Source organism: Salvia splendens, chromosome 8, assembly GCF_004379255.2.
Source record: "Salvia splendens isolate huo1 chromosome 8, SspV2, whole genome shotgun sequence".
Lineage (NCBI taxonomy): Eukaryota > Viridiplantae > Streptophyta > Magnoliopsida > Lamiales > Lamiaceae > Salvia > Salvia splendens.
In genome coordinates, this window is record NC_056039.1 from 1 (window position 1) to 70,568 (window position 70,568).

At 42.3% G+C, this 70,568-nt stretch overlaps 4 protein-coding genes, 1 long non-coding RNA gene and 2 pseudogenes across 6 annotated transcripts; 2 read left to right on the forward strand and 5 right to left on the reverse strand.

The window, feature by feature from the left end:
* Positions 1 to 12,227: 12,227 nt before the first annotated feature.
* On the reverse strand, positions 12,228 to 15,452 carry LOC121744176 (phospholipase D alpha 1-like). Its single transcript, XM_042137624.1, has 5 exons — positions 15,318 to 15,452; positions 14,962 to 15,071; positions 14,801 to 14,872; positions 12,876 to 14,733; positions 12,228 to 12,792 (listed from the first exon to the last, which is right to left on the reverse strand). Exons 2-5 carry the CDS (start codon positions 15,055 to 15,057, stop codon positions 12,356 to 12,358), a joined length of 2,463 nt encoding a protein of 820 aa, XP_041993558.1. The 5' UTR covers positions 15,058 to 15,071; positions 15,318 to 15,452; the 3' UTR covers positions 12,228 to 12,355.
* A 3,989-nt stretch (positions 15,453 to 19,441) lies between these two features.
* LOC121745060 (SPX domain-containing protein 1-like) lies at positions 19,442 to 21,886 on the forward strand. The gene is made up of 3 exons (XM_042138824.1): positions 19,442 to 19,871; positions 20,338 to 20,464; positions 21,267 to 21,886. The coding sequence occupies exons 1-3, from the start codon at positions 19,557 to 19,559 to the stop codon at positions 21,677 to 21,679; spliced, it is 855 nt and encodes a 284-aa protein (XP_041994758.1). The 5' UTR covers positions 19,442 to 19,556; the 3' UTR covers positions 21,680 to 21,886.
* Positions 21,887 to 23,847: 1,961 nt separating this feature from the next.
* Positions 23,848 to 25,554, reverse strand: LOC121744237. Its single transcript, XR_006038518.1, has 4 exons — positions 25,426 to 25,554; positions 25,271 to 25,358; positions 24,746 to 25,192; positions 23,848 to 24,664 (listed from the first exon to the last, which is right to left on the reverse strand). It is a non-coding gene; the product is annotated as an uncharacterized LOC121744237 (long non-coding RNA).
* A 1,904-nt stretch (positions 25,555 to 27,458) lies between these two features.
* LOC121744572 lies at positions 27,459 to 30,591 on the forward strand (annotated as a pseudogene).
* Positions 30,592 to 34,289: 3,698 nt separating this feature from the next.
* Positions 34,290 to 36,456, reverse strand: LOC121743073 (transcription factor HY5-like). Its single transcript, XM_042136258.1, has 4 exons — positions 36,244 to 36,456; positions 35,652 to 35,826; positions 35,238 to 35,394; positions 34,290 to 34,741 (listed from the first exon to the last, which is right to left on the reverse strand). The coding sequence occupies exons 1-4, from the start codon at positions 36,338 to 36,340 to the stop codon at positions 34,697 to 34,699; spliced, it is 474 nt and encodes a 157-aa protein (XP_041992192.1). The 5' UTR covers positions 36,341 to 36,456; the 3' UTR covers positions 34,290 to 34,696.
* A 4,650-nt stretch (positions 36,457 to 41,106) lies between these two features.
* Positions 41,107 to 45,739, reverse strand: LOC121744491 (polyadenylate-binding protein-interacting protein 7-like). 2 transcript variants are annotated; one of them, XM_042138039.1, is made up of 7 exons: positions 45,459 to 45,739; positions 43,820 to 44,718; positions 43,148 to 43,580; positions 42,965 to 43,035; positions 42,315 to 42,439; positions 41,875 to 42,169; positions 41,107 to 41,560 (listed from the first exon to the last, which is right to left on the reverse strand). In XM_042138039.1, exons 2-6 carry the CDS (start codon positions 44,591 to 44,593, stop codon positions 41,884 to 41,886), a joined length of 1,689 nt encoding a protein of 562 aa, XP_041993973.1. In that variant the 5' UTR covers positions 44,594 to 44,718; positions 45,459 to 45,739; the 3' UTR covers positions 41,107 to 41,560; positions 41,875 to 41,883. The 2 variants fall into 2 exon arrangements, with proteins under 2 accessions (XP_041993973.1, XP_041993972.1); XM_042138038.1 differs by having other exon boundaries at positions 41,503 to 42,169.
* A 20,796-nt stretch (positions 45,740 to 66,535) lies between these two features.
* LOC121744573 lies at positions 66,536 to 68,400 on the reverse strand (annotated as a pseudogene).
* Between the last annotated feature and the right edge of the window lie 2,168 nt (positions 68,401 to 70,568).

Sequence of the window (70,568 nt, forward strand, 5' to 3'; positions counted from 1 at the left end):
TTAGCTCTTGTGTTTTGTATCTCTCGTGCGGACCGAGTCACTTTTGGGCTCGTCTGATGTATGTTCTTTTGGTGATTTTTGATATATACAGGTTGGGGGTCCGCCTTAACCCCCCGCCGTGATGGTGTCTTAGATTCTGTTCTACCGTTTTATTCTTCGTCGGTGTCGTGTTTTTGGTCGGTTTCCAGCCACTTTGTTTTTCTTTTCTTTTTTGTTGTTTGTCTTTTTTCTTTTTCCGGCGTCTTCTTCGTCCTTTTCCGGCGTTTCTTGCCGTCTCTTGGTCGCGTCAGTCCTAGCAGTGGTGTTGGAGAGGTTCAGGGAGTCAGTTTACAGATTTTGAGAAGTTTTGGTGGTGGTCGGAAAACCTTCACGGACTGCCGTCAATGGCGGACCTGCCGCCGCGACGCCTGCCGGCGATCCTTCAGCGACCTGCTGCGGTTTCAGTACGTGGGATGGAGGTAGACTCTAAATCTTTACAGCATACGGCAGGAAGTTTGAAAATTCTACCGACTTCGGAGCTCGCCGACGAGAAGCTTTTGAACGTCTCCGATCACTCAATGTCGGCTGAAGAACTTGAAGAGGACGATTTGCTTGATGATGAAGAGGAATATCAAAAGGAACTAGAGGATCAGAAAATCATCGACGCAAAAAATGGCCATTTTGAAGATGATCGGCTATCTCCGATAAAGAAAACGGTAACGCCGGAGGAGGTGGCGACATACATTGCCAAATCGTTTGCTGAAGCTGCTCTGTACCGTGACGAGTTCTTGGGTGAGGAGGAGAGTCGACGCATGGGGAAGGAGCAGCTTCACGTCAATCATGGAAAAGGTGGTTGTTCACCAACTCCACATGGTAGTGCATGCTTCAATCACGTCGGGATGGAGGAGTTGTCCCTCGTGAAATGCACAGCCGCCAAGATCTTGAAACATGCTAGCATGGGAAGTGAACAAAAATTAATTAAAGTGGCTGACTCTACAACCTTGGGTAGTACAACAAATCAAGGATGTACTCCTTGTTTTATGGAAAAGCTGCAGTCACAGCATGTCTCACCAACTGGACAGGGGCGTCTGTTTGATGAGGAAAATGCCTCCCTTGATCTTGTGGAGGTTCGAACCCTGGTGGAAGAGCAAATTCCTTCGGGCCAGCAATCTGGGCCTCCGTCTTTGGGCCAGGAAATGCATCGGATGGCAGTTGTGCATGGCATTGAGAATGGAGAACAAAATCAAATTCTTGACCTTGTTGAGGCTCGAACCCTGGTGGTTCAGCAACATGATTCGGGCCACCAAAACGGGTCACCGCTTCTGGGCTCCTCCCCTTATACACCGGGCCAGGTTGGTTCCCCTTCTAAATCTTCACCAATTATTTCTTCCACCACCATTTCGACCCAATCTCACAAGCCCAATACCGAATCCAGTTTCAGCCCTCATCCCCCAGCCCAAAACCACACCCTGCAGCGAAAAAAACAGCAACCCAATTCCAATTTCCCACTGCCCAAACCCCCAGCCCGACTAAAAAACAGACCAGGCCCATCCTCCAAATTTAAATCAACAGCCCACCCCTTAAAAAAAAGACCCTCCCCTGCGGCAGTTCTAGCCGGAAACCAGCTGGCCATCACTTTGTTTGCTAACCATAACCAGCAACAAACGATCCCCCAGCAACCAGCGTCGTCCCCCTCCGTGTCGGCAAATTTACAACACATGGATGATAGAGAATTCCCCACTTTACCGAACTCCACAGCCTCACCATCTAATCCAAATGCTGCACAATCGGTTGTGACTAATACTCCACCTGATCCCTCTCATCAACATGTGGTTTATAATTCCAAGAGGTGGGCAGACATGGTGGATATGGATGCACTTGCTAATAATGGAGTTGGAGTCAATTCCTCAAATGATCAGCCACTGAATTCGACCAAAAGTAACAAAGAACAACCAAATATTTTTTTCGGACGTTCCATGGCTGATGTGTTGAAGTTGGGACAGCCCGCCGAGGGTCCGATCTTGCTTGATCGAGAAAAAGCTGACAAAAGGGGAGAAGTACGCATTGTCGAAGGTAAACCGTGTCTTTTCTTTTCGGCTAATGAAACTTCTTTTCTTGCAGGCCGTATAGGACCTGCCATCGTCGGAAAATTCTCTCACTCCATCCCTCCTGCCCACCAAATTCAAAAGGCCCTAGGTAACCTCAAACTTGTGGGTTCTTTATCTTGGAATTTTTTAAATGCAAAGCATATTTTTATTCAACTTTCCGACATGCGCGACTATGTGAAAATTTTGAATGGTCCTAATAACTCGCCTGTTTGGTATGTTGAGCATCACCCCATGCGTGTCTTTAAGTGGACCCCCGATTTTGACCCCTTTTTTGAAATCCCTATTGTGGCTATTTGGTGTAATATTCTTGCCTTACCTGTGCATTTATTTGAGGAGTCCTCGTTGATTGCTATTGGTGAGATGCTTGGTAAGCCTGTCCAAGTTGATCGGGCTACTATTACTAGATCTCGCGTCTCATTTGCCCGGATTTGTGTTGAGGTTGATTTGTCGCGCCCTATTCCGGAGGAGATAGATATTGATATTGCAGGTAAACATGTGACACTTAAGGTGAAATGGGATAAGATCCCTTTGTACTGTACCGAGTGCAAGCACGTGGGGCACTCGGCGATTTCATGCTATGCATCTGGGAGGCGGCCTATGCCTCCCAAGAGGGACTACTCCCAAAGGCCGACCCCAGAGAACCGGCCTCCTCCCAACAGAGAAGGAGGGTCTCATCCGGCAGGCCCTAGTAGACAGCCTCAGGGCCGGAGGTACCAGCCTTTTGCTAGGCAGGCTACAGAGAGGCCTCCCCCTGAGGTTGGACAGCCACGGCGTCAGGAGAGGCGCAACCAGGGCGTGGTGATCAGAGAGCCGGCCCCTGGCCCCGTCTTACACCCCGGGCCTTCTTCAGCAGCTGCAGAGGGTTCACAGGCTGCACGGGAAAATGGCTTCGTCGTGCCTAAGATGAAGAACATGGCTAAGAACGCAGCAAAGCGCGAGAGGGAGCGAAGGAGACGCCAAGAGAAGATGCAGGCTAAAGCCACCTCGGAGAGGACAGTGTCAGACGGGGAGGGACAAAAGGGATTTGAGGGAGATGATTCCTCGTCAGGGAGAGAGCGGGCCTCTAGGTCCAGATCGCCTTCTATTACACGCGGTTTCGGATACGGTCCTTTGGCGATGGTTTTACATGGTGATAACATGTTCGGGGCTTTGGAGGATTTTCCCTCGGATGAGGCCGAGGTTGAGGGGGACAGCGATGACCACCAGGATCATATGATTTGTGAGGTACCGAACACGAGGCTTGAACCCCACGATCCGGTGCTGCAGTACATTGGACCCACTTCCCCTCCCGCAGAGGGTTCATCCAAGAAGGCGAGGCTTTCGGCCTCGGGAGCCTACTGAGTTTCCCATGTCTTCTCACTTCATGATCTGGAATGCCCAGGGGATAGCGAACGCTACTACCCAGGGCACTTTCAAAAATATTATAGATATGTACAGTGTTTTATTTGCCGCGGTGCTTGAGCCACAGACGGATCCCCAGCCTTCTTTCTTTAGTAGGCGATTTGGGTTGCAGTTTAGGTGTTCAAACACAAACGGCAAGATTTGGATCTTCTCTCACAGGGACTGGCAGGTCGAGGTCATTGATGACTCTGAGCAGGTCCTTCACGTCCGAGTTTCTGCTGCGATATTCCCCTTTTCAATCTATCTCTCCGTAGTGTACGCTAATTGCTCGAGGGAGGGGAGATACGATCTGTGGAATAAGCTCAGGGACATCTCTCTAGCCACTGACGGGGCCCCCTGGCTTGTTGGTGGTGACTTCAACATCTTCTTGTTGGAGGAAGAGAGACAGGGCAGCTCGACAGACAGGCACGGAGAAATGATGGACTTCGCCGACGCCGTAGCAGACTGCCAGCTACTGGACCCAGGCTTTGATGGCCCACCGTTCACATGGACGAGGAGTGGGCTCTAGGAGAGATTGGATAGAGTTCTTCTTGGGGAGCACTGGACGGTCGCCTTTGCGGCTACTAGGGTGACTCATTTGCCTAGGATCTCCTCAGATCATGCCCCTTTGCTTGTGCGGTGCCAGCTCACGGCTCAGATTCCGAGGCCTTCGTTTAGGTTTCAGAACATGTGGGTTAGGCATCACACTTTCAGGGATGAGATTGCCAGAGTGTCGACGGCGGAGACGGGCTTCTTCGGCATGCTTAATCTTCAGTTCAAACTCAGCAGAGTTAAGGGTTTTCTCAAGGGATGGAACAGGGAGGTCTTTGGGAACATCTTTGAAAAGCTGAGGGAGGCAGAGGAGGCAGTTGCCGCTGCGCAGGCGGCTTACGACGGGGACCCGACAGGAGCCCACAGGAGTGAGCTTAGCCGTTGCACCGCCCTCTACGTACTCCGCACTAGGATGGAGGAGGATTTCTGGAAGCAGAAGGCTGCCATTCGGTGGGCGGCAGAAGGCGAAAGGAACTCCAAATTATTCCACGGGTGGGTGCGACAGAAGCGGGTGAAGTCCCGGATTCACGCCATTCAGGCAGGAGGACAGACTCTCACGTCGGAGGAGGACATCAGACAGTCGGCGGTTGACTACTTCCAGCGGCTTCTCACGTCAGACGTTGAGCACTTGGAGCAGCCGGACCTTGATCTCTTGCACGGTCTCCCATACTCCGTGGACCGCGAGGGCCTCTGTGCAGTTCCCGACTACGATGAGGTGAGGGCGGCGGTCTTTGGCATCAGTGGGGACAGCGCCTCGGGACCGGATGGCTTCTCGTCTCTTTTCTTCCAGCACTGTTGGGACATCGTAGGAGCAGAGGTGGTGGCAGCAGTGGCGGACTTCTTCTTAGGAGCTCCCATGCCCCACAGCTTCACGGCCACGACCATCATTCTCTTGCCGAAGAAGGCAAGCCCGGTGACCTGGGCAGAGTACAGGCCGATCAGCCTTTGCAACGTGACCAACAAGATCATCTCCAAGATCTTGACATCGCGTTTGGCGCCGCTGCTTCCTCAGGTTGTGGCGCCGAACCAGAGCGGTTTTGTAAAGGGTCGCTTGCTTAGTGATAATGTGCTCTTGGCTCAGGAATTGATTCACGACATCGGCAGGTCGCTCATTCAGAAGGCAAAGTCGCCTAATCTGGCCCTCAAGCTAGATATGGCTAAGGCCTATGATCGAGTGCAGTGGCCTTTCCTCCTCCTGGTGCTTGAGAGGATGGGATTCCCGCTGGGGTGGGTGAGTATGGTCGATCGATGCATCTCCTCTTGCTGGTTCTCAGTGCTCGTGAACGGGGCTCCGGCAGGTTTCTTTAAGTCTACGAGGGGACTTCGCCAGGGAGATCCGTTATCGCCGTCGCTGTTCGTGCTTGCTGCAGATTATCTTTCGAGGAGCTTGAACAGACTGGTTAACACACATCCCGATATGGAGTATAGGTGTGCAAGGCGCGCGCAGGCCATATCCCATTTGTCTTATGCCGATGACGTTATCATTTTTGTCAAGGCTCACAGACAGTCCGTGGAGAGGCTGGTTCATTGTCTCGAGCACTATTCTGTCGTGTCGGGTCAGATGGTGAACAGGGGAAAGAGTCATTTCTACCTCTTTGAGAAGTTCGACGCTTGGGCGGCTGAGGTGGCAGAGGCGAGTGGATTCCAGCAGGGATTCCTCCCTTTCACTTACCTTGGTGTCCCTATCTATAAGGGGGGGCTGAAGGCCGGCTACCTTTTAGATATCCGACAGAAGATGGTGGACCGGATTCACAGCTGGTCTCACAGACATCTTTCTCTTGGAGGGCGCCTCGCTCTGATCAAGAGCACCCTTGTCACCATCCCTCTTCACATCTTCCAGGTCCTGAAGCCGTATCAGTACTGGATGAGAGAGTTGGAGCAGATTTTGGCCCGGTTCTTTTGGGGCACGGTTGGGGAGCAGAGGAAGATTCACTGGGTTAGCTGGAAGAAGAAGATTTGCCTGCCGTTGGATGAGGGAGGCCTCGGCATCCGTCGTTTCCGCGAGGTCGTCAAAGCTTTCAGCATCAAGCTCTGGTGGAGATTTCTCGCGCAGGATTCTCTTTGGGCGCAGTTCACCATGCGCAAGTATTGTTTCCATGCTGGTCGCGCTTTCATTTCTCCTTACTCTGTGCATGATAGTCCTATCTGGCATCGTCTCACGGACATTAGGGGTCAGGTTCATGGTCTCATTAGGTGGTCCCTAGGCGAAGGGCGGATTAGTTTCTGGGATGACGTGTGGGTCGGGGATCTCCCCCTTAGGACCTATTGTCCGCCCGGGACTGATCTTCCTGCAGCTGAGGTTTCTAGGTTCTGGCATGATCATACTTGGCATGTTGAAAAACTGCATGATTATCTGGCTTTGTATGGTGTGCCTTTGCATGTGTTGGATCTTATCAGGGCTGTCCCGATTGAGGTGGGCAGGCGGGATGTGATGCGATGGAGCCTCACTGGCGATGGCGAGTTCTCGACGGCCTCAGCTTGAGAGCTCATCCGGACACGGTCCCCTAGACATTTCGGACTTCGCATGGTTTGGAATGCTGGGCTGACCCCTACCATCTCTGTCTTCATCTGGCGCCTCCTCCTCCAGAGGCTCCCTGTTGAGTGTTATGTTCAGGCCCGGGGTATCTCTCTTGCATCCAAGTGTCTCTGTTGTGTCTCTTCTTTCTCAGTCGAGTCGTTTCAGCATTTGTTTGTGTCGAGTCCTCTGGCGAGATCGGTTTGGGATTACTTTGATGGCTGGTTCCCTTACATCAGCACACACATTCACACGTGCACTGACATTGCACATAGATTAGGTTTTTGGTGGAGGTCCTCTCACAGGGCAACCGCCTTGCACATCAGCTTCATCATTCCATGTTTGGTCTACTGGTTTATCTGGACGGAGAGGAATAGCTGCAAGCATCGCGGCATTTCTTTTCGTTCTTCGCATGTTATTTGGCAGGTTGTTCGGCACCTGCGGATCTTGGTGGCGGCAGGCGTGCTCGTCCCCCTTCATTGGCGTGGTTGCTCTCCGGCTGTTGACTTCATGCCTTCGATTCCTCCTCGCCGGCGAGTTCTGAGGTCCCTGCAAGTGCTTTGGCATCCACCCGACGATCCTTGGGTGAAGCTGAACACCGACGGGGCCTTTACTAGCTCGACGGGACAGGCAGGCGGTGGGGGAGTGGTTCGTGGCTCAGACGGTTCTCTCTTGGGGGCCTTTTGTACGCCTCTCGTAGCTGGGTCGGCCTTCGAGGCGGAGCTTTTAGCTCTTCTTCACGGACTGCCACTGGCTATGCAGTTCTCCTCGCATGTCTGGGTCGAGATGGATGCGGCAGCAGTGGTCGCGGTGTTCACTTCAGGACGCGGAGGAGCAGCGGATGTGAGACATCACATGGCTCGCATTCGTACTTTGCTCGCACAGATACAGTTCATGTTCTCTCACATCTATCGAGAGGGCAACCGGCCAGCTGACTTTCTGGCAGGTAGGGGGGTCCAGACCCCTGCCATTACCTTCTTTGATGCGGATTCAGTGCCTCGGTATTTGAAGTCGCTCGTCAGGATGGACCAGTTGGGCTATCCAAACTTCAGATTCAGATATCGAGATGGATGACTACTTCACTTGGTTCGTGGTTTTGATTTATGGTTTTTTGATTTCCTTTGGATTTGGCCCGCTTTTGGCCATCCTCCTTGTTCTTTTTTTGATGTATTGCTTTGTTATGTTTATTTTATCTTTAGTTAGATGGTTAGTACCCGGTCTGTGGGGATACCATAGTAGCTTTGATAGCTCTTGTGTTTTGTATCTCTCGTGCGGACCGAGTCACTTTTGGGCTCGTCTGATGTATGTTCTTTTGGTGATTTTTGATATATACAGGTTGGGGGTCCGCCTTAACCCCCCGCCGTGATGGTGTTTGAGGAAAAAAAAAAAACCCTAAACCCTAGAACATCCAAGCCCCTTGGCCTAGCGGTAAAGGGTGCTGGATACCGCGTCCATCCTGGAGGTCTCGAGTTCGAACCCTGGGTGGCGTAATTTGTCTTACCTCCTTGTTATAGGAGTTGATTTGTAATTTCCTCCTTGTTATTATAGGAGTTGATTTGTAATTTCCTCCTTCATATATATGATATAAATATATGAAGTTAATTTTAAAAAAAAAAAAAAAAAAACCCTAAACCCTAGAACATCCAAGCCCCCTAGCTCAAGTGGTTGAGGAGGGAGGCAAGGATACCGCGCCATCCTGGAGGTCTTGAGTTCGAATCCTGGATGGCGCAACCTGGGATTAATTTCCCATGTGGGCCTGATTAAAGGCTTGTTGCCTTGGGGCCCCGCAAGCTTGCGGACCTAGACCCGCCTGAGGGTGACGGTAGTTACGAGCCTGGTCCAGTCGGAGGGAGGCGAGTCTACAGGCCTGATTAAAGGCTTGTTGCCTTGGGGCCATGTTCACGAGCCGGTGCCTGGCTGGGGGGCTAGTTTCTGAGACATGAGGGGCTGGGGGAGGACTTGTTCGCTTGCCAATGTATCTCGAACTATGATGTGTGCGTGTGTGTGTTTGTGTGTGTGAAAAAAAAAAAAAAAAAAAAAAAAACCCTAAACCCTAAACCCTGAACCCTAAACCCTAAACCCTAAACCCTAAACCCTAAACCCTAAACCCTAAACCCTAAACCATCCAAGCCCCTTGGCCTAGCGGTAAAGGGTGCTGGATACCGCGTCCATCCTGGAGGTCTCGAGTTCGAACCCTAGGTGGCGTAATTTGTCTTTCCTCCTTGTTATAGGAGTTGATTTGTAATTTCCTCCTTCATATATATGATATAAATATATGAAGTTAATTTAAAAAAAAAAAAAAAAAAAAAAAAAAAAAAAAAAAAAAACCCTAAACCCTAAACCCTAAACCCTAAACCCTAAACCCTAAACCCTGAACCATCCAAGCCCCTTGGCCTAGCGGTAAAGGGTGCTGGATACCGCGTCCATCCTGGAGGTCTCGAGTTCGAACCCTGGGCGGCGTAATTTGTCTTTCCTCCTTGTTATAGGAGTTGATTTGTAATTTCCTCCTTCATATATATGATATAAATATATGAAGTTAATTTTTAAAAAAAAAAAAAAAAAAAAAAAAAAAAAAAATCCTAAAAAATCCAACCAAGCTGCTCTAGTGGCTTGGGAGTTGATATCAGGGAGCTTTCACTTCCTAGGAGGTCGCAGGTTCGAATCCTAGGAAGTGCAGATTTGGGGATTAATTTCTCCTTGGGCCCACAGGCCCAGAATGACAACGAAGCGCACCTACGGGGTAAGACGCTTCACCTCCAACTGTTAGGTCGGGGGTCCGAGTCACATCGGAGGGTAGATGGGGAACCATCGTCGATCCTTCTAAAAAAAAGAAAAAAAAAAAAAAAAAAAACCCTAAATCCTAAAAAAATCCAAGCCCCTTGGCCTAGCGGTAAAGGGTGCTGGATACCGCGTCCATCCTGGAGGTCTCGAGTTCGAACCCTGGGTGGCGTAATTTGTCTTTCCTCCTTGTTATAGGAGTTGATTTGTAATTTCCTCCTTCATATATATGATATAAATATATGAAGTTAATTTAAAAAAAAAAAAAAAAAAAAAAAAAAAAAAAAAACCCTAAATCCTAAAAAAAAAAAAAAAAAAAAAAAAAAAAACCCTAGATGACATAAGGGTGAAGCTTGTGTTGAGTTCAAGTTTTATAATGTTTTGTATTATTGATTTGTAAATTAATGGTTTTTGATGTATTGAGAAGAAGTTGGCTTTTTTTGATCATTTCAATTTTTGTATCGATTTTTTTTTCTTCATCCCTTTGAAATAGGAGTACAATTTAAAATAGATGATCTCAACTACCGAACAAAATTGGAGTTAGTTGGGAATTAGGAGAGGCTATTACTCAAACTAGCTGTATCTGATTATCCTTGCAAGATTTAATCAACTTAAACGGAGTAGTTATGTCTTAAGAAAGTTCAAATCAACTAAAGTCTCTTTTTTAATTGAGCAAGTGTTTGTGTGTATTTTTTAGTTTTAACTGCTACCATTCCACCAACCGTATATTGTATTTTTTTAATCTATAAATAAATAAAGGGCTGATAATACGTAAATGAATTTTTCTATATGGTTGTATTCCAAAATAAAATGAACAAAAAGTTCGAAGTTACTCATTATCTAGTTCTCAACTTTTGAGTTCCCTTTCTTAAAAAGTTTTGTTTTTGTTGGTTGGGATATCATCATGAAGTCCCTACCCCGATCCGCAGAAGAAGTACTATGAGTTCACCTACTGGAACTGCTACGTTGTGCTCAACGAGTCGGAGAAATTCCGGGCAGGTGTCGACGCTGGCTGGCCGAATAAGCAGAAACTGAACCATACCTCGCCCGGTTGGCCAAAGGCGGGCGCAACAGGTTGCGAGGGCGGGCACCCCGAGTTCCCAGGGGGTCCATTCGGCATCCCCTCGGCAGGTCTACCGAGGAGCTCAAATTCTTCGCTCGCCAACAAACGCGCGCTCAAATGGTGAAGACCTTAGCCGACTTCCAATCGGCGGTGGACCCCGAGGTGAAGGATTATCTTCGTGTATTGCTCCAGAGCCAGCGTGAAGAATTGGAGGCGATGAGGAGGGTGACCGGCGGGAATAGCCGCGGCGTAGGTGGCGACAGAGGCGGCGGCGACGACGGTGAAGAAGGGTTGGGCGACGACGGAGACGAGGACGGCGGCGAGGAGTGATTTTTATTTACTTTTTTAATTGTACTTTTAATTTTTGTATTTTTTTTAAATTATTATACTTTTTTTTAAATTAATGTACTTTTTAAATTTTAATAGTATTATTCGAATTTTCCGTATTTGTCTCGTAAATTAAATTCTGTGTGTTGATACGATTGTAAATTAAATTATATAATTGTTATTAGTGATGTGGATAGGTAGTGAGAAGACTATGTGAGGGCTATTTGATGTCCAGTTGATGTGGCAAGCTGATGTGGCAGGAGAATTTTAGTGCGGATGATGTGACAGTGTGAAGGCTATGTGAGGTCCAGTCTCACTGTGGATGCTCTAAGTAAAATGTACCCTTTTTGTCTAAAAGATCACTATCACTGCTATCCTTGGTTTAGGCTCAGTTTCATACTTTGATTGTGTGTCAGTTTTGTATCAAGTAATTATGTTTTGTAGTTTGTAACGCCTTGTTGTGAACAATCTTTGATGCGGATAACTACTACAAGAGCCAAATCTCCCAAGCTTGGTAGAAGGAAGACTTCATCTACCGCTGAATCTGAAGAAAATGATGCCCATGTTGGTCGTCCAAGTAGACTGAGCTTGGATGAGAAATTTACAAAAGGCAATGTTGCAAAAACTCCACCTCCTATTGCCCATGTTAAGAAGCCACTACGGAAATCTCTCCCTAAGCTGCCCTCAGAGAACTCCACCTTATCCGGTGAGAAGAAGAAGAAGATCAAGATCGCGGCTTCCAAAGAAGCAGCAGAATCCAGACGTGAAACAAGTGAAGCTGCGAAATTTGGTTGTTTGAGGGTTTAAATGGAAGTACAGTGTAGTGGGGTGCTGGTGTCTCATTTTACCCGTAGTCAGCGGCGAAATTTGGTTGTTTGATATGCTTTTTATGTGTTAGCTGAGTGTGGTGAATTTGTTATCCTAATTTATGGTTTAGGGCATGATTATCACCTGCGTCGGTGATAGATTCTGGTGTTGCGAATGGATTCGATTTTGAAGACAGGCTATTGAAATATCTGGATGGTGTTGCTTTTCAATTGTGTATATAAACACAAGCTATCAGTCTAGCAATCATATTTCTTCTTCTTGTTGCGTGCTTTGCTCTGCTTTGCACTTTTGAACTCTTCTATACTCACATCATTACCTCTTTCTCTCTCTCTCTCTCTCTCTCTCTCACACACTTGATGCATTGAGAACATATTTATATACTATTACCCAGGGAGATGATCAAAATAAGTATGTGTTTAAATCCAGAAATGCAGACCAAATCTTGGCCCTAGGATTAGATGATCTAATGGTCAATAATTAACCAAAAACACGGAAGGTCATAATTAAGCAATTTTAGGTCATATTATAATATTTGGGTTTAATGTCATGCTAAGATCGTTTTAGGCCATGCTTTGTTAGCATGACCTAAAAATTACCTAATTATGACCTAAAAGTGACCTAATTATGATATTGTTCTGCGTTTCTGTATTTAAATCTAGTTTTGCATATATCAAAACCCCTATTACCCATATTCATGTTTACTTTATATTGAATAGATACACATGGTATAAATACAGTAATATAAAATAGAGTAGGCACCCAGGATTTAATAACTTTGTACAATTTTAAAAGAATATTCACATATTGTGTGCCCAGATTTGTTGGTCATGTAGTTAGAATGGCGGGAAGATATGTTGATACACTTCCAAGGACTGAAGCTTTTGTATCAGGAAAGAATTCAAAGCTTGGAATTGCGCTGATCTCACCACCACTCGAAATTCGAATCGGGTAGCTGAGAAGATGGCCGGGAATATCTTCCCCAAACGTGTCACTAGAATAAAATCTCCAATTCTGATCGGCAATTGCATTGACATTCCGAACACATTCCAGGCTCCCGGGATCAAGAAAAGTGTCGTCTTCGCTCAGAAGGTGCTCGCACCATAAGGCCATTCTCAAGACGAATATCTCGCCCCTGGCAGGAGATAGATCTGTCGCCAGGTGATGAGGTTGGAATGCTCCCATTGCTATCTCACTGTCTCGACCCCCGTCCATCGATCTTTGGTTAATGTTGGCTGATCCCACAATTATGTATTCATCATCAACTGTTAATGATAAGACAACAAATTATTCAAGAACTAGAATGAAGTTTGATAACAGATGAATTAAAATTAGGTGTTTTGAATACCTATCATCATCTTTGAATGGACATAAATCATAAATCTCCTAGCTTGTTGGGCCTTGATGTAGTCGGTGTCGGGCTCAGGATGTTCTAGGGGAGTGTACTCCCCCGGGATCTTGACTTCCCTGTTGCCAAGGCAGAAGAAAGTCAAGTATTCCCTCGCATCCACATTGTGGATTCCTTTTGCTGATAAAGCGTTGTAAATGTCTGTATACATCATCTCCATCGTCCTTCTCTGCCAGTCGAGTATGGCCTGAACCGAGGCGCTCTCAGGTATGCCTTCCGGCCACATTGGGATCACAATGTAGGCAGTGAATCTCTCTCCTGCTTGAATCTTGCTCACTATCTTGAGGGATAGTTCTTTAGGAATGAGATGCAATGCGTTTATGTCCTCAATTGTGATATTTGGGCTTTTCTTCCAATCAAATGAGCTACCAATAAAGTATTGGTTCTCAATGTATATGAATCTTCTAGCTCGACGAATAGCCAAGATATATGCATCTTGGATGCTTTTCTCTATCACGTTGTCCTTCCCATTCAGAAGTCCAATTTCTGCCTGTTGCTCAGGTAACTTGGGAAAGCCGGCTGCAGCCCCACCATCAATCGACCTAAACAACTGTACGTTCCACGTTTCAGGATCTTCTGGGGATGTGACCTCAATCGGGCGAATGAGAAACTTGTCTAGCTCGTTGATTGAGTATATGAGCTGGTTTCCAACCTGTTTCTTCCACCTCTGCTCGAAATTGTAGAGCACGTCCCAAGCCACGGGGCCTTCCATGCGACAGTGGATGTCGTGCCAAGGCTCCCTCGGTCCACCTTTCTTGACAGAGGCGCCCGGGAAGTTTGGCTGGTGGAAGTCATCTTGGTGAACTGTGTTCAATGTCCTGAAAAGGGAGTGGTCTCTCGTGTCATAACGTCCATCACAAAGATCAATTCCACCTACAAAACTAACCACCCTCCTCTTCTGGTTTTGATCGGATTTAGCGTCTACGACAACGGTCTTTTGATGGTGGGTGAACATTGTTGAGACCTCGATCCCCTGGACAATGCTCCTACCACCATCAGGATTTCGAGGGCACAACACGCAGTGCACGCTCGTGCCCTCGAAAAACTGTTTGGTTTCTTGATCATGAGTGGCCATTAGGCCATCCTTCTTGAAATCAGGCACAGAGGTCCTGTCATCCCACACCAGCAACAGAACACGAACTCCTTGCTCTGCCTTGCGCTTCAGCAGCTCTCCGAGGGTCACATCCCCGCCCGGTCTAGGCCTCCTCGGGTCCCTGATCAACGTGATGTTCGTATTGACGGACCACCCCGTGATGTATATCATGTGGCGAGCACCCTCAATCGCGTCGAATATGTCCACCCAACACCTCTGAGGCCGGTAGTACCCAGCCGAGCGGAGGAAATCCGGGATGCTATCTTCGGGCACATGTGCATCGGGGTACAAGGAAACCCTGCAACCCCGTCTCTGCCTGAAGAAAGTGTAGGGTACCCCTCCAAAACTTGGATTGTTGATCCCATTAGACCAATTGACATCTTTGGAAAGAGGAAAGTACTGCATTTTCACATGGATTCTTGAATCTTTATGGATGGGAATCTTGTCTTCATCCAAGATCTCGATCCATCTATCCACCATTTGGCCCCTCAGCAACTCCTCCACAGCCAAATATGCTCTACCGACCAATGTCGCTCCCACAGGATTGTCTTCTTTCACCGTGAAGATGATGTTTGTGACGGTATGCGCACAATAGATGCGAAAACTATCCAACCATCGAGGATTAGAATGCTCGTCGAGCATTCTAGTCCTCGCCACCCTCGCCCTCTCCAAGTCGATGGTGGCGTACAGCTTCGCGCCAACAACCTGTTCACACGGCCGACAAAATCAAATCTTTATCCATTTTCATGTAATCAAAAATAAACCTACTCACCTCCGGCCGACAGAATACAAATCTCTTGATTTGGCCTAGAAACCTCTTTGTTCTTTTATGAGGATTGCCACTCTTCAGACAAACAATAGCACAACATTAATTATATATGCACATTTCTTTTGATCAAGTGTAACCAGCCGGGCCCGGAATAAAAACTGCACCTTTCCAAATAGATTATCAATGCTGAATCGGCCCTGCAATTTATCGGCTTCGAATATTGTTGCGTAGATCGTTCCATGAAGTAAATGGGGAACCATGCTTAATTTACGTGCTGCAATCCAATTAAGATACTAGTAACATTTTTCTTTTGCACTATATGAACAATATACCACATAAATCACGACCAAGTTACATAGATCAAGTATTTATGTTTTTGTAGTAGTTATTTTCATATGCTGTAGTACAAATTCAAACTGTCTTATAGTATATGTATAAAACACCATATTCATTCATATAAAACACCAATTAAATTCAAACTATCTTAGGTATAGATATGAGGATGTTGAAGAGGTCTTACCGCAGAATGTTTAGAGAAACCTTTGACGCAAAAAATAACTCTTGGGTCAATAGTAAGTTTACAAATGTACACACATATATATACGTGTGCATATGTATAAGAATCTATCTATCGACCTTTACTTGAAGAAAGAAATCTCTTTTACTTTGAATAGTTAAACTTGTATGCAAATCTTGATCAAACGATTCATATCCCTTTCTTGGAAGTGAATATCATAGAAGGAATCAAAATTTAATCATTCATCATCACCAATAAACAGACTTTCTTGCAACATAGGACAAAAAACTTCATGGTTTGTTAGTTTGTTTTTTAGCTATTATGCATGCTTGAATTCCCATAATTTTATGATATACTTACAAATAGATTGAATCAAGTTTACGAAAATTCATGGAAAAGATATCCTTTTCTTAGTAAACAGCAAGGGAGAATTCTTTATGTGATCCATTCTACTTGCTAGAGATCTTTCCTTTATATAGTTTTTTAATTGATCATTTGACTCGTGTTGTAAATATACATAAACTTTCAAAAAAGTTTGTTTTTTTCCATAAACTTTAAATATTGCATGAAATTTATCGGGTCGGGTCGGATGAGAAATTTACACAGTCGGATAAAATTTATGACTTTACATACAATATTTAAAGTTGATGAGAAAATTAAATTTTTTTTCAAATTTATAACTTTGCAGGCAATTTGGCCATGTTTCTTTCAATGATAGTATATAAAATAATAATGTTACATGAAAATATGACACATAATTGTATGAGAACAATGGTTCGAAGTATGCTCCAAATATAATTGAATTCGGCAACCAATAAACGAAAACTGGATTATACTTTTGGAATATGTTCAAAGATATATTAAAGTAAAAAAACAATTCCACCCAACATTATAAAAGATTGGATAATACTTCTGTATATATGTGTTGGACCACTTATTCCTTGAATTTCTTCTTTAACTTGTTTTAATATTCTATCTACCAATGGGTTCATTGGATGTAGCTAGGCATCCAAGCTACGTAATCTATTCTATACGTATTTGTAATATTATTTGTTGTCAATTATCCATTAAAAAATACATCCAATATTAAGGCCATCCACAATGGAATAGCTCAGCAATAGCTCAGCCATAGCCTAGCCACAAACTCCTCATGCCACATCATCAACACTAAAAATCCTCCTGCCACATCATAAATAGCCCAGCCATAGCCTAGCCACATCATAAATAGCCCAGCCACATCAATAGCCACATCACTCAAAATTATATAAAACAAATAATTAACAATCACACAAAATACGCAATTTAATTTACGATAAATATACGAGAAAATTCAATAATATTATTAAAATTTAAAAAGTACATTAATTAAAAAAAATTACATAATTAACAAAAAAAACTACTGTCGTGCAGTCCTCCGCGCCCATAACTCTTCAATTAAATCCTTTTGGAGTCGAATATGAGCCTCTGTTTGGCGCATGTCGGGCAAGTCGCGTATATATAGTGTTTCATAAACAAAAAAAAATTAAAAATTCGCGCTAGGCGGTGCGCTAGGCGATCCGGACGCTGCAATAGCGCCTAGCGGATCGCCTAGCGCACCGCCTAGCGCCACGGAACCGCCGAGCGCTAGGCGGTTTTTTTTCGCGAATATCGCTGGGCGGCTGCAATAGACCGCCTAGCGCCGGCACTCGGCTGGGCGGTGCGCTAGGCGCTATTGTGGATGCTCTAAATGCTTGAAATGATGGTTTGTGAGCATCGAATAATTAAATTTTACAGTAATGGAGTAATAAATAACGTCCAAAGCTTATTTCAGTAATAAATAAATTAATTAAATTGAATATGAATAAATAAATTAATTAAATTGAATATGAATAAATAAATTAATTAAATTGAATTTACGTTCGAAATCAAAATAATAACGAAAATTCGGGGTAATCGAGCATTTAAAATGGAATATAGGGGCATAAATGCAAGGGAATATTTAGAGCATCCGCAATGGCGGACGTCCACGCGGAATTCCCACCGGCGTGCGGGAATTCCGTGACGGACGTCCGCCATTGCGTGTCCCAGGCACGGATACGGAATTCCGCGAAGGAATTCGCAATTCCGCGGCGTTCCGCGGAATTCCATGCGGACGTCCGCCATTGCGTTGACGCTCACGGAATTCCGCGCGGAATTCCCGTTTAATGCATTAAATATTTTTTTCGGTTCCTATATATACATCCCGTTGAACTTCATTTCATTCGCACTACTTGTATTAACAAGTTTCTCTCTCTCTGAAAATACATTTCTTGTGAATCAACAATGGAGCACCACAACAACGATTCACCCGCCTCGAGCGAGTCACAGGCGCCCCATTTTCCCATCGGCGGGAGTACGCCGATGTCCACTGCGATGCCTCAAATGCCGGGGATGATGCCCCGGTCTCAAATGCCACCGGGAATTATGCCCGGGTACTACAACATGTACCCGTCGTGGTACGAGATGATGCCCTAGATGCCCGGGGCGAGTACGGGGATGATGCCCCAGATGCCAGGGATGATGCCCCAGATGCAGGGGTCGCCTGTTGTTGCGGGGGGGAGTACGCAGAGGGTCCCCCAATCGTCGGTCGACAACGTCTATCTGCCCTTTATGGATTTACTGGCGACAGACAACCCGCCGAGTTCTCCTCTCGAGACTCAGTTCGCTGGCGTCGACACGTTCTCGTTCAAGGAGTTGGGGCTTTATCCGGTCCGAGATACTCCCGCCAGCGCACCACCGGCGACGGGGAGGGCAGGGAGGACCGGGCGAGGACGGGGCAAGGGACGGGGCGTCCCGGTGTACGGAGTTGAGGTGGGGGAGGGATCCAGCGGAAGCAAAAGGACCGTCTGGAGCATGGACGAGTGCGTCGCACTGGCGAAGGAGTGGATCAGTGTAGTGGAGGATCCATACGTCAGGGCGAACCAGCACATCGACCGGATGTGGTGGGGCAATAGCCAAAGCTACCTCTATTTCAAACCGCAAGGGGGGAAGGCGCACAACTCGGAGCAATGCCGGAAACAGTCGGAGCGGTTGAAGAGGCAGCTCAGCCGATTTGTCGACATTTACACAAACAACCTCGGCTCGGCAACCAGCGGCATGTCTGCCGAGGACGTGAAGCTGCTGGCTCATCAATAGTTCCCCGACGCTGAGAAAGGCTTCGGGGAATTCAAGTATTGGCCAGTGTTTCTTGTGATGCAATCTTCGCCCAAGTTCACTGCGAGTTTTGAATCCGGCTGGCCGAAGCGGACGAAGATCGGCGCCTCCGGATAGTACAGTAGCAGTGCTGGTTCCGTGGAACTTCCCCCTCCCGAGTCAGAGTTCCCCACACCCACATCGGAGGTGCGCCGCCGTCGCCCGGTTGGGCAAAAATCCACGGCGCGGATGTCGAGGGTAAGCACCAGCGGATCCACCGAGGCCCTATCGGCAACACCCCCCTAAAACGATCCCGAGAACCCCTCATTCGCCCGCATCGCCGCACGTGAAACCTTGTTACGTGCGATGGTTGAATGGCGCCAAGCGACCGACCCCCATTACAAGCGGAAGCTTAAGCCACTCCTTGATAGTATGCGCCGCGATTTGGGGCTCGACGGGATGTCGGACGATGACAGTGAGGGGGGTAGCGGCGGAGGGGAAGGCGAGAGGACTGGCGACGAGGAATCCGAGGAGTGAGAAGCCGGTTTTTATTTTTATGTACTTTTTTTAGTAATTATGTACTTTTTTTAATGAAGTGTATTTTTTTAAAATAAAGTGGTTGCATTTTTTCCGTATTCGCGTCGAAATTTTAATTCCGTAAATTGTTTACTTCCGAAAATTGTCTAATTTGTGAATTTGTGATTTTTTTTAATTGTTTACTTCCGGAAATTGTCTAATTTGTGAATTTGTGAATTTTTTTTAATTGTGGAAATTCCTTCAGGAATTCCGCCACAGTGGGAATTCCGCCACAGCGGGAATTCCTTATTACGTGGCAGTGTAGTGGGAATTACTTATGACGTGGCAGGAGGTGTTTTTGAGAAATACGCGGGGAATTCTGCACCACTGTGGATCCTCTTAGCTGAGATAAAAAAAAATATTCCGTCAGATTATGCGCATATTCCCTGCTTCATACAAAACTACCGAATATTCCCTCTCCTTTTAGACGATTCCGCCTATACATACACTCGGTTATGTATATATATCCGCGCACTTCCAACCACCACCTCCTCCTTTTCCGGCGACCCACTCGAGATGAAGTTCTGGAAGATTCTGAGGAAGCTGCTGGACGAGATTTTTCCGGATTGGCAGGATAAGTTTATATCGTACAAAGATTTGAAGAAGCAGCTCGGCTCGATCTCTCCTCCGGAAAAACCCAAGGAAGATGCTGCGAATCGCGATGGGGAGCGTTCGAATAAGAGGCCGAGGCTGGGAGACGATCGTGTTGATGAAGAGGGGAGAGAGGTGACGAAGGAGATGAAGGATTTTCTGATGCTTTTGGAAGGGGAGATCAAAAAGTTTAATTGTTTCTTCATGGATAAAGAGGAGGAGTACATTATTACGTTCAAGGTGCCGATTTTCTTCTATTGATTTTGATATCTATATGCTGTGATTTTGGCTTTAGGGTTGAAGTTGTGTGTATGAAAGTGACAGAGGAAGGGGAAATTTTCATTTTCAACATATAGTAGGAGTAATATAATTGGACTGAGAATTACTCCGTAAATTGTGCTGCAAAACCATACCTGTGATCTTTCAAACCAAAGAAAATTACTACCACTTCTATATGGGGTCTGAGATGATTAGCTAATTGCTTTTGAATAAAAACATAATACTCCATTTTCAGGAGTCCTTATCTGTAATTATAGCATACTACTTGCTATATACTTGAGCGTTGGCTAACGAGAGAGTAGATATCTAGCGTGGGATTATATCTTGGATATGTATATTAGTTAAAGTTGCAAACTTGCATTTATGGGTTGAGTTTCTCTCGTTCCTATACCATCTTATTCCATTTTGATAATTTGTTTGTACGCAGTTGCTGGAAGATGAGGTTGCTGAGGCTAAGGATTCAAAAGAAGAGCTTATGAAAGTAGGACGAAAACTTGTAGATTTCCACGGAGAGATGATTTTGTTGGAAAACTACAGTGCTCTTAACTACACAGGTTTTTTGCTTTTGGCCTCTTACTATTAAAACCTTCTTATGGTATATGGATCATTGGATCATCAGAAGAATGGCACGGCTTCATTTGTTGTGATCAAGTTCCATTTTGTTCGTGTTCACTTGTTTCCTATATTACTTTTCTCGCATACCTACATATATTATTTTGTTACTGATTGACTTGTCATTACTATTTCCTTAACTTGATGGATCCAAGCTGAAAGGGTGGTTGTAAATAGTTAAACAGAATAAATTGTGTTGTAGTATGATTTCATAATTTCAGTTGGTAGCTCCTTCCGAGCTCCTGGGTGGATCACAGACCTGGGTTACTTGGTCAACCCAGCAGCAGATGCTTTGTCAAGAACATAGAAAAGGATTAGTTGATTGGTTGAATTTATGATGTTGATTTACTTTTTTGTAATGCTGATTATCACAATTAAATTAATACACGTCCAAAGCAGTTTTTATTCCATAATGAAGTTGTAGGCAGCTAGAAAAGGCCCATTTTGATGCCATGCATCAACAATTGACCTGCCTGCAACGCTACAAAAAATCATCAAATGACGGCTGATTAGATAGAGAAAACAAGATTTAAAATGGTGATCATATTTTGAAGTTGGAAGCCGGGCTGAAAGGGCAGGATGGTAGCAAAAAAAGTAGTAGGAGTAAAGGATGGCTGTTTGTATGCTATCAGAAGCATGAACAATAGTTGAATTTTGGAGTGTTTCTGTCATTGTCCTTGTTTGTTGGCAATTAATCCCAATACATGTTTTTGCCAGCCTTAACCATTTCCTTGCTTGGAACAGGCCTGCTGAAGATTTTGAAGAAGTATGATAAGAAGAGTGGTGATCTGATTCGATTGCCTTTCATACAAAAGGTTCTTCATGAGCCATTCTTTAGGACTGACGTGATAAATAAGCTAGTGAAGGAGTGTGAGACAATGATCATTCGCATCTTTCAGCGGCACGAGAAATTGGCCCCTGCAGAAGATACCGATCTGCCAGAAGACTGCAGTGACCAGTCAGCGGTTGATGAAGAGGCCGGAAAACTCAGAGTTCCTGAAGAACTTGCAGAAATCAAGTCTATGGAGAACATGTACTTGAAGCTCACTATATCAGCTTTGCGGACCATGAAGGAGATCAGAGGTGGAAGTTCCACGGTGAGCATGTTCTCATTGCCACCTATGCCGGAGACAGAGCTTGAAGAATCTGGGAAGTGAAATTCAGCTTGAAAGCAAGAACAAACAATTACCTATTGTTGTGAATCATCATAAGATTTTGATTAGCTAGTCTGTACACGGATGATGTAATATAGAGTTGTAACTGCTTGAGCCATGCTTCTTTCTTGACAATTTGTAAACTGAACATCTGTTGAGATGATTTGGAGCAGGTTTTGGTCCATTAATATAATACTCCATGTTGAGTGACGTGTTTCCATTTTAGATAAAAAAGTAATTAAAGAAGGAAGGATAAAAGGAACTCCAGTCTGTTGCATTTAGCTAGACGAATTGGGGAGTTGGTCGTTTTGTGTGTCTTTGCTTTTGGTTTTTTTTTTGTTTTTTCTTTCTTTTTTTTTTTGTGTCTTTGCTTTTGGTTCTCTCTAGTAATTTAAGGGCTGAACATGCTGTTGTAGGTTGTGAATTGCTTTTCGGCGTTCCCTGTTTGACAATCGCTTATTTACAGTCGAGGATTCAGAGATTTCCTCTTGAAACCAGAGCTTTTGAGGTCTATTGTAGAGTCAGGATTTGAACATACGCCCTTTTTGTTGTTAACCTGAATTTATTTTTCTTAAATTGTTCCCAACATTGTGGATCATCCTACTTTTGTTTGTATGGTACGTGTTTCTTATTCATGCAAATTTGTATTTTGACCCTGTTTCATTCTCTGGGTATTTTGGTGTGGGGGCAGTATGCTGTTTCTGTTGCTATTGTAACACGCTTTTGTTTCCCACATATTGGATAGATGTTACTCCATAATTGCATTTTATTGAGCTTTTACCAATTTATTGATATGCTATTACACTAATACTCCATTTGCTTGTTGTGCAGTGCCGTCATAGAGTTATCAATGAGGCGAGGCGTCTAGGGCAGTTGGCCATCACATGTGATATTTAAAATTTGTAATGCTCATTTTCCTACTCCATATTTAGTTACTACTTTTAATCAGATGAAATCTTGTTTCTCCATACTTAACTTACCTGCTCATTTTCGTAGTCCAAAGAATTATTGATTTCAGAGGAAGCCACGTCAGCGCTGCTTTGCTTAACTAACTTTCCACAAACAATTAAATGCGCGTATTGTCATTCTTTCTTTTCTCGTTCTAGAATAAAATTTAGATTCCATAAGTGTACCAAAAAAAATTTTCTGCCAGAGATGCATGACCCTCGTACATCTTCTTTTAATGAAACGCATCACGGTGATACGTCTTTGTGGGACATGCGTCTCTCAATTTTTTCGATTTTTTTTAACGACGCATGACACTTATGCGTCTTAGGAGTAGACGCATCTCCCTCATGCGTCTTTTATTTTTTTTAATTTCACGGACGACGCATGAGGCTCATGCGTCTCTAATTCGCATAGCTTCATTTTCCACGCGAGAGAAAGAGAGAAAGGGCGATTTCGGCGATTTCTTGGCGATTCCCCGTCATATTCCGGTAAGTTTCCTTCAATCTTTGAACATTGCTCCCTTATTTGTTGTTTGTTTGCATATTATAAGGGTTTCTAATAAATTTATTTTGAACTTACTAAATTAGGGTTTATAGAAAAAAATTGTCTCTAATTGTTGTTGGTTTGTATATATTTTTTTGCAGAAATCATGCCAGTATATGTGAGTTTATATTGGAGTGGTAGAATAGTTCAACTTCCTCAAGTGGGTATTGGTTATGATCCACCTCGTGCGAGAGCCTCCATCGTATTGCATAAGTGTGTTTCATTCTCTGAATTAGTTGCAATGATATATGCTAAGATAAGAATAGATTCAAATCAACACTCCATCGAAATATGAAGGCATGTTTCATCAGCATTTTAAGTTTTAGAGTCTGATATTGAAGGGGGTTGATTTCATCAGCATTTTTGTTTTATGAAAGCTGGAGATATCTGCCTCGATTATTCTACTATTGTAAAAAGTAAAGTTGTCATTCCTGGAAAAGGCTGGCTAAATTAATAGGCATAAATGAGTAAATGCATATTGCCAATCTATATATGAAGTAGTCATGTTTTAATGGTTGGCGACACAAGACATGACTTTCCGACTCTTATATAAAAAACATAACCATCACTGCATCACACAAACTTAAGTAATTAATTCATCCTAATTAATTACTCACAAAACTAAATTAAACACATAGTTGCAACTAAATTAATTCATCTAATTACTGCTCTAATCCACAAGAAATAAAGGGTTAAAGCTATATATAAAAAAAATGAAGAAACAGACCAACCTCCTTCACCAACTTCATAACCACTGTACTAAATATTTTACTTCATTCACTACTTATATGACGATGGAGTGTATTTCGACGGTTCAACCCCCTTATTCTTCCTGGTTGACAATCTCTTGTACACTTTGCTCATGATCTTCCCAACCCCGCCGCGTGATGAACCCTCCGCAACTGGTCGAGGTTGGACATGGATGTTATGAACAACCTCTTCTTCCTCATTTTCCTCCTCTCTTTCATCATTTTCTTCTTTTCCTTCATCGTCATCTTCTTCAACTTGTACAAGAGGCACAAACTGATAATTTTGGAAGAATGAGTCGACTGATGCTCGGGCTCCACTCCATTGCGGCATATCTTGGCTTTGTGAATAGGGGCGACGAGTTCAAACAGGCTCAGGCTGGCTTGGAGAATACAAGGGATGGTCCCACTGTGATTGGGACTCATGCGCCGGATACGAAGACCACTGAGGTGGGTCATGCTCTGGATTCATCGGCTCTGGTATTACGTAATCGGGATGCGGCTGCGACATCCTAAACTGCTTTGTGAAACCGTGTCCACCAGTCCGAACACCAGGCACTCCACGATGTTGTGGAATCACTTGTGGTTGATAAGGCATGACCACAACTTGATGTTGGGAAGCCGGGTACTCCGTGAGATCGGCGTTGTTCGTCGACTGGAGGCAACGCCTAGCAATTTATCGAATCTGGCGCATTCTTGGGTCCATTTCTTCTTCAGTAGTTAAATAAAAAACCTGCTGAAAACCCTCAACCTAGACAAAAAAAACATACAAATATCAATACGATACAATCTATAACACATGAAAACATATAGTTTAATATAACAAACTTACAAGTAATCTCATCGAAGAAGCTGACTCGTTCATCCCAGTAGTTGACCGTACCCTAAGCTGAGTCAGGTACGTCACTGTAATCTTGGTGTACCACGCCATATACCGTGGACTCATAGGAATATTCATGGACATCGGTGTGGCGTCTTCGGTTGCCTGGAACTTTTCATACCTCAGGTCTCACTCCCCAATGTAGAACTGGTGAGTGTTTTCCCAATTGTTACCCTTCTTACCACGCCGATCATTTTTGCCCAAATGATCGGCATTCTTTAGCATCCTGTCTACATATTGAGGAATATCCTGATACCGATTGAACTGTCGCCGCACTCGTCCAGCCTCATGTGCCTCGACATAGTCCCAGCACACCAAGTAGGTATCGCACAAAGAGCATCCATTCACATCACTGCAGTAGTCAGACAGTATGCAATGTGCGTATGGCGTCCAGAGAAACTACAAAACAGCAATGCAATCGCCATATTAACTTCATAATAAATTCATAAATCAAGTCTAAATTGAAATAATATTCACCTGGTCAAGTCTAATCAGGGATATTTGGTCACGGTAATGCTCAACCGAGTATCTAGGAGCATTTCCTATTTGAGTTGTTCATTTCCACCTATAAAGAAGATTGATGTAAAAAAATAACCCAATATGTATAAACAAATAAATATATAACTATATACCTGGCACCACATGGCGTATATGGCTCGTGCACGAGTGATCCTATGAACGACGGCCTCAATGTGGGCATTCTTTCCCACGCCCATAGCTGCAGAAGAATCATAGGCCCGCCCAACTCTTTCCTCTTATCCATGTAAGCCTCGCACGGATAATGATAAAGGTAGGACAAAGCCGCACTTCCCCAACTAATAGTATGCACCTCTTCCGGATCCTCAAACGCATTCAACCACATAAATGGAACCTTACACCCCGTGGTGTCTGGTAGAATGAGACCTCCTAACAAAATTAGGGCATGGATACGTGCCCTTTGGATGTATACGTATGTAGGTAGATCATCACCCAGAGGTATCCTCGTCTGGTTGATCAGCGCGGTCATCAGCAAACCGCCTTGCTTTGTCTCTGTGGATGTATTCGGTATCCATCCCAACAAATCGCGGCACTTGCTAGGCCAATCTGGATAGCAGACATGATGGTCACGCCCTGTGAAAACGCGATCATCCGGTGCACATCTTCCAAGGTCACCGTCGCCTCTCCGATCGGTAGATGGAAAGTGTGCGTCTCCGGCCTCCAACGCTCAACAAAGTTGTGATCAGCTCATTGTCGACCTTCATCGACCTCCCACAATCCATCACGCCTTTGAAACCAAAGGCGTCAAGCCAATACCCCACATTCTCATGAATGTCTATGTCACATATCTTACTTTCTGTTCTTCGAACTTTGAATACTTGTGTTGTGCCCTCTTTCATTAGTTTATTTGAAAGGTGATGTTTCTGCAAATATAGCACGGACGGGTCTTCGGGTCCATATAATAATTGTCCCTTTGAACTTGAAGTCTCCATCTAATCTAATAACATATTCACAAAACAACAATTACAAACTCACATTTACAATACAAATAACATATACATTCAAATTCATCGTCAAAATAACAAAACATCATAAATCAAATGATTCACTCCAATTCAACACGATTCATGATTTATAATGCCTAATTTACATGTAACTATTAAATTAGAAGGTTACATTAAAAGATACATTTCAACTCATACTCTATTCTCCAATAACAACCAAAATACAACACCAAGCATCTCAAACATATAAAAAACTATACAATAGAATGAATTTCACCAATAGTATCCATTACAATTAACAAAACAACAAAACATCGGCTAAAATTAAGCAATTTGTTATAAACCCTAATTTACAAAATTGAGAGAAATCTAAACAAAATATGCAAATTGACAACAAATAAGGGAGGAATGTTGAAAGATTGAATGAAACTTACCGGAATACGAGGGGAAATCGCCGGAATTGCCAAGGAAATCGCGTTTGTTTTCGCTGCCTCTCTTTCTCTCGCGTCTGCGGGAGCTACTGCCTCAGTATCTGGATTTTAAGCGAATTAGAGACGCATGAGGGAGATGCGTCTCTCCCTAAGACGCATAAGCGTCATGCGTCGTTCAAAAAAATCAAAAAAATTGAGAGACGCATGACCCTCATTAGTCTTTTAATGAAACGCATCACGGTGATGCGTCTTTCACAAAGATGCATAAGCCAAAGTCACAATAAAAAAAAAAGTTCACTACACTTATGGAATTATAATTTTAGCCTAGAACAAGAAAAGTAATACCCCTGTTATTAACTGCCCAATTGTTTTCAGACCAAATTCTTAACAGTTTGGAAATGAAAAAACTCTTGAAATTTGTTTCCTCATCCAAATTTCATTCGAGGTTTTACTGCGATCGCCCACCTTCTTTTCTCTCCAACAATCCTGGTGCGTCTGCTCGAATCACAATTACTTGCTTGATTTGTGTGAATTGGGTGTGTGTTTGTATGCGAAAATGGACTAAACTATTTGGCTATTTTGTGGATTTTATAATTCCTTAATGTGATTGTGGTTCTGAAACAAAGTGCCCGAATTCGGATGTAATTATCACATCCCTTTATCTGGATGGGGTTTTTGTTTGATCTGCTTCTCAATTACCTCCAGGACCACTTGCTTATTATAAGAGTCTCGTTAATCAAGGGAAGTTGAAACATGATTCTTACCAAGAAAAGGTTGTGTTCCAACTCGAAAATCTACTCCAGAGGCTCCACCAGTATGAGAGAGATATGGAGGAATACCATGTGAGCTTATACGTATTTGAGATGATGCTCGTCTTTTCTCCATGATTTACTTTCTTTTCGCAGGCAAATAGCTAAGTGGGAAGAGAATCGGGAAAATTAGAGGCGGAGACTATTGTTGGAGGCGGCCAACGCAAAACAGCAGGGTGGTGGATCATCAACCGTGAGCAGGAGACGGAGTTTTATGAACAAGTGGCTGTCACGGTGAGGCAAACCCTTCCATTCTCTCTATTGAGCTCTTCTTTACTGCTGTTTCTTTCCTGTATTATTAGAGTTTGTCTTGATGTAGCATAAGTGCTGATAGTGTTGAGCCCGGCGTGGGAAAGTGGGTGTCATATCTGAACAGAGAAAAGAAACTAGATGTGATGGTTGGGCAGCGTCCTACAGCTCCTCCGGCCCCAAAAGGATTGTACATTTATGGAAATGTTGGAAGTGGTTTGCTGCTTCATCTTTAATATCTCACTTGATTTGTTCTTATATCTAAGTTTACTTCATGATCTGTTTCCAATTTTCATGGTGGACCAGGGAAGACAATGATAATGGACATGTTTTATTATATTTTTCAACATCGGAGACGGCTTCATTTTCACGAGGCAAGTGCTTGCATTGTATATATGGATGATCTGTCCTTGAGATAATAAAGTGGCACGGTTTAGTATATTTTATCAGAAATCCTCATCATCTAAGATTAAAATCGGCAGGCTATGCTTCAAATTCATGATCTCATGCATAAAGTGTGGAAGAATCGAAAGATGGAAGAGTCTTTTCAATCTAGCATTTCCAACTGGGTTATGAGTCTTCCATTTGATACAAAAGTTAAGGAATGGCTGGTTGAAGAAGAGAAATATAAGCAAGAGATGAATATGAAAAATATTCTTCCTGCTGTTGCCGACAAGTTTCTCACTGATGCACAAGGACATCGAAGAGGAGCCAGTATTCTATGCTTCGACGAAATACAGGTTTGACAACTTTGCCCGCCCCCTCCAAATTTATCTCATAAGCAACTCACTGGGTAATGTTTAAACCTTTGATGTAGTATATAGGACCTACACAATTTTAATTGTGTCGTTACACTATCTTTTCTCTGTTTGTGTCCTCTGAGCTGAGAAGCTCAACATCTTGGTTTGTTTTTCTTTCTACAGTCAGTTGATGTATTTGCTATTGTGGCCTTATCTGGAATTGTGAGCAGACTACTGAGCACAGGAACTGTTCTTGTCGCTACAAGTAATCGCGCTCCCAGGTATCTAAATCAGGTTCGCCTCAGCTATAATCTTCTAGATGATGGGCCCTCCTGTCACAGTTTCGTTCTCTACAAATAAAAAGAATATCTCTTCCTGTTCAGGATGGCATGCAGAAAGAGATATTTGAAGAACTTCTGGATAAAATGGAGGATCACTGAAAATGTTCTGATTGGAAGCGAAATTGATTACCGGCGTCATATAGCATTGAGTTCATCTGATCAGGCAAGAACTTGTAACTTTCAGTCTATACGATTGGTGTATAATTTTTTATTATGTGAAATATATGATCACATTGAGCAAATGAGTGAAACTCGAACAAGTAGTTTAGGTTCAACCTTGAACTTGGTAGTTGAAGAGTGTAATTAGATAGACTTGCTTGAAATGTGTTTTATTGACATTGAGTTTTTTGGTGAGTGGTCAGACTCATTACTATTGGCCTCTCGATAGTACCAAAACGAAGGAATACGAGAGTATGTGGAACAAGATTGTCGGAGAGTCTGGAGAGAGGGTTACTTCTCAAACTCTTCCGGTGATGTTTGGAAGGTACCAAAGTGATAAGAACTAATCAATATATATCTGCCTTTTGATTTGATACATGTGATGAAACCATATTTTGGCAGAACATTGGAAGTGAGTGCCTCAGAGCTGCAACGGGGTGGCATGGTTCACATTTGAATATTTAGTGGCCAAGCGGTATGCTCCAACGTTCGGGTCAATTGTTTTACAATATATTTATACCTTTTTTCTAAACCAAGCCTAGATTACCTTACATTGTAAATTCTACTTGTTGAATCCAATTGAGGTGTGCCAAGGTTTTTCCTTTTCTGTAATTGGTCTCACATAACGCTTGCAGATTGGGGCAGCTGATTATATTGCTATACCCAAAACCTTCCATACAGTCTTCATTGCAGATATTCCTGTTATGAGTATGTGTATCCGAGATAAGGTAACTATTTCTCGTCTTATTACCTTCACAGAAATTAATTCTGAGCTAAGCTTTGATGAACTAAACAATCATCCTTTTTAGGCCAGAAGGTTTATCACCCTCGTCGATGAACTGTACAATCACCATTGTTGCCTGTATTGCTCTGCTGCTGCTTCCATCGATGATCTATTCCAAGGAACTGATGAGGGTGTGCTGTTTGATTTAGAAAGGCAAGCATTCATGAATTGCTTCGTTTCACCCTTCATCAACACTTTAGCTACCCTCAACCTTCTTCACTGTGTAATGATTGTGTTTTCATTTTGCTTTGCAGCTTTCAATTTGAAACAGAAACAGAAAGCACGAAACTGAGACGAGATGTTTCCTCAGAAGGCAGTGTGAGTTCAGGAGGAACACCCACCACAATAGTTTCCCTTCTATCTGGTCAAGAGGAGATGTTTGCATTCAGAAGAGCTGTGAGTATATCTCCTTCTGCAGTTCCTTATACATCCAAGATGAGATTCTTTTCCTTTTATCCGGTTTCTAGTCGAGCAAATAATCAAAGCATGAATCACGTCTTGATCACTACGTGCTGCTGGAATCTAAAGATGTTAAACTGTTGCAGGTTTCGCGTCTGATTGAAATGCAGTCGCCGTTATACCTTGAAGGCGTACGCTATACATCCTTATTACCAAGGAAAGGAACAAGGTTCAGAGATGGGCATCCATAGATAATACCGTTCTTTCTTAAGATGTACTACTAATTCTTATTTATGGAACTACTGTCTGACCATTTTGGTCTATTAGTAGATACATTCATTAGTGTTTGGAGAATAAAAACTTTTTGATTTTTATGGTAGAATTGAAGGATCTTCCTTCTTAGCATATTGAGATTTGAGATTGTGTGTTCACTATTGTGTGTGTGACAGATGCCTCCCTCTTATCAACAATGACTTATTTTTAAATCTTTCAAAATAACTTGACAAAAAATTAAAAGGCCTAATACGAAACACTAAATGGCTTGCACTACATTTATACTACTAGTATTTATTATTGTAACAGTGGCATTCATATTAATAAATTGTAAATTACTAACATAGTTTGAATCTCAACAAATGGTGACATTTCATTTTCAGTTCTAGTAATGGTATTAAAGTAGTAGTAGTAGTTATCTTATTTATGCAACAAAATCAGACTCTGCAACTTGCAGATATTAACCACAGGAAAAATCCATCCCCTCATTTTATGTGAGTCTGTGAAGAGGGAAGAACAAAGTCCCACCTCACCTTTTTTTCTGTTCCTCACATAAACGTCCATCCATCCATCCATCAAACTTAGATTCTTACATTCATAGAATATCTAATTAGGAGTATATGAGTATGATTATATGATTGCTGATGTACCATCTTACACTATTTCCCCTAGGTATTTCCCCTCAGCCGGGACGTATATCTGATCTGCTGTCGCTGCCCGACGGGTTGGAACCCGCGCACAGCCACCCAGATTCGTCCTCCGCCGACCCTCACGGCGCCGGATTTATCTCTTCATAGTTGTTCTCCGTTCTATCGAACGTTAGGGATATAGGTCCTTAACAACTGGTGCTTTCATTGAGAGCTCACCCTCCCACCATCTCGAACCGAAGCTACACCGCTGGCCGACGGAAACCATTCCGCGCACAGCAACTGCTTTGGTTGTCGAGTCCCGCCTGTCCGCCGGACAACTCTACTTCTGCAACGCCCGACGGGAAGGAAGGATTCCTGCGTGCCGCATTGAAGTCAGGCGATCATCATCCACCACAGCCACGCCTCAATCCATCAACATGTCATACGCATACGCCGACCACCACCATATGTCACGCAGCTACACCGAAGTTGGGAGTCAGGCAAAATACCACCGGGATACGCAATCGTCTCACCAAATGGAGTCGGTCCAGATCCGCCACCCTACCTGTTGGGATCCTCCCGGTAACCGATCACTCCAGGATTTTGATCCCTATGACCCTCCACCGACGCGGCAGCCCTCTTGTTGGGAACCACCGCCTCACCGCCGGGCATCGCAGGGGTACTCGGATTATGATCAGCCACCGCCGTGTCGACCTAGTTGCTGGGATCCGCCCAGACATCGAACCAATCGCCGCTGTCCACCACTGCCCGTGCGTCGTTCTACCTGCGGGGAACAGCCATCCTGTTTGGAACCGGACAAGTCACATCCCTATCAGCCTAATAGAAACCCGTACATGAGCCGCCAGCCCCGGCGCCACCATCTGCCATCATACCAGCCACCACCCAATCATCCTACCGACCCCCGAGATTGGCAACAGCCGTACCAACCCGCCGCAGCTACCACCCGTCTGGAGAGCCACAACAGTTCGACCAATCTCCGAGTCACCACACAACGATGCTGCCTGCAGCTGCCCGGACCCGATCCGGCTCTATGCACCTGCCTCAAAAGTCTAGAAAGTTTAGGGATTCGAGGCAAAAGCGTGGTCTCCCCAATAATCCCGAACTCATGGTTCGATCACTCATTCCTGTCCAACAAGCGGCCTTAGATAATTACAACGAGAAATTACGTATTTATAGGTTAGAGCAAGCCGCTTTGCTCGTCCGTTTGAACGCGTGGTTTGAGGAGAACATTCAAGATGAAAATTTAGCCGAAGAGAAAACTGATCATACTCCTGCGATAGTATTCGGTGATGATGTTTCCATTGACATTACCGATGTTCACAATGATGGCCCTTCTCTTGATGTTCCAAACAACGAGTCCCCTGAAGAGTTCGTCAAGAACGAAGGGATTGTCAAGAACGACAATGAGTCACCGCAAGTGCTCGCCGTGGCATATGATGATAAGATTGGTGATCTTGTTGTTCCAACACACTGGGAATTGGAGATAAAGGATGGCGTTGGGATTTTGCTTCAGGAGACATTGCTAGAAGATAAAGAGGAGGATGGTTCTATTGGTGAAGTGGAGAAGATAATCGCATCGTTCAATGTTGCTCAAATGTCATCGAAGGATGTTACGAATTGTTGGTTTAAGAGGGGAAGTGATTGCACTGGTGTAAGGATAACAGCCTATTTCGATGTGGATTTCTTTGATGGCAATGTTCCAAGTATTGTTCATCGTTCGACATCACTCGACGTCGATACACGATTCATCCCTCCGTTCAATGACACGCCATATTTGAGCATTCTTGGAGGTGATAAAGGGAGACATTCAGCTGTTCGATATGTGTTTGATCCAGGAGGAGACGCCTAGCTAAAGCTTCTGCTTTCTACTCTCGTCGTTGGTTTGTGGTTTCCACCTTGAGGACAAGGTGGATTTCAACCGTGGGGGAGTTGATACGATCCCCATACCCTAGGAAATCTCAATTATTTAGTATCTTTTGATTCACCATATCTTTTCCATATCTTTATTTTCTTATTCAATAAGTTAAGGTAGTAGTACTCTAGTATTATAAATAGGAGAGGATGTTATCATTTTAATCATTCAATGAATATATGATTTTGGCCAAGTCCCTTGCATAATACGTTGAATCCTTAATCCCTACGCTACCTGCTGCCCGACGGAATCTCACCGCGCACAGCCTCTGATCTGCAGTCGCTGCCCGACGGGTTGGAACCCGCGCACAGCCACCCAGATTCGTCATCCGCCGACCCTCACGGGCGCCGGATTTATCTCTTCATAGTTGTTCTCCGTTCTACCGAACGTTAGGGATTTAGGTCCTTAACAGAGTATGTTTTTGAGATGAGAATCGATGTGTTCTTTTTTCTGTTTGGTTGAACATATTTTGTGTAAATGAGGACGTTGTTTTGTTACACTTAAAAGCCTTTTGTTTTTTGTAATGTGATGGAGCTCAACCGACGGTTAATACCAATCAACTAGAAGGATCCAATTCGAGCAAGTTTCCAAAACTCAAAAGCTTGAAAATAATGTTACTACTAGATATTATACCAGAAAGCATAATCAAAGCTGACATGGTTTCTACATACTTAAGTTATAGTTACTGATTATCATAAAAGACATCATTTTCACACCGACAAGATTAGTCTTTGTCCACCTAGATTTGACTTCATAAGCATGTACTTTTCTTCGCCTCTGCCATCCTGTTCGTCTTCCTCACCACTCCAGCCATTAGTTCATTGAAATCCTCCTACTCTCCCAACAATGAACAAAATGAAACAAATGCACAATTTTTAGGCTCTTCAAATACTATATAAGAATGCATTGCCACAACTGTCAACCCAATCAAATCAACAAAGTACAGAAATTTATTTTGTATTTCAGTCACAAATCATAAATTAGAATAGCAACAATTTAATTGTCAGGAAAGGAAAGAGCAGCTAACGCACACAAAGTTGTAACCTTGGAGAGATAAGAAGAGGGATTTTTTGGAATTGGAGACTTGAATTCTGTTTATCTTGATCTCTCTCTCTCACACTATACACGTTTACAAATGCAGAAACCACTCTTTATTCATTGACTACATAATAAGTGGAGTACTTAGTCTCTATAGGTGTTCATATACTCTTTTTTTCCTTTTTCAAAATTCAACTGTACTTGTTTTTGTAAGTCCATTGATTCGCATATTTACCACATAAACAAACACATGTGCAAATCACATGTATAAGATACTAATTTATTAGACATGTCTGCATCATTTTTCACATCTACAAACCCGAACGAGCAAGCATGTCATACATCAAGAGCTCTAATTTCTTGAATTTGGCACACTATATTTCATTCCATGATCCTTAGCAACATCCTCTCTCTAGCAGCAACTTACATACAACAACTCTAGCTCTAGCAGCAGCTTATATACAACAACTCCAGCTCTAGCAATAATCTAACTGCACACCATCATCGACCGGAGAAGAAGCTAGCTCGACAGAATCAACCCCTTCTCAACATGACAAGAGTGAGTTAAGATCCAATGCAGCATTGCCTTGAAGGGAAATTTTGTATTCTTCACATCCAACATCTGAACATCACATTCCTACTTTCTTCCCTCTTGCGCTCCTGCAGTCGTGTTCTTCAGTATCTGCAAATTGTATCCGATTTAGGAGTAAGAACGCGTGACTGGTTGATGTATTCACAAGATTCTTTTCTCAAGCACAAAGAGCCGTAGATTCACAATGAATGACTCCTTCATTCACAACATCTTCCTAACAATTTTAAACATTATGGCAAAAAGAATTTTGATATTTAGTAGAGACAATGAACGACATGACAAACGAGACACTATACTATAGGGCGTAGGATCTAAGTTTTTTCAACTTCAAAAGACTAATACATTTAGTCCATGGATAGAAGCCAATAGAAATGAGCTGGGTACAATGTCTATACTACAGATTCCCATTCGATAAGCTATCTAACCTTTCATGTATCACATTTTGAGTACAAAACAAGAACAATGAATCACGCAAGGTTGTACTTTATCCAATGCCTTATTTCAAACCCCCCCTTGAAGAGCTGAAAATAAGGTATTCTTGAACAAAGTAATAGTGCTAGCAAGCAGCAAAAAATCAAACTTGTACCTGTCTAAGCATTTGGTTCTCATTTTGCAAAGTGGAGAGCCTCTCTTCAAGCTCAGCATTCTTAGTTTCTAACTCCTTAACTCGAGCCTCCAAATCGATCAAATACGCCTTCTTCCTCTCCCTCGCTTGCTGAGCTGAGACTCTATTCCTCAACAGCCTTACACCAAAAAAAAATAAAAATTTGAACACAATTACCAAAATGCAGCTGACATATATATAAGTAACCAACAGCACCAAGACAAAAACCTCTTAAGTTCTTAAACAGCTCAAATGCATGACTAGTCTGTTTTCAATACCCATCACAATAAGGCTAAGCTCATCCTAATTTTGAGGGGACCCAAAGAATATCTTCGGACAAGAGATGACATGTCTTGATATGATTGGATAAGGATACGCCTTAATTACTCAACATACCTTTTTAACCTCTTGTTTTCTTTGTCAGCAGGGCTCCTTCCTCTCCTCTTCGAGCCGGCAGCTGACGGCTGAGCGGGCCCCGCTAACAAACCTCCATCCCGGCCTGAGGTTGTCGTGCCGCCTGCCTCCGCACCCATCTCCGGCACTCTTCTGATCTCATCATCACTCTCCATTCCTTCACCAAGATTCAATTTTGAAATGAGGAGTACAAAATATACTCTTTGATCCGTTATAATTCACCGAAATGCACCCCAATCCGAATAAAACAATCTCACATACTTCCTAAAATTAATCAACATCGCTGACTCATTCTAAGCTACGATCTTTGATCTTACTACAACCTAAAAAAAATCTTGATTTACAACAAGCAAACAGTGGTATTGTTAGAGAGAGAGAGAGAGAGAGAGAGAGAGAGATCAAACGGTGCTATTATCAGAGAGCAAAGACTGAAACTTTTTTATAATGGAAAGTGGAAATCAAAACCATTAAGAGATAGTAGAAACTAAACTACACAGCATCATGTGAAGCCATCTCACTAATGCAGCACGTAGAAAAAACTTAAAAAGAATCCCTTTTGAGAAGCAAATATTACCTTGTTTAACTTCAGCGTTAAGGGCAGAGCTAGAAGATCTATCACTGCTAGAAGGCAGAGAGCTGGCGGCGATAGAACTCGTGGCTTGCTCTTGCATTTCTCCAACTAATAAAAAACACAGCCAAGAATTGCGGCAGGAGAGAGAAAATGAAAAAAAAAATGTTTCAGATGAGTGGTAATTCAGCCTTCTAGAGAGAAAAAGAGCGGGACGTAAATGTTGGAGAGACAAGAAAAGAGTGAAGCTCTGAGCTACAGTAACCGTTAGATAGAGCTTAATCCGACGAAGCAGAAGCAACGATCGTGGCGGTGTTTCCGCCATAACGTGTTCGATTAATCAAAGGTCGATGAGGCGGTAACGTCATGATATTTAATCCGTTCGATTATAAATGTGATCAGACGGTTGTGATTCGTTCGAGTAGGTGCATTGAATTGGGACCACGGTATACATAGACGTCACCACGGTTCCGGAACCGGCGGTTCACGGTTCGGAACCGCCGGTTCCGGTTCAATAAATTGATGAACCTGAACGCCCGGCCAAGGTGCGGCGGTTCTGGTTCGTGAACCGTGGAACCGCCTGTGATTGGCCGGTTCCGAGCCGATTCCGGGCCGGTTCGGCGTTTCGTTTTTTTTTTCATTATAAATATGTAATTCAAGTAAAAATGTAAATATATTTGCATAAATAAAATTAGAATAAAGCAATTTTAGAGATACAAATTACAAATACAATTTTATTGATACAAATTACAACCGTAAAATTGCAAATTACAACTTTAAAATTACAAATTACAACTTCAAAATTGTAAATTACAACTTATTACTTAACATTACAAATTACAACTTTAAAATTACAAATTACAACAATTACAAATCGAAAAATTTAAATACAAGTTACTTACAACAATTACAAGTTACTTACAACAATTACAAATCGAAAAATTTAAATATAAGTTACAACAATTACAAGTTACAACAATTACAAATTTACAACTTAAAAGTGTTGACAAAAATGACTTAGAAGATCATTAAAAGATATTCCTCATTTGATAAGTATCTTATTGGTGAAAAAGTGGGTAATGGGTATCTTTGGGGCAGATGGTACTGGAACACAAATTTATATATGGAATCTGGATGAATGAGGATCAGATTATAGTTTAAAATGGGAAGCTGGGTTCATTGGCGGGAGTTCATTGGCCAGTGAACCCAACTTCCCATTTTAAACTATAATCTGATCCCCATTCATCCAGATTCCATATATAAATTTGTGTTCCAGTACCATCTGCCCCAAAGATACTCATTACTCACTTTTTCACCAATAAGATACTTATCAAATGAGGAATATCTTTTAATGATCTTCTAAGTCTTTTTTGTCAACACTTGTAAGTTGTAAATTTGTAATTGTTGTAAGTAACTTGTAATTGTTGTAAGTAACTTGTATTTAAATTTTTCGATTTGTAATTGTTGTAATTTGTAATTTTAAAGTTGTAATTTGTAATATTAAGTAATAAGTTGTAATTTGCAATTTCGAAGTTGTAATTTGTAATTTTAAGTTGTAATTTGTAAATTTTAAGTTGTAATTTGTAATTTTAAAGTTGTAATTTGCAATTTTACCGTTGCCCCGATCACCACCACGACGAGATGAAGACAAGATATTATGGAAATTGGAAGTAGAGAATAGAGAGTAGTGTTTATGTGAATATGATAACGTGAACAAGAACAACGTGAGTAAATTATGAGCGCAAATAACGTAAACAACTTGAGAGAATGAGGATGGAGAATAGAGAAATTGAGATTGAGAGAGAAATTCTTATCTAACACAAGAATGAGATAAGTAGAAAATGAAGAGGAGGGGGTATTTATAGAGGGAAATGTGATTAAAAAAAAGAAAAAAAAAAGAAAAAATTTCAAATTTCAAATTTCAAATTTTGAAATTTTGAAATCCGGCGGAACCGCCGGTTTACTCCTTGAACCGTCGGTTTTTTGTCAGAAACCGCCGGTTTCGTCAACGGTTTCTGACCCGGTTTCTGAAAAGGCTACGTATAGGCCGGTGGTAGCCTGAAAAGGTGTCGGAACCGGCGAACCGGCGGTTCGGAACCGCCGGTTACGGTTCGCAAATTTCTTGAACCTGAACCGGCCTGTCGGAACCGCCGGTTCCGGTCACGGTTCGAACCGCCGTCGACGGTTCCGGTTCCGGTTCGGAACTGCCGGTGACGGTTCCAGGCCGGTTCAGCCGGGCAGGTTCGGTTTGGTGATGTCTAGGTATACACTCTATTTTCTATTTTTGGGCAGGAGAAATGTAATTTCTGCTTTCACCCCTCAGAATTTCAAAAACCACTATTTTCACCCATGAACTTTTCAATAATATGGTGATTATGTACACTCGATTTCAAACTATTAGGAGTACTATTTTTAGTATTTATTTCAACACCTTTTTCTATATCGGAGCTTTACATTTGATCCCACACGGATAGCGGCCCAACAAAATTAGATGGGGTAGTCTTTTTCAAAATTTCCATTTTCAGTGTTTTAAGGAGTAGTTTTTTCATTTAAACGAAAATTAGAGTTTTTTTGTTTTTGTGTTTGTGTTGTTTTTGTGCTTGAGTTGTGTTTGATACACATAAATGGTTTATTTAACTAATACATTACCAAAAAGATGTCAAAATTTTTAAATCCCATACAATTGTATTTTTGTATTAGACAAGTTAATCAGGATACGGATGCTAAATTGGCTCTAAAAAGAGTATAGAATAGTAACTGAATTTACTTATTAAAAAAACGTGAAGTGGAGTATTATTTTGGTCCTAAACATATGACCAAAATATATTGTTGGTTTTGAACATTAACTTTTTGAAAAATTTACTCCTAGACGTACTAAAAGGTTGTCTATTTGGTCCTTTTTACGGTTCCGTCAATTTCTGAAACCGTCAATTAGCGAAAATTTGACCTGATTAGCCGAAAACAATTATTGTAGCTATTTTTTTAAAAAAATTTTTATATTTCTGAAATACATGAAAATGTTAAATAAAATACCAAAAATGGGTACTATAAACGATTTCTCCCTCTCTTTCTTATTATTAACACTTCATCTTTATTTCTCCCTCTCTTTCTTCCCCACAGCCAAGAGCCCTAATTTCTCCTGCTCTCTACAACAACCAAACACTGTTGGATATGGCGTGGTTGACGTGCAGCAGGGAATCTAGTGACAGAGGCAATGGCGCGGTGCTCATGACTTCCAAGACCTCCATTTTAGGTACGTTTTCTACTATTGTAAGACGGTGGCGGCGCTCCATATTGTCACTAGTTAAGGCAAACCCACAACAGGTAAGCTTTACTTTGTACATGAGAGGAAGGAATGTAGTTTTTTTCAAGTGGTGCGTGTCAATTCATGAAATCGAAGCTTGTTCGTCGTCAACCTCAGTTGGTGGTTCCGATTTTGAGGGTTTACTCTTGAATTTAACTGAAATTAAGGACGAAATTCAGAAATTAGTGAATGTTTTGAGTTATGCTCTATGTTTTGTTATTGTAACATTTGTTTGCATGTTCAGGTAATTTGATGGAGTGAAATAAAAACCTTATTTTTTTTCTTCCAATTTGAGTTTTGAATTTTGAATCCGAAAAAAAAATCTATAATGTATGTTGGTTTGATACATTAGGCATTATTGTGACAAGTTAACGAGGAGTGTTGATTGCTTCTTCGTCGACAATGAGGCAATAAAACTGACATCAAATTAAGCCAATAAATGGACAACAAATTACAAGACAAAGTAGTCATTCGTATGTTTAGGACCAAAATTGACATTTATTGTATAAAAAATTGAGTTATTTAGCAAAATAATTATAAATAATAATTAAGTGACTAATAATCTCATATTAACAGTAATCGGTTGATGGATGGAAATTTTATGCTTTTATTGACAAGATACTATTTTTGACATATAACTATAATTTGATTATCCAAATTATCTTAATTATTCGAATTTGATAATTTGGATAATTCGGTTTCATGTTGAAGTTTTAACTTTTCAACAACCTCATTTATCTTCTTTATTATTTCAGTTTATTGTCAATATAATATGAAGAAGTTATATAAAAATAATAATATTTGGAAAACAAGCTCCTTTTCATGTTTTCACATGAAAAACAATTAATATAATTATTTTTGTATAACCTCACTGAATGATGGTGTTCTTATTAATGGGTTAAATATTTATATTAAATAATAAATTTTTTTTAAAGTAGAGGGATGACTGCAATACGTTTGTCAGTTGTAGTTTCTCTCTGCTGAGATTTCATATTACTGCGGGAGCCATGATTTTTACAGAGTATTATGCAGGGTCATTTCGATGGCTTTGATTACTTTCCTAACATCAGCATAGCATTCTATTTGTTGTCTTTTTGTCGATTTCCGCTAGCTAGATTTGTTTGCGTTTGACGTTGGATTGAATTTTGGAGTGATGTCGTTGTTTTGTTTAATGAGTTTGTACAGGATGAACGGAAGACATATCAAGGATAAATTAAGTGCAGCGGCATGGTCATCGTCAGTCTCCAATTCAAGCCCCAAGTCCCCTCCATGTAATCATTCCCAGACCACAACTCCTTTAACCCTGCAGCCTCTTCCTAGGCCACAATTATTAAATCGCACTATTCACAACTTCAGCCTATTTTACTTGTAAAAATTTAAAACGTTGAACAATTATAACACGAGAAAATATTTTTAATTCAAAATTTATAAACTAAAAATTAAAAAAAAAAATTGATCAAAATGAGAAAATTATAAACTATAAATATAAATTTCATTTTTAATTCTACCAGGTCTATTTAATGAAAATGAGTTTTGTGTGGAAATTTTGATTGAGAAAATCAAAATGAGATCTCAAATCTCCAATTTCGAATATAAAATTATAAATATACTCCCAATTCCAACATAAAAAGAAACGCTCCTCTCCCTCTTCGTCCTCTACCTCTCCGGCTCTCCCTCTTCCTCCTCTTCATTTCTCCTTCCATTTTTCTTCCTCCGGCAAAAAAACAAGAAAAAATAAATAAATAATGGAGGGGACTTGCGGCCCGGCCAAGAAGACATCCAACGCCGGGCCGGGACTCATCGCGTGCGTTATGGGCACACCTAACGCCAGGCCGGAACTAGGGTGCATTTAACGCCGTGGACCGCGGGTCAGGACCCAAGTGCGGTCCGGCCAGCAGCATTGTGGATGCCCGCAGCGCCTTGAAAACAAATCTCCTCCATGGACCCGGTTAGATGAGAGATTTGTGAAGAGCCCCAAATGATTGGACAAATTTCAGAAACAATTCTATCAGTTTACATCTGCATATTTAAACCAAAAAATGTAATAAAACCAAAACAACAAAAACAGGCCGATCAAAGTATCTGATAACTACAAAAACATCCTGATAAGTTCGGCCAACTACACAGTTATCTTACAGACATCTGCTTTCCCCATCCTTCCCTTTTCTTTTCTTTTTTTTTTACGTATTTTCCTTTTTTTATCGCTGCCAAAGTATACTAAGTAGTACCATTTTTTCCCCATTTACAGATACAACAGATTTCCATTTTTTCTTTTTTCCCCTCCAGATGGATGGATAGATTTTGAGTAATGCAGTGTCAAAAATATCCTATACCTCCCCGTTTCAGTATATAACAACTCGGAGGAGTCCCGGCTGCGGCTCTGAATAATCGAGGCCCTCCTCCAGCAAGTAGCGCTGAACCGCAGTCGGGAGTCTAGCAGGCATGCGTGCCCCCCTTGTGTGGTGACCAGTTCCTACGCATATGTAGACAAGCAGTCTTTGATCCATTGATATTGCTGTGTTCTTCATCACCGCCAGTTCACGCTTGAGGACATGAATAGCTTCACTCACGTGTAGACCATGCAGATCAATCATCTGTTCCCTCCCGTTGGTTTGAATGTCTGAATTCCTGCAAAAATAGTGAATCATGGATAATGCAACGATGGACAATAGATAGTAAAAGAGTTTTCAACTAGGTAATAATACAGGAACAAGACAATAATATTTGGGTTTATAACATTGTGAAGCTTTCATATGGTCGAAGAACAACGAACCGCTGGCGAAAAATACTTTCTTGTGCTTTCCCATGAGCTGCTTTCATCTGCACATTGTGCAGCTGTCCCTTAATGCTCAACTCCTTGGCTAAGGCCTTGTTACCAACGAGGTACGCCTGCCGTGCCTAATCTCACATTGAATATGTCAGATATGACCAATGGAAGCACATTGTGATTACTTATTCATATAAAAGATTCGAAAGTGATATATAAACTCCTCATCTACAAAAGCATTCCCGAAAAGTTCCTAGTGTGCAGGAGAAGTTAAAGAAGCTGAGTAGTTATGGGTTCATATGAATTGAAATACGCTCAATTCCATCACAGATACAGGAGGCACAGCTACAAGTATAAATAGCCAGATCAAGTTCATAACCCCACACCCCCACCCAAAGAGAAATGATGAACCTTGAAAAAGAGACAGCTAAAAACGTAGTCGATTGCACAAGTTCCACAACTCGATCTCCCATCTAAGGAAGTATACAGTCAGACAAAACCAATGTTTATTGCACCCCTAGTCCGCAAATAAGCAAAGATAATACTAGTAGCATATTCCTATCCATCAAGACACGTAACAAAAGGGTATCAATTTGTTTTTCAATTTCTCTTCTTTCTTTGAATTCTAACCTCATACATCCGCAGACAAGACATACCTGCTCTAAGTATACATTGCGCACGTGTGCATGATCACGAGCTTCCCCCCGCATTTCAGAGTACATATTTGCTGCCAGCTCAACAAAGTTAAATCATACATACTTGCAGAATACGCACTCCTACAATTAAAAAGTTTAAAAAGAATGCAAAACTGGAAAAGCAACATTTCCTATGAACATTACCGACTGCATCTCCAGTTTCAAGCCAGACAGGAGATGAGCGGGCTGATCCTCGGCTTTGGAACCTATCACCATAGATGCCCCTCCCCTGACCACTGTTGTATGAGCCTGCTAGTACTTGGGAGTTTCGGCTTGATCCAATGCTTGCATCTGAAGAGCCATTCTTCTCGTATTTCCACATGCTTGAATCTTGAGGTACCATTTTCCTGACAGCCGAAGCAAAATCGGTAGCACCCCTTGATGGAACAAAGGAATTGGATCTGAACAGCAACGAGCCTTGCTTTTCTGGAGATCGATAGGCACTGCCATTTTGGGGAATAACTAACTCGGTTTGACCATCCATCACAGAGAGTGCAGGAAAATCCATCGAATTAAGATTTGGTGCAGATACAGTTTTTGAAGTCAGGGTCTGATTCAAGCCACCATCAACCTGAAGCTGCAAAACACAAAGCAATATACACTTAATTCTACAAAGAAATATGTTTATACATCAATTATAGATAAATATTATCGAGTATTGAATAACTAATTGACACTTATAACCAATACATTAAGGTGGGACTGATGATAACAAACTTCCATATCTAATGTTTTGGACTGAAATTGGTAGGCTGCATTCTAATTGTTAAGTGTAGTGACAACTTACAGAATGCATGCCAAACATTGCATCCATACCTCAAGCTGAGTCAGCATCTCAATTGTTAGGTTTAGATCGCCTCTGTTTGCAAAATAAACCTCTGCGAGACTGTCAGCTGCGAAACCAGGGAATTGTGAAGCCAGGAACTCTAGAGGGCTCACGTCTGAATTATCCAGCATTAATTGCTCACTTGATATGTCAGCTAGAGGACCATGTCTTGGATTCCCAACATCAGTTCCTTCTCTTGCAACAAGTTGATCGTTGCCGACAATCTGTTGGTCCCAAGGCTTAGAGAGTGATGCATGATAGCTGGTAGGCGACAGGTATTCCCCATAGGAAGAGGCAGGATATCTCAGCTGGTCAGCATGATTGTTCCCATTAACAGGGCGAAGAGATAACCCTTGTTGTTCCTTCAACACAAAACCACTGCCTATTGAAGAAGAAAATCTTGAACTTTCGTTGGCATCAGTCAAAGATAGGCTTGAAAATGTTAAGCTATTGGCCCCTTGATTATCATCGATACCCATGACCTTAAAGTCGGGAGTAATATCATCAGGGAGCTGATTGCGCCAGTATTGCTGAACTTCATCATCAGAGTCATTTGAGGCAGATGACTCTACTCTGTCTAATATTCCTTTCCCCGGGCCAGGAGCAGCGGAGTTAACAAATTTTGAGGATGCCTCTGCACCGTTAGAGGCAGCTACAGGCGACCTTAGAAAAAATGGAACAAATTCTGTGGCGTTGGGGTTCAAAGTTAGTTTTGAAGAACCAAGATTTTTGTCACCAGAAGGTCCCTTTCCCGACAAGTACATTGTATTTTAGTTTCACTCTAGTGTTTCAGATAAACAGAAAATGGGTCTACCATCTACACTTAAAAGAAAGAAATGTCTTGATTGAACAACTGAAGTCGTAGTATTCAATGTGGATCACCCAAACCCTGCAAATGAATAAATCATCCGAATTTGCAAGTTAGATGATGTACAAAATTCACACTTTCCTTCTTTTAGAAACCACAAAAGCACAAACAAACAATGATCATATAATATGTTCAACGACATGTGAATAACACGGATTCAGGATGCGACAGAGTCCGCAGTTCGTTACAGCATATACCAGCATTCACTGTAAACACAATTACAGAATTCTGAAAAGAAAACACAGTTTTATACAATGAACTGTAATAATAACACAAGCATCCAATGAACTTGAATTATTTTTCCTCTTTTGAGAGGCAAGAACAACTATATTTAGAAAACCAGAGACGAAAACAAACATACACAGAAGACTACACATAAAAAGGCACACACTATAACAGTAACCAAAAACTATCAATCTTTGGTACAGAAAAAAACATAATAATGAAAATATCAAAATTGAAAACCTTTTCATCTACAGACAGCTAACACATTCATCATCCGTCATAACTCATAACCATCCAAACTCATGCACACAACAAATAGCGCACCTTAAACTTTGCTAAAATTCTAAATATTTAAACAATAAAAAGAAGATCAATCAAAGAAAATGCACAGTTAGCTGTAGCTTTAAACTTCAATAAGAAAACTTGTCATCACAGATCTCTCAAAATCTGAGCCATACAAAAAAGGAGATGAAAAGGCACCTATCCGAACATTCTTCAGCGCATAAAACAAGATCTAGATTTCTATCTGAATATACCTTTTCGCAGCCCTGTGGTAAAGGAAACCATGTCGAATGCATCCATAGCCACACAAAAAAGGAAAATGATGGGATTCTGTAAAGATCCAGGGCTTAAAATGAGTGAAATTTTAGAAAACAGTTACTCCTCAAACATCACTATTGATTGGGAAAACAACTCGTCGATTAATTTTTTTTCACGATTCTTGAGGCTGCGAACTGAAGCAGAGGAGGAGAGGGGTGTGTCTGTGTCTACTTCTCTCTCTATCTTTCCATCTACTCCTCTTCATTTCTCTCTCTTCTTACTCTTATTATTATTCCTCCAATATTATTATTATTTTTCTCTTTTTGCCCCTTTGCCGTACAGTATATCTTTAAATACTAGATTTAGCCAATTTAATTGTCGTCTTCTCCTATTAAAACTACCGTTCGAGCATCAGCAATGCTGCGGAATTTCCGGCGTAATTCTCCGTGAAATTCTCAAAAACACCTTCTGCCATGTCATACGGGCTTCTCACTGCACTGTCACGTCATAAGAAATTTCCACTGCACAGTGGCGGACATCCCAAATGACTTCCCACAATTAAAAAAATTTACAAATTAAATAATTTCCGGAATTAAATAGTCGACACGAATACGGAGAAAATGCAACCACTTTATTTTAAAAAAACATACTTCCTTATAAAAAAATACATAATTACTAAAAAAATGTCATCCCCTCCTCACTGTCGTCGATGGTACGTCGGTGGGAAAATCTCGGATCGGAGAAAGCCCCAACTCCTCGAGCGAGAACGTGTCAGTGCCAATGAACTGAGTCTCGAGAGGAGAACTCGTCGGGTTGTCCGTCGACAGTAAATCCATATAGGACCGATAGACGTTGTCCATCGGCGATTGGGGGACCCCCTGCCTACTCCCCCCGCAGCGACATGCGATCCCTGCATCATCCCGGGCATCATCATCCTCGGCATTTGGGGCATCAGTACGGGCATCATTCCCAACATTCCGGGCATCATCCCCGGCATTCCGGCACTCGCCCCAGGCATCTGGGGCATCATCCCATACCACTGCGGGTACATGTTATAGTACCCGGGCATCATTCCCGATGGCATTTGAGATTGGGGCATCATCCCCGGCATTCCGGCACTCCCGCCGACGGGAAAATAAGGCGTCGGTGACTCGCTAGTGGCGGGGGAATCGCTATCGTGGTGCTCCATTGTTCTTCGAAAGAAAGGTATTTTTAGAGCTAGAGATATTCATTAATACAAGTGGTGCGAATGAAATAAAGTTGAACGGGACGTATTTATAGAAATTTTAAAAAAACATTTAATGCAATAAACGGGAATTCCGTGCGGACGTCCGTGGAAGTCAACGCAATGGCGGACGTCCGCGTGGCGTCGCGACAGAATTCCGAGTAAACGCCGCGGAACTACGGTCTCCTCGGCGGAATTCTGTATCCGTGCCTACCATGCACAATGGCGGACGTCCGTCGCGGAATTCCGGCACGCCGGTCAGAATTCCGCCGGGACGGACGCCATTGCTGATGCTCTATGTAGTTTAGAGTTTTTAATTCTAAACTATATTGGGCCCAAATAAGTTTATTCAACTTGAGTTTTAAATTGTTTAATTTATTGATTGGCAAATTTATTTGACTTCTATCACTCTAGTATTATTAAAAACTTACTAGTACTACGATTATAAATTTATCATGACATGTAAAGTCAGAAACTACATATGTATTCTCTGCTTCCCATATAAATAGAAAGTTCGGAGATGGCATTGATTTTAAGCAAATTTAGTAAAAAATAAGATCAAGGCATAAAGAAAAAGTTATTAAAATATTACTCATTTCATCTTACTGTTTTTCGGTACATGTTTGGGAGAAATGATATTAATAAATAGTTAGAACGGTGAGAAAGTAAAATAAATAAAAGAAAAATGTAAATATTACTCATTTCATCTCACTGTTTTTCGGTACATGTTTGGGAGAAATGATATTAATAAATAGTTAGAACGGTGAGAAAGTAAAATAAATAAAAGAAAAATGTAAATACGACTATCTTCTATATTATTCTCTCTCCTACTTTACTATATTACTTTAATTATTTATTATCATCTTCGCAAAATAACGACAAAAAAGAAATCAATCACTTGAGTTAGGACGCAAGGAATATTAATTAAAACCATTCATTATATAGAGAAACTTAGAAAAAGACTAAATAAAAATAGAAATGGATTATTATTTGTTTAAAAATATTTTTATAGAATGAATAAAAAAATATTTTTGTGGGAATGAAGGAATATATTAATATTTTCTTTGTACAAATTTTCAATAAAAAGAATTCGTGGACCATTTTTTAGATTGAGATGTGAAGTGGTCTTTAATAATAATAATAAGATTATTATACTGATTTTCATACTTTCTTAGAGCATGCGCAGCGGTGGACGGACGGCGTTCGTCCATTCGTGCCGCTGGCACGGGCAAGCTCCACCGCCGCTGCGCTCGCGCCGCTGGCACGGCGCTGCTTGCTGCGAAGAGCATGTCCGTGCCAGCGAGCAGGCGACGTGGCGGCACGCGATTGGGCAACGGCATAGTCGTTGCCTTTGAAATTTTTTTTAAAAAAATCGATTTTTAATTAAAAAACCGATAAAAAATAAAAAAAAAATCACTTCCAAAAAAATATATATCCGTTTATTACCGTTTTTTACCACTTTTTAATTTTTTTTATTTTCCCCCCAAAAATACACATTTTCATCTATAAATACCCTCACTTTCACACCCAAAAATTCACACCAAACTACACAATTATCATCTTCATTCTCCCATATCCATTCTCAATCTTTCTTCCACTCCTTCACCATAACAATGTCCGGCCACGGCGATAACCCCCCGGGCTCCGGTTGGAACCCCGAATGGTTCGGTTCACCACCGTTTCCTAGTCCGGAAACAGAATACTCGGCCCCTCCTCAAACCCAAAGTTCGGGCGTTCCGGGTGGCTACCGGCCATACCCAATCGACGACCAAGGTGCCCCGGACGGGCGATACGGGTGGACACCGGAGCCTAGGCCGACCGCCCCCTCCCAAACTCCGACTCCTCCTACTCGCGGTGTCCGCACATCGTACACTCCGGCGGAGATGGATAAATTGTTCAAGGCGTACTTGGAAATCTCCGAAGATCCGGTGGTTGGCACGAACCAATCCGGCGATCACTTTTGGTGGCGCATCGCTTGCCGGTACAATGAAAACCGACCGCCGGGAACAGTCGAGCGCACCGAGAGTATGGTGTGCAACGCCATCTTACGAGCCAACGATGAAATTGGCAAGTTCAATGGTTATTTCCTCTAGGAAAAGTGGAATGCGGGGAGCGGCCTGAACGAGGTCGACTTCATCACTGCCGTGATGAGCACCTACCAATCTATGAACTACGAGTCGTTCAAGTACCTTAACATTTGGCAGGAGACGCGGACACACCCGAAGTATATGGGAGGTGTAACATCCTCCTCTAGCGGCTCCTCCAAACGGTCAAGGTCGGTATCCCTACCCGACGCCGGCTCTGAAAGAAGTGGCTAGCCAACTCGCCGGAGCTAACTTGAGTAGCCCCGACGTCGGCCCGAGCGGTTCCCAACGCCGACCGCAATGAAGGAAGAAGGCGGCGGCCAACCGCCGTCGAGCCGCGGCTGCAACCGCCGATGCCCCAGTTCCCGCTCCCGTTCCATATGAGCCACCTCCACCCCCACCAACTCGTTGTGGCAGCTTTTGGCCCAACTCAATATGACTGATAGGTCCACTATGACCCCTCGCAACTTCAATCGCACGAGGCCATGATATTGGGCCTCCAAAGACAATTAGGAGTAGTGTCGTCGGATGAGTAGTCGTCCACGAGGGTATTTTTAGCTTTTAATTATGTACTCCCTCCGTCCCGTGCTACTCGCACGTTTGTTTTTCGGCTCGTCACAAAGTCCTTACACTATTTATAATTTAAGTTAGAATTAATGCATTTAATTAATATGTTAGTTTAAGTTAAGAGCTCTTTTATTAAGTGATGTCTCATTACACCTAAAATTCTTTTTTAATTACACAAAAAAATCAATCCCAAATTTACGGCCTAAAATGAAAAGTGCGAGTAGCATGGGACGGAGGGAGTAATTTTTAATTTTTAGGAGTTTAATTATGTAATTTTTAATTTTTAGGATTTTAATTATGTCTTTTTTATTTTATTTGTAATTTGTAATATTTATTTTGGTTTTTAATGAATTTTAATATTATGGAAATATTGTTGTTTAATTGAATTTTAAATTGAATTGTGCTCGTCCTTGCGGAAGAGCATAATTGTGGGTGTTGTGCTCTTGCCAGAGAGCAGACAGGAATAATGGAGCCAGGCCCACAACCGTGCTCGCTGGCAAGAGCACGGTTGTGGATGCTCTAAGAATCATACTATTGATTTTCACAATTTCAACAAATAAATGTTGTGTAGGCTATAAAGTCATATCAAGCATCAACTCCTGATTTATCATATTGACATCTAGCAATAAGAATATTTTATGTTTGTTGAGGGGATAAACATCCCACCAAATTTCCGCCTAGTCAACTAGGTGAAACATATAATTAGGAAAACATTAATTTCTAAAGCCGAAATATTCCCATTATATTAAAATGTAGTATTATTATTTGTGAATACATATATTAAGAAATTATACTCCATTTATAAAATAGTGGAATAAAACAAAAGAAGACACAAATAACATTAAAATATTACCACTAGCTAACTCTACGATTTGGTAATTATAAAAAATTAATACGTAGATTTGAAAAAATTATAAGTAAGATTTATTTTGATGATGTTATTCCTAAAAAGCATTGGTATAGATTTAATAGTGTTTATATGCTCTGAAAATAGGAAGGTATAAGCTGATTAGCGGAGAGTGACACTTTGGCGGTTTTTGGAATAGTGGTGGCACCACACGTTGAAAGCATGTGGGCTTCCTTGGTTTGTTTTATCGGTTCTGGGCCATGGGCCCAATCACAGCTGGCACTGACACTGACCGGTTTTAATCCTCTGCAACACCCATGTAACTTAATGCAGCGACAAAAATTCGTACTAGTAATTACATTAGGTCATAGAGTGTATTGAGGCAAAATTGAGATATGGACTAATCCCTCCATCCTAACTTATGGCATTAGCGATGGAGGCTATCTCCGAAACTCATCTCAGAGCCTATCTTCATTTTTTTGTCATGTCAGTAGATTCATCTCAGAGCCTATCTCTCTGCAATGAGAGCTCATCCCATAGCCTATCTTAGAGCCCATCTCATTTCTATATCATCATAATTTTTTTATTTTTCACTTAATTGTTAGTTTAAATTACAGACAACGTAATATACAATTAAAAAGAAATTCATTAAAAACAAAATAAAACATCATACATTAAAAAAAGAAAGAAAAATGATAAAGATAGAAAACATAAAATAAAAAACAACGGAAGTACAAATCGTGAAATTTAGCACACTCATACACCAGGCTCGTCCTCCCCGACACGACCCATTAACCATATGAATTTGGGGCAATCCTTCAGTTGCAGATATATTTCCCAGTACTAGAAACCCCTCACATTGCCATCGTAGAATTCGTGAAATTTAGAACACTCATACACCCGGCGTTTCCAATGCTTACGTAGATCGTCGGGTTGGTGTGTCGGGGCCCCTGCGGGCTTTACTTGTTCGTATCTTTTTGTGACACGCCCCCTGAAACCACCCTCTACAATCAGGTCTTCAGATATCTCTGTCCAACAATGAGCAAGAGCAATCGACTCCTCTATGGAGTAGGTACTCATCGTCCGCCCAGCTTCAGACGCCTCCCCGGCTATCTCCTTCTTCTTCCCCTTCATGTCGGGCACCTTGTTGCTTAAATTCATATCATCGTGGAGAGAAGTAATAAAATTGAAATTGAGATTGGAAAGGGAGGAATGTGAATTGAATGAGAATTGAGTATATATAACGAATTAAAAAGTGAATTAAATTTTTAAAAAAATGGATATCGGCTCCGTCATCGGCCGAGCCCCCGTAATGGAGGCCCATCGCAGGCCGATGCGGAGCCGATGGAGCCATCGGCTGAGGCTATTTATTGGCGCGAGGGCGGAGGCGAGGGGAGGGAGAATCGGCCCTCCCTCCGCAATGGAGACCTGTCAGAGGCGGGGGCGATCAATCGGCCTTGGTGATCGCCCCCAATTGTGAATGTCCTTAAGAGTGTCCACAATAGGAAGACCATACCCAAGCCCAAGTCACAAAATTTTTGTCCAGGGTCACAAAAAAAACTTGTCCATCCTAATAGTGGACAAGCCCAAGCCACAAATAAATTATTTTTTTCATTTTTGGTTATATTTTAATTTAGCTAGAATAAAAAGTTATCGGACTATAATAATTTTTAAAAAAATTGCATAATTTAATAAAAAATTAAAACCAAATCTTCGTTGTATTATAGAAATGGGAAAATTATACAACAAAAATTATCGACATCACACAAACAACACTGCGAACCAAATCTTCGGTGTATTTACAATTGAGATAAATTGAAAAGAGTGGAAATTGGAATGGGGTAGAAAATGAAGAAAAATGAGTGTATTTATAAAAAATGTGTAACACCCCTTACTCGGTTAGTTTTAACCAAATAAGTGACGTTACTTTTCGGTACGATCGATAAACAAAACCTGCCTATTTTTCCCCCATTTTGCAAACACTCAACATACAACACTATCATAAAAGAAGCTAAACATGATAACACAACTATTTACTACTAAGCATGTAACACCCTTTCCTCGGTTAGTTTTAACCAAATAAGTGACGTTACTTTTCGGTACGATCGATAAACAAAACCTACCTATTTTTCCCCCATTTTGCAAACACTCAACGTACAACACTATCATAAAAGAAGCTAAATCTGATAACACAACTATTTACTACTATACATAATAAAAAAATAGGCAGATTTTGTTTATCGATCGTAACGAAAAGTAACGTCACTTATTTGGTTAAAACTAACTGAGTAAGGGATGTTACAAAATAAGAAAAAAAAAATAAAAAAAAAATAAAAATTCGAAACTTGGGCGGAGCCGCGGCTCTTGGCCGCCACAATAGGGCGTCGCAACTCACGCCCAAGTGCCTCGGCCAGGCCGCCGATGTGGCGCGCCCATGGGCTTCCTCATCCCCTGCCGCCGCGGCTCCCCTATTGTGGACGCTCTAAGGGTGTCCACAATAGGAAGACCATGCTCAAGCCCAAACACAAAATTATTGTCCAGAGCCACAAAAAACTTGTCCACCCTAATAGTGGACAAGCCCAAGCCACAAATCTAATTATTTTTTCAATTGTTGGTATATTTTAATTTAATTAGAATAAAAATTATTAGACTATAATAATTAGAAAAAAAAAACATAATTTAATAAAAAAATTAAAACCAAATTAAAAAAAATTGAAACTTGGGTTGAGTCGCGGCACTCGGCTGCCACAATAGGGAGCCGCGGCTCGCGCCCAAGAGCCGAGTCCAGGCCGACTACTCGGCGCGCCCAAGCCCCCCCTCCCCCGGTCGCGGCTCTGCAGGTCCTGCACTATAGGGAGCCGCCGGCCAAGCCTCTGCTCGGGAGCCGCGGCTCCTTATTGTGGACACCCTAAGAGTCTTGTTTTACCATTTTCGTCCGTCACAAATTAAGAGTCATATTTCACTTTTACTATAAATGTTAAGTAGGTCTCACTTTCCACCAACTTATTCACACGCATTTTATTATGGAGATTGTTGAAAGTACTTTAAATGTTGAGGATTTGTTTCCTTGTTTATTTATAGGTTGATTCACTTTCCTAGATTAGAGTTCGTATGATCCCTATAAATAGCTCCTCTTTAGAAGAGCTAGATATCCCGGAAAATAAAGTGTATTAGTACGGTATCAACCGTAGGCCTCTTCGGAGGATTATCTTGGCCTCTTCGGAGGATTGTTCTTCTTTTATATTGAATTGCAGTTCTTGTTTTAGTTCCGCCTTTCACTCCTTATCAATTTCATGCCTAACGGATCTGAAGAGAGCTTTATGCACAACGGCAAGAGGTTGCACGGAAGGACGTGGAGTGGGGATTTAGTGTGCTTCAAGCGCGTTGGGCAATAGTGAAAGGTCAGCTCGTTCTTGGTATATATACATCATATCGCCAGTGTCATGTACGCGTGTATCATATGCTTAACATGATTATCGAAGATGAAGGTCTAAGAGTTAGCGATTGGTCCAATGACGAAGCCAGACGAGCGCCGGTCGTGTAACCCCTTTGGTCAGTCGAGGTTTACCGTATGGAGTCCCCGAGAAATTACGGGACGAGCGCCGGTCGTGTAACCAATAAGTCCATCATGCTCCCATATCCGACATGGTTGAAGAAGTTTTGGAATGTAGTCGTTGTTGAAATTGTACTTCTTTTAATTATTTTCGTTGCAACTTTTTTCTTCAAATTAAGTAATGTATGTTTTGCATTTAATATTTCATTTTGCTATTTATAATATGTGAAAATAAAAATAAACAACTAAATTCAAAATTAAATGGAAATGGGTTTAGAAAATGATAGTCCTAGCCACTACACGAGACTAGGTCGGACTAAGAAATGCCGAATATAGAAAATGACTTGCAATTTATTACTCATTTTTAAGTTTTTTTTTTCTTTTCCATTTTCTACATATTTTCTCTTTCTTTGTTCTATTTTACCAATATAGGAGTACTTATTATTTTTCTCTCACAATTTTAAATAGTAGTATTTGTGGGTAATAAAATCTAGATCCAACCTCAAGATAGGGAGCCTGAGGTGGCGCTGTAGTAGATCCAGGCTCGTCTGAGACAGCAGTGAAAACACACGACCAAAAGGCAGATTTTCACTGTTGCTAATCCAATCATTGATGATGGCAGCTTCTGTCCAAATTACCCACGTTATGCATTTCATACTCACCAAAAATCTTTCATTTAGCTCTCTTCTACTACTATATAAATACTAGTAACTGATGATGTGGCGAATTTTTGATGGGAATAAATGCAAGTAATAAATGATCACAACACGGAAAATTACGTGGTTTGATTTACTGAGGTAAATCTACGTCCACGGGAAGAAGAGAGGGCAAATTTGTATTGCTTGGTCTCGCTTACAGATTACAATACTGATTTGCTATAAGATTCAGGATCTAGAGAGCTTAACCCCTGTCTATCTGATCTAGGTTCTATTTATACATTGAACTAAGATCGTGGTTTGCAGCACCACTCACTAGATCGTGGATGGTTGATAACTGCTTAACACCACTAAATAGATCGTGGGTGTAATGGAGGTCGTGGAGATCCTGCATGGGTCCACTATCTCCTTGTTCGGTCGAACACTGAGACCGAACTGCTGAACTTTGCCGATTAGCTTTTGCCGATCTGAGAGTAGAGCTTGATTGGTTCTTTTGTCGATCTGAGAGTAGAGCTTGATTGGTTGGCTTTTACCGAGCTGTAGGCTGCGACCGAACTCTTTGGTTGTGCCGAACCGAACTCTTTGGTCATGCCGAACTGATACTCTTTCTTGGGTTTTGAGAGTAGAGCTTGATTGGTTGGCTTTTACCGAGCTGTAGGCTGCGACCGAACTCTTTGGTTGTGCCGAACCGAACTCTTTGGTCATGCCGAACTGATACTCTTTCTTGGGTTTTGGGCTGATGGGCCGTCACTGTTATTGGGCTCGCAACTAGGGTTTAGTTGTTTAGTTCGTACCCCATCACCACCCCCCCCGAAAAGCGAAGTGAATCACTTCGGCATTTTGGATAAATGTAAGGGGGAGGCTGACGTCAGGGGACGTGCCATGCGCGTGTCTGCATTAAATGTGACAGCAAATCCGGCCAGAGAATCCGGAAAAAGTGGGATTTGAAACGGTGCGACGAATTTGAAATGCCTTTGCGAATCCGATAAATATTTCCTTTCTTCATCATTGGAAACACTTTTGCGATTATTTCTTCTGTATTCTCTCCCTTTTTCGAAAAATTTTCTTCCGCTTCTTCAAGACTTTCTTCAGACTTTCGACCATCAGAGAGTAAGAATCATGTCTTCTTCTTCTGAATCTGTTTCTGAATCAGGTAGCGGTAGGAAGGGGGGTAAGGGGTCTTCTGGCCGGAAGAAGTCCGGGGAGAAGACGGTAGAATATTTTCCGAGCATTTTGAGTAAGGATACTGTGATATCCTTACACGGAAAATATTTTCTACCTGGGGGTTTAGTGGTAATTCCCTACGACCTTCATAGGGCTGATTCGCCGCCGGAGGGTTACGCCACCGTTTACGAAGCCTGCTTGGAATGCGGGCTTCGTTTCCCTCTTCCCCCTGCCTTTGTAGAGCTTCTTGATTTTTTTCAACTCCCTTTAGGTCAAGTGACTCTGAATTCTTGGAGGCACTTATCGGCCTTTGCTGCCGAACTGCGTAGATTAGGAAAGGATCTGTCTCTGAGGGCAATCCTTAATTTCTTTCAGTTTAAGAGGAAGGGATCCTGGTTTTACTTGATCCCTTTACAGCCCTTTAGAGCCTTTTGTAAAACCAAATGGCCGAAATGGCAAAATCGTTTCTTTTTTTACAATAGGACAGCGGCTCCGGGCTTTCCCTGGAGAGGGCCGAAGTCCGTAATTCCTCATCCTCGGTTAGAACCGTTGAACGAGCTCGAGGGCGAGCTCAATAAGATTCCTATGATTAGGAAACAGTACTCGGAATCTGAGCTCGTCAAGGGTGACTTCGTGTTCGATATCTCGTCTTCGGACGAAGAGACTGAGGGTGAGGATTTCTTTTTTATGCTTTACTGCTTTAACGACGAAGACTAACCTTGTTTTCTTGCTTTTTGGCAGTGAACATGCTAAACAAGCTCGGTCGCAAATCCTCCGAATCTAATGAGCCGGAGAGACAGAAAGCCACCGGCTCGGCGTCTGATGCCGAGAAGAATCCGAAAAGGCAGAAGACCTCTTCTTCGGATCCAAAAAAGCCGGAGTCGACTTCGGCAAAGGGGAAGGGGAAGATTCAGAAACCCCCAAGAGCGCCGGAGAAAGACATTGTCTTGGCGGCCCCTTCGGAACATGTCTGTGAGCCTTTTGCATGGCCAACGGACTTTGTAGAGGTGAATTCTCTTCTTGATTTTCTGGCCTTGCTTTTTTCCTATATTTTTTGTGGCCCCTCTGTTGACTTTTTCCTTTTTCCATTTTCAGAGGAACAATATGCTCTCCAAGCTCGTCGCCGTTGAACTCTCCAAAGCGTCCAACGATTATGCTGAGATGCAGAGGAAGTTGAATGCTGCTCGTCACCAGGCCGAACAGGCTCGGGCAGACTTTGAGAAGGCAAGGGCCGCTAGGATCTCGGCTCAGGATGAAGCTCAGCGTGCCAAAAACCAGCTCATCATCCAGAGAGAGCAATCTAAACAGAGGGAGGCTGCCGCCGTGGTTGCTCAGGGGGAGGCTCTCCGTGTTTTCGCGGAGAAACTCTTTTTGAGCAATCAATTTTCGGCCTTTATCGGTGATCTGCTGAAATTGATGACCGATAACGCTGAGCAGGGACCCGAAGTCGTCCTGCCGCTATATGGCCGAGAGATTTCAGCTCGTCTCCAGAGTCTGCCGCTCCTTGAGGAGCTTGCTTCTTCCTCGGTCCTGCTCTCTGCTGAAAGAGTCCGTAACTGCCGCGCTGACCGGGACGAGAACATGGAGGCCATCTTTGCCTCGACAAGGAGAAGGAGGCTGAAACCCACAGAGGAGCCGGAGACGAAACTGGCGGAGTATGATTTCGTCTCCCTTCTCTTAGTTTAGTTTCTTTCTCTCCTTGTAAAATGGCCTTGAAGCCCTCCTTGTGTAAAAAATTTTTCTTGTGAATGAAAAAATTCTTCTTTCTACACTCGTGTCTTCTTTATAGCTTTTCGTAATCTCTTTTACTCCTGTTGTGGTTTACTGCCTGCTCGGTAAACTGAAATGCCGAACTGACATAGCTGCTTTGTATTCTTAACTCTAAGGAGCTGGAGGTACTTCACTGGAAGTGGCTATACTCTTCGGCTTTAAACGAAGCTGAGAAAAAAGCCATAGATGACCAGGTGAAGTATGACGAACTCTTGGCTCGGTTAGTGGAGCTGGAGTCCAACAATAAGGACTTAAAGTCCATAAAGAAAGATCTGGAGGCCGAGCTGAACACTGTCATCGCTGAGAGGACTGCATATGAGGATTTCATCTGCGGGCGCGGGGGAATGACCATATCTGAAGTTCAGAATCAAGTTGATGAACTGTGGGAGGAGCTTCATGTACTCCGGAAGAACAATGCGCTGGAGAGCTCGGCTTGCCAACAAGTTGTGAAGTCATTGCGGCGCTTGGCTTCTCGGTACGACATCATTCTTTCCCGGCGTCCCTCAATCGAGAGATTCCTTAGGCGTTTCCCGCCAACAGATGCTCACACTCCAACTCAAACCTCTAATCCACTTGCTCAAGATTCTACTCCAAACCAACAACGGACTCAGGATGAACCGGAAACGTCAAGACGAGAACGTACTCCAAGTCAGCAACGGACTCCGGAACAACCGAAAATGTCAAGACGAGACCGCCCTGAAGTTCGTAGAGGAGTTGTGATTATGAGTGAGCAAGATCAGCGGATGCTTCGTGAAGAGACTCTTCGCCGCCGAGGTGCTAGAACTTCCCGGACTCAGGGAAGGGGCGGTAGGTCGATCAGAGCATCTCGTCGACCTACTTATTCTTCAACTGTTCGGAACACCCGAACTCAGCATCATGAGGATTTTTTGGATAGGTGACTCAACTTTAGCAACCGTGGACAGTAGAATAGTCCTTTGTAATGGTGTAACGCCTTCTCGTAGAGCAGCGAAATTGTATGCCGAACAAGACTTAATAAATGAAATTTTTTCATTTCGCTTCTATCACTGCGTATTTACAGTTCAGCGATTTTTTATTTCATTTATTGTACTCGTCCGCGGTCTTATGAAGAAAACTCTTCTTTGGCCGGACTCGTCCTCAGTCTTATGAAGAAAACTCTTCTTTGACCGGACTCGTCTTCGGTCTTATGAAGAAAACTCTTCTTTGACCGGACTTAGTTTGTGTCCTTATTTGGCGAGTTTTATCGCTTGGATTGGACTTTCCCTTTGTGTCCTAATTTGGCGAGTTTTATCGCTTGGATTGGACTTTCCTTTTGTGTCCTAATTTGGCGAGTTTTATCGCTTGGATTGGACTTTCCCTTTGTGTCCTAATTTGGCGAGTTTTATCGCTTGGATTGGACTTTCCCTGGTTGACCGAAGTGGTTTTCGGCTTATTGCAGTCCGTTTCAGACGAACTGCTTGTTTCTTAAGCTGAATTGTGGTCTTGTATCTTCCTTAGAAGCTTGGACTCACAATTGTCTTTAATACATGATCTAAAAAGGGGATCAGCCTTTAAAGATCAATATACCTCAGTAATATTTATAAGAGACAAAACGCACATAGAGACTAAACGCACATAAAGACAAATAAAAAAGACGAAAAAGATTTTAAACTTTTATAAAACGACCAGCATAAAGGACAAATAGAAACATGAAAGCACATATCCCTAGGACCGAACTAGATACAAGACTGACCGGACCTTGTCTCTTACAAATGGAACTTCTTGAGGTTGGAAATATGCCATGTTCGGGGTACTTGTTCTCCTGACATGTGAGTCAATTTATAAGACCCTTTTCCCAGGACTTCTGACACCCGATACGGACCTTCCCATGTGGGTTCAAGTTTGCCCAGCTTTTCTGCTCGGCTTACTTCATTGTTTCTCAATACGAGATCTCCCACTTGAAACTGCAGCTTTTTCACCCTTTGGTTATAATACCGGGTTACTTGCTCCTTGTACTTGGCTGCTTTTATGCAGGCCAGTTCTCTTCTTTCTTCGGCAAGATCTAGTTCGGCTCTCAGTCCGTCATCATTCAGTTCTGTTGAGAAATTGAGTGTTCGGGGGCTGGGTATGCCGATCTCAACCGGAATTACGGCTTCAGTGCCGTACACTAGACTGTACGGAGTTTCACCGTTGGAGGTTTTTGGTGTAGTTCGGTAAGACCATAGGACTTGAGGAAGATTTTCTACCCATTGTCCTTTGGCTTGTTCTAACCGAGCTTTTAATCCTTTCACCAAAATACGGTTTGTTACTTCCATTTGTCCGTTTGCTTGTGGGTGAGAGACCGAAGTGAACCGCTGTTGAATATTCAACTCTTGGCACCAATTCTTGAATGTCTTGTCGGTGAACTGAGTCCCATTATCCGAAATGAGGATATGGGGTATGCCAAATCGGCAAACTATGTTCTTCCAAACAAAATCCAATGCCTTCGAGCTCGTTATCGTAGCTAATGGTTCAGCCTCCACCCACTTTGTGAAGTAGTCCACGGCAACGATCAAGAATTTCATTTGCCGAGGAGCTTGTGGTAGTGGTCCTACTATGTCTATGCCCCATTGCATAAAAGGCCAAGGGCTTTGCATAGCACATAGATCGGTCTGCGGCATCCTTGGGATATTTGCATGGATTTGGCACTTCGTACATTTCTTAACGAGCTGTACTGCTTCTTGTACCAAAGTTGGCCAATAATATCCCCATCTCAGAACTTTTTTAGCTAAAGCTCTAGCTCCGATGTGGCTGCCGCACGATCCTTCATGAACTTCTCTAAGGATGTAGTCCGTCTCTTCTGGTCCTACACATCGCAATAACGGTTGAAGGTAGGACTTTCTATATAGGACTCCTTCATGAAGTTCATACCGAAGTGCTCGGCATGTGATTTTCCGAGCTTCTCTCTTATCCTCGGGCAGTTGTCCTTGATCTAGATACTTTGATATTGGCGTCATCCAGTTCGGCGAGCTGGTTACTAAAAGTACCTCAGCATCATCAATGCTTCTGTGCGGTAATTCCTCCACTTTTGAGCTCGGATATGAGGCCAACTTGCTTAAAGTATCTGCTCGGCCATTTTCCGCTCTGGGAATGCGGATTATCCGAAAATAAGAGAAACTTCGGCTAATGCTTTGCGCTTTGTCCAAGTATTTTTTCATCCTTTCGTCTCGGGCTTCACTTGTACCCCACATGTGATTCACTATGACTTGTGAATCACAATGGATTTTGAGAGATTTGATAAATAGACTTTGCGCTAACCGAAGTCCGGCCAGAAGGGCTTCGTATTCGGCTTCGTTATTAGTGGTTGGGAATAAGAACCGAAGTGAATAAGTTACCTCGTGTCCGTCGGGAGCGATAAGTAGAATACCAGCTCCACTTCCCGCCTTATTCGAAGCTCCATCTACGAATCCAATCCAACAGTCCGGCGGCTCTACTTCGGGTTCCTGGGGCTGTGTTGGTTCATCATTGGTAGGGCTTTTCTGTTCGGCAATAATAGGGATTGCTTGATCGAACTTTGCCTCTACCAGAAAATCTGCCAAGGCTTGTCCCTTGATGGCTTTCCGAGGTAGATACTCTATTGAATGTTCTCCCAACTCTATGGCCCACTTGGCAATTCTGCCTGATGCTTCAGGCTTAGTCAAAACTTGCCGAAGTGGAAGATCGGTTAAGACGCATACCTTGTGAGCATAGAAATATGGCCGCAGTCTCCTTGCTGCATTTACTAATGCCAGAGCAATTTTTTCCAGAGGTTGATACCTTGTTTCGGGACCTCTTAATGCTCGGCTTGTAAAGTAGATAGGACGCTGCTTTAGGCCTTCTTCTCGTACAAGTACCGCGCTAATGGTTTGATCTGATGCCGCTAAATATAAGAATATCACTTCGGCATCTGTTGGAGCAGAGAGAATAGGGAGTTCGGCTAAATAACTTTTGAGTTCGTCAAAAGCCTTTTTCTGTTCGGCTCCCCACTCAAACTTTGGTGCCTTCTTCAAAACATTGAAGAACGGCAGTTGCTTTTCGGCTGCTTGGGAAAGGAATCTATTCAGTGCGGCTAGACATCCAGTTAGCCTTTGCACATCATGTATGGACTTCGGCATTGCCATGTTCTGAACAACTTGAACCTTTAGGGGATTTGCCTTGAGTCCGTCCTTTGAAACCCAACAACCCAGAAACTTTCCCGAATCTACCAAAAAGGTACATTTTTGGGGATTGAGTTTGAGGTTGGCTTTTTTGAGCACGTCGAGAGTTGATTTGAGATTGTCTTCGTAATCCGAAGTGCTTCTACTTTTAACAACTATGTCGTCAACATAGACTTCAACCTCTTTTCCGATCAGGTGCCGAAATAGCTTGTCTACCATCCTTTGATATGTGGCTCCGGCATTCTTTAAACCGAATGGCATCTTTTTATAAGCAAAAATGCCGAAGTCAGTAATGAAAGCCGTTTTTGAAGCATCATTCTCATCCATTAAAACTTGGTGGTATCCTTTATACAAATCAAGAAAACAGAAAATTTCGAAGCCTATCAAAGCTTCTACTTTTTTATCTATGTTCGGAAGGGGGTAGCAATCTTTAGGACAGTGCTTATTTAGATCGGTAAAATCTATGCACATCCGCCATCCTTCTTTTTTCTTGATCATCACAGGATTGGCCACCCAAGAAGGATATTTTACTTCGAATAATACATCCGCTTTCAGTAATTGGCGGACTTCGTCATGGATGACTTGATTTCTTTCTGCCGCAAAGAGTCTTTGCTTCTGTTTTATAGGCCGGACTGAAGGATCAATATTTAACCGATGTGTAATTACCTCGGAAGACACTCCGGTCATGTCCAACGGAGACCACGCAAAGACATCTTTGTACTCTTTGAGGAGCTGGATGGTCTTTTCCCGGAGCAGAGGTGTTCCCGCGAAACCGATCTTGACCGTTCTGGATGGATCATCTTCGTATAACTGAACTGTCATCGAGTTCGGCTCCGGTGTGACTTCGGTCATTTCGCCTGCCTCTGACTCCGGCTGCTGTGATTGCTATGCTTGATGGTGCCGATCTGATTGCTCGGCACTTTTAAGCGCAATCTGCAAACATTCTTTTGCTCTCTTTTGATCACCTCGGATGACTGCAATCCCTCCTTTAGTGGGGATCTTGATTGTGAGGTGATAAGTAGAGCAAATGGCCCGAACTGTGTTGAGCCAGTCTCTTCCCAGGATGATGTTATACGAGGACCGAGCTTTTACCACAAAAAACTCGATCATCGTACTGGAGCTAGTAGGCGCTCTTCCCACCGTAATCGGAAGGCTGATAGTACCTTCAGGGCGGGTGTCTTCCTGGGCGAAACTTTTCAGAGGAAGTGGGGCCGGACTGAGCCGAGCTGGATCCACTTCCAGTTTATCAAAACATTCTTTAAAAAGAATGCTAACCGACGCTCCTGTATCCACAAACACTCTGTGGATCAGTTTGTTTGCCACTCCGGCTTGAATGACAATCGCGTCTTGATGAGGAGAAATGGCCGGGACGGGATCTGCATCTGAAAACGTGATTACTTCCTCCTTCTTCAGCCTTTTATGCATAGGCTCCTCTCGATTGACGCCTCTGCGTTCTGCTTTTAGAGACGACTTAGTCTTCCCGGCTGGGAGAGCGTCAATAGTCTGGATTACTCCGTCATATTGCGGCTCGTCATCGTCTTCGGGATCCTGTTGCCTTTTAGGATCCTGAGGAGCGCAGTTCGCACCTCTCTGTTTCTTATTCTTCTTCGGCAGCTTGCTTTGGTATTTTTTTAACGTCCCTGCTTTCACAAGAACATCAATACCTGCTGCCAAATTTCGGCACTCCTCGGTATCGTGACCGTGGTCTTGATGGTAGGAGCAGTACGTATCCTGACTTCGGCGCGTGGCTGATTTCGTCATCCGCTTTGGTTTTTCGAACATATCAGAATGCAGTTCGAAAATTTCCGCTCTCGACTTGTTCAATGGTACGAACTGAGCGGGCGGTTTCTCAAGATCGAGACGTGGTCCCAATCTGCCTTGTACCGGTGCCCTTTGAATTCTTTCAAAAGGAGTTCGGCGAGGAAGCCCCTGATCGCTATGATCGGGCTTCTTTTTGTCTCCTCTGGATGAGCTGTCTAAAGACCGTTTTCGACGGTCTGCCTCATCGGCACGAGAAAACTGGTCCGCAATGTCCCACATCTCTTGAGCTGTTTGCGGACTGCACTCAACGAGCTTTCTGTAGAGAGCTCCGGGCAGAATTCCATTTTGGAATGCCGAAATGACAAGTAGATCATTGAGATCATCTACTTGTAGGCATTCCTTGTGGAATCTCGTCATGAAGTCGCTAATTTTTTCATCGCGACCTTGACGTATAGAAAGCAGCTGAGCCGAAGTGATTCGGGCTTCCGCTTTCTGGAAGAATCTCCTGTGAAAAGCATCCATTAGATCTCTGTAAGATCTAATGCTCCCTTGAGGGAGGCTGTCAAACCACCTTCTTGCGTTCCCGATAAGCAGCTCGGGAAACAGCTTACACATGTGAACCTCATTGAGACCTTGGTTCGCCATATTATACTGATAGCGTCCCAGGAAATCATGAGGATCCACTAACCCGTCATAAGTCATTGACGGAGTTCGGTAATTCTGTGGCAATGGAGTTCGGGTGATATCATCCGAAAATGGAGTCTTCAGCGCTCCATACATGGCGAATCCGACATCTCTTCGGTATGGTGGAGATGGAGTTCTCCTGTGATTTCGGTACCGAGGAGGAACAGGAACATGTCGGTGGTGAGGATTCTTTCTCCTGGAAGGTGCGACACTACTGCGGTAGTGACTTTCATGTCTGGAGGGGGAGGGAGAATCCGCCGTTTTCTCCTCCGGCTTCTGGCTCTTTTGCAGGAATGTTAAGAACTCATCCTGCTTCTCAGCCAAGAACAACTTGACAGCCTCATTCAAAGCGAGCTGCTGGGGAGGCTCGGTGCGATGACTTTTTGAGTGGTTCGTTCCTTCACCGTGAGAACTGGAGGCAGATTTCTCCCGAGGCTGTTTTCCAGACCTATGGGCTGGACTAGCTTCCTCACCTTCATCACGGACGGAAGTATGAGTATTATGTGATCTGGTACGCATTTTTTTTTTTTTGGTAGAAAAGGATCAAAAACTCGCTTTTATCACAGTTTTGGTTCTCTGTTTCCCACAGACGGCGCCAGTGATGATGTGGCGAATTTTTGATGGGAATAAATGCAAGTAATAAATGATCACAACACGGAAAATTACGTGGTTCGATTTACTGAGGTAAATCTACGTCCACGGGAAGAAGAGAGGGCAAATTTGTATTGCTTGGTCTCGCTTACAGATTACAATACTGATTTGCTATAAGATTCAGGATCTAGAGAGCTTAACCCCTGTCTATCTGATCTAGGTTCTATTTATACATTGAACTAAGATCGTGGTTTGCAGCACCACTCACTAGATCGTGGATGGTTGATAACTGCTTAACACCACTAAATAGATCGTGGGTGTAATGGAGGTCGTGGAGATCCTGCATGGGTCCACTATCTCCTTGTTCGGTCGAACACTGAGACCGAACTGCTGAACTTTGCCGATTAGCTTTTGCCGATCTGAGAGTAGAGCTTGATTGGTTCTTTTGCCGATCTGAGAGTAGAGCTTGATTGGTTGGCTTTTACCGAGCTGTAGGCTGCGACCGAACTCTTTGGTTGTGCCGAACCGAACTCTTTGGTCATGCCGAACTGATACTCTTTCTTGGGTTTTGAGAGTAGAGCTTGATTGGTTGGCTTTTACCGAGCTGTAGGCTGCGACCGAACTCTTTGGTTGTGCCGAACCGAACTCTTTGGTCATGCCGAACTGATACTCTTTCTTGGGTTTTGGGCTGATGGGCCGTCACTGTTATTGGGCTCGCAACTAGGGTTTAGTTGTTTAGTTCGTACCCCATCAGTAACAATTCACAGTTCCTTTTTTCTTCCATGACAGAATTGGTGAAGGGATAAAAGGCCTATTTTTATTTCTTCCCTTTAGTAATTAGTTCAATTTTTGTAGAAAAGGAAGGAAGAGCCAAAAAGGGCTCCGTGAAATGTTTGTGATTTCCAAGCGTCTGATTATCAGTGGAGAGATTGTTGTAGAAGAGAGTGAGTGGGAAAAGGAGAGATAACTGACAAATAAAGAAGCAAGAATTCAAGATTCAACCATATTCAGCAGCCACCTTAAATACATGCAGGTAAAGAACTTAAATCCCTGCATTCATTTATTTGAAGCAAAAAAGGAAAGAAAAAAGAAAGATTTTTTTTGAAATCCCAGTTTCCGTTGAGCATTAATTCCGGTACATATGTACATATAATACAGGTGTTTACTTTTATCCACCACCAGAAATCTTCAATGGAGAATTCCTCAAAGCCAAAACAAGCAGCAGCAACTACTGTGTTGAAAGCAACTGATCTCGCATTTGCAAAATGCGAGTGTTGTGGCCTTACGGAGGAGTGCACAGGGGAATACATAAAGCGTGTTCGTGACCGATTTTCAGGGCGTTGGATTTGTGGGCTGTGCTCGGAGGCAGTGAAGGATGAGGTGGTGAGATCAGAGGAAAGGATTGGGAATGAAGAAGCTCTGAATCAGCACATCACATGAGTTTCTGTAAAGAATTTAAGAATGTAAGCCCCCCAAAAAGTCCAACTGATGATGAGCTCATCTCTGCTGTCAAGCAGCTGCTGTTCAAGAGCCTCGACTCGCCCCGGTCAAGCCCTGTCAAGAAGCGCTGTTTGATTCTTGAGAGATAGAAATTGTTTTCTTGATATGTTAGGATATGAGGTCATTTAGTTAGGTTGGAGAATGTTTCTGTTCCAAGATATTTCAACTTTCAATTCATTTGCAAATCTGTTTTGTGTTCAAGATTGCACTCATCTCTTACTAACACCTGGTTTTGTAAGGATCTGAATGAGTTTAATTTGTAGCATTTGGATTCTTGGTTGCCAAAAAAGATGGGTGTGTAAATATCTAGTTTCACGTGTAGTGGTGGGGTTAGTTGAGCTAATAATGAAAAGGAATATAATGAAATACTAAATTCAGCTTTAAACCATCACCATGAGTATGGTTAGCAAAAAATCTAATGCCTCCGATATCCCAACTCAAATATTAATACCCGTTTTGTCACATTTTCAAGTGGTCGACATTACTGCAATGGAATACGAGATTGAAACACAATGGTGTATCACATAGAGATATGAACACACAGAATTTAGACACCTCAGTATTTATTAAAAAAAAGACCAAAGATTCAAACATACCAAGTCAGAATTTAAAAAATAATTCTGAGAAAAAGGGTACGGAGCAATTATCACTAGTTGTAGAAAACTAGTTCACCTCAATCGTAGAGAATCCCTTTCACATGAAAGGCAGCACAGCACAGCACAGCACAGCACGATGCAGCTATCATTCCCTGTCAATTATCTTCTGCAAAAGAATAGAACCTCTAATTCAAATATGTATGTGCATGTAGTGGCAGTCAATAACTTAACTGCTATCTCTGGTCCTCGGTATTCAGTGGAACTAATTCACTATCCTGCTGCTGGCCTCAAACTCCTCAGAAGCCATCTTCTAAAGATAACATTGCAGGATAACAGAACAACTGAATTGATTAGCTAATGATCTAATTCAGTTAAGGATTTCATTTCGGGTGAAAGGGGGTTGATTGAACTTACAGATCGAATCTTTCATAAATGAGAAGAGTTGAGACCGTATGCAAGAGGCCCTTAATACAAGTATTAGGAGAAGACAATTCAATAGAGGAAGAAGAAGTAGAATCTCATAAGGAGTTTTATGAGTATCGGACACTTATTACCATTAGTGCAGCCATGCCAACATCAAGATCAGAAAGCCAAAAGATCTTATGACCTGGTTCAATTAAAGAACCATGATCCAATCAGGATGAGTCGATTCAAGGCCTGTCAAGTGCAAGGGAATATGAGAACACTTCGCACTCTAGAATTAGTTTTTTTTTCTCTCTAAATTCACATTCAGCTAGACAGTATACAGCTGCTTTGTATAAATAGTTGGACTTTCACGACAACATAAGACAAAAAATTATAGTTTGAAGTAAGACACAAAAACAAGTATGATTAGATCCAAGGTGATTAAGAATATTAACATCATTCACGATACTGAAATCTGGTATACATCCATGTGAACAATATAGTTGATAGCTAGGCAATGAGCATATTTTTTAACTAACTTGTTCCCAGTTCTCTTCAACCAACCAAGAAGCTCATGGAAGAGAGTTTACCTTCATATCTGGCCGTGCATCTGATTGATACCCACGCTCTGACATTCCCACTGCCATCTGGAAACACAAGTCATAGCATCAACATGGGTTTAATCAGCCAAATAGGGGACATGAAAGCCTCAGTCAAACCCCACAAGCATACGGAGAAAGCATACAGAAATCCAGGTCACTACTACATACACGAGTGGCATTGTTTAACATGCGTATCACTTTAAAATAGGTGAAGCCGTTGAAAAGAATCTGATACAATCCCACATCGGTTTCACACGAAAGTGTGGAATAGCACGAAAGTGTGGAATAGCATATAATAGGGAGTCAACCCTTTACCTTTGACCATGGTTTTGGGTTAAGTTAGGGCTTCCTATCTTATATGCTTATCAATTTGGTGCGGTGAACGTGGATCCGGATGTCCTACGGAAAGGGGCTACCCGTAGGTGTGACCAAGGGGTGCCACCGAAAAAAAAAACGTGGGCCCGAAAGGAAAAAGGGCCGTAAAGCGGATGGTGGGCCCGTGGCGTGTGCCGTCCGTGGACGTCCGGTTTAAAAGAGGGATGGATTGATACAATCCCACATCGGTTTCACACGAAAGTGTGGAATAGCACGAAAGTGTGGAATAGCATATAATAGGGAGTCAACCCTTTACCTTTGACCATGGTTTTGGGTTAAGTTAGGGCTTCCTATCTTATATGCTTATCAGAATCGCGCGCATAAAATGTTACAAAATGAACTACCTGCAGGTATAAAAATTAGAGTTAGAGATGGTTGTGGGCTAAAAAGATTAAACAAAGCTCTCATCTAAAAACCAGTTGCATTTTTATAATAAGGTAACAAAACATTATAAACAAAATTGACTGGGAGATGAGAAAACATATTCTTAGCTACAAGTTTTTCATACATTTATTGACAGATTTCATGATGATTCACGTAATGTTATCACACAGACACACACCAGCAGTATATTTGAGTTTCATTTTCATCATCTAACACAAGGTTTAGATTAGATCATTGACAGAGAAATGCCCCATGTTGATTTAAACAATTTCAAGTCACAATCAAAAGAAATATTGCATTGCATGGTGCATGTGAAAAACTAATGGAGGATGATTGAGATTTAAAGTAAAGTAGTAAACTAGCCTGTAATAAAAAGATTATTCACAATAAATTGTCTGTCAATGAATGTAAATATAGCATACCAACGAGAAGAAATCAAATTAACATTGATATCATGGATAAAGCCTCTTAACCTTGCCTGTCCTGTGAGCCCTGTTTGTGCCCAACACCACGCACCAATATGGCTTCTATGACCATGATGATGGTTATTGCCAATGGAGCGAATTACTGTCATAACCACAGAAGTTCCTGGAATGTTGATTTACACTCCAGTTAGCACGATAGAGTCCTCTAGAAAAAGTAGTACTCGTATATATGAAATAGACTAGGAAATGCTGTTACATATAAAGCATTAAATGAAACATCGGCTCTAAACCCTCGACATCAGTTTTATGTCGAACAAGTGCTCGGTGCAGAGTGAAAGCGGTCCATAGGAAAGAAGCAACACAAAAGAAATGTGTCGTGTAGTCTTGAGCGTAAGAAAAGTATCCGTTTGAAGGATGCCTGTACCGTCAGAGGCTGTTGAATGCCTTCAAAATAGCCTGCACCGTCTCCATTGCATCGATTGGTCGGATCTTATATTAAAATCTAGAAAACCTCCAGCATTCCACCATCTGCTTTCTTCACAGTTTGATTTTTAGATTTTTGTGTGTAGTTGAATGGTTAAGGCGTGTGCCTGCTAAGTACGGATTGCTTTTTATTGCCGCCTTATCTATGGGGTTATGTTGGTTGCCGATGGCTTCGAAATTGATGCTTGGACCCTTGCACTGGTCATTGATGGTTGGACGCGGCTCGGCCATTCCATTCCCTTCCCTGCGGCCATCGCTCGTCTACAAATTAGTCAGTGGATAAGAAGTAACTCTCCTTTATATTGTTTAACCAAATGTAGTACTCCACTCCTACTAATTTGTTGATGATCAAATATTCATATGGGGAAAAGATGAAGAAAAAGGGTCGTTATGCTTAGATTAGATGAATCATCATCTTCTTCAGTGGTACTGGTGAAGAGCTTCAGAGGAAGTTTCACAATATTATGTACCACTAACACAGTATGTGTCTTGATTATTGCAATTGTCAATGAATATTTAAAAGTTTCAACATCATTAATTTAAAGGGAAAACATTTCTTGATCATGATAACTTTTGTATAACCTTAAATGTCAAACCAAAATTTTCATGATAAACCTTACTTACAATGTGAAGTGGTTGTGGCCAAACCAGAGAACAGTGGCGGATCCAGTTAAAGTAAAAAAAGGGCTACACTTGAACCCCCAAAATTGTGGGTAGCCTAGTGGTAATATGTTCACCTTTCGTATAGCGTTAGACCCGGGTTCGATTTCTCTTAGGCTCATTTTTGGTCATTCTGCTTATATATCTATTGTTATGTAGTATAATTGATTGTAATCATTTATTGTTTTTGTATCTAACGATGTATCATTAGTATAAGGTTATTTGTCCTTTCATTTGTTTCAAATTTTTTTACATAAGTACTAATTTATTATTTGTCCTAACTTTTAACGTGTGAATGAATTATTAGCTATAATCTTTATTATTTATGGTTTTTAATTATACTCGCATTTGATCATTTATAGTAGAAAATATGATACATTTTGTTTAATTTAAAATTTTTAGAACTGTTTCTGGACTACTAAAATTTCAAGTAATAATCTCTATTTTAAATAGTGAAAAATTTTCAAGTAATAAAACATAAAAAAATTATCAATTTTTCATGGCTCACTTGAAGATAAATAGTTGAGATGATAAAAAAAATGATTAAATATTAAATCTCTAAATTAAGTAATTATTTATCGCATCCCCAATCTAAAATTTATGAATCCGCCACTGCCAGAGAACGCATACAAGAAGAAACT

What these genes read in the sequence shown, in the direction of transcription:
- LOC121745060 (XM_042138824.1), top strand. Translation starts at nt 19,557, where the DNA reads ATGAAGTTCTGGAAGATTCTGAGGAAGCTGCTGGACGAGATTTTTCCG. An exon ending in AGTACATTATTACGTTCAAG is followed by an intron (nt 19,872 to 20,337) that starts GTGCCGATTTTC and finishes GTTTGTACGCAG; the next exon opens with TTGCTGGAAGATGAGGTTGC. An exon ending in CAGTGCTCTTAACTACACAG is followed by an intron (nt 20,465 to 21,266) that starts GTTTTTTGCTTT and finishes TGCTTGGAACAG; the next exon opens with GCCTGCTGAAGATTTTGAAG.
- LOC121744176 (XM_042137624.1), bottom strand. Translation starts at nt 15,057, where the DNA reads ATGGTTCCCCATTTACTTCATGGAACGATCTACGCAACAATATTCGAA. An exon ending in TTGATAATCTATTTGGAAAG is followed by an intron (nt 14,873 to 14,961) that starts GTGCAGTTTTTA and finishes GTTTGTCTGAAG; the next exon opens with AGTGGCAATCCTCATAAAAG. An exon ending in TTGTATTCTGTCGGCCGGAG is followed by an intron (nt 14,734 to 14,800) that starts GTGAGTAGGTTT and finishes CCGTGTGAACAG; the next exon opens with GTTGTTGGCGCGAAGCTGTA.
- LOC121743073 (XM_042136258.1), bottom strand. Translation starts at nt 36,340, where the DNA reads ATGCAAGAGCAAGCCACGAGTTCTATCGCCGCCAGCTCTCTGCCTTCT. An exon ending in TAACGCTGAAGTTAAACAAG is followed by an intron (nt 35,827 to 36,243) that starts GTAATATTTGCT and finishes ATCTTGGTGAAG; the next exon opens with GAATGGAGAGTGATGATGAG. An exon ending in AGAACCAAATGCTTAGACAG is followed by an intron (nt 34,742 to 35,237) that starts GTACAAGTTTGA and finishes TACAATTTGCAG; the next exon opens with ATACTGAAGAACACGACTGC.
- LOC121744491 (XM_042138039.1), bottom strand. Translation starts at nt 44,593, where the DNA reads ATGTACTTGTCGGGAAAGGGACCTTCTGGTGACAAAAATCTTGGTTCT. An exon ending in AGATGCTGACTCAGCTTGAG is followed by an intron (nt 43,581 to 43,819) that starts GTATGGATGCAA and finishes TGTGTTTTGCAG; the next exon opens with CTTCAGGTTGATGGTGGCTT. An exon ending in GAAAGTATTTTTCGCCAGCG is followed by an intron (nt 42,170 to 42,314) that starts GTTCGTTGTTCT and finishes CTATTTTTGCAG; the next exon opens with GAATTCAGACATTCAAACCA.